The sequence below is a fragment of the Patiria miniata genome, unplaced genomic scaffold, assembly GCF_015706575.1.
Source record: "Patiria miniata isolate m_02_andy unplaced genomic scaffold, ASM1570657v1 HiC_scaffold_20, whole genome shotgun sequence".
In the NCBI taxonomy this organism is placed as follows: Eukaryota; Metazoa; Echinodermata; class Asteroidea; order Valvatida; family Asterinidae; genus Patiria; species Patiria miniata.
In genome coordinates, this window is record NW_024037059.1 from 12,644,628 (window position 1) to 12,716,716 (window position 72,089).

Below are 72,089 nucleotides of genomic sequence, written 5' to 3' on the forward strand. Positions count from 1 at the left end.
AAACGCAATAGATAGGGGAGACAAAAGAACGGCCTAGTATAAATATCTACACCAACGACCAACCGAGATATGGCCATACCAGGCGCGTCATCTATGCAGACGACCAGTGCGTTACCACTCAAAGTAAGACTTCAAAGAGGTGGAGAACGTCCTTACCAATGCCCTCTCTGCACTATGTGGCTACTACGAAGAGAACATGCTTGAGCAAATCCATCAAAAACACAAGTGTCTGCTTGAGTCCATCTTAAGAACAAAGAAGCAAACAGACGACTCAAAGCCACACGGTCTAGTACAAAGCTACAGCACACAACTAATCCAGTTTACATTGGATTAACATTGGACAGAAGCCTAACCTTTAAGGCCCACGTTGAGCAAACCACAACGAAAATCAGCACCCTCAACAACATTCTCAGCAAACTCACCAGCTCCAGATGGGGAGCATGCCCTACTACACTGCGACCCACAGCACTTGCCCTCTGCTTTTCAACAACAGAGTATGCTTGTCCAGTGTGGAAACGATCTACACATGTCAAGAAGCTAGATTCCGCTTTAAACGCAAGTTGTAGATGTATAACAGGCTGTCTTAAGCCTACAAAGTCTGAGAGCCTGTACATACTCTCTGGCATCTCACCACCAAATGTCTTGATGGCAGTGGCCAGTAGAGCCGAACGACAGAAGCAAGTCATGGATGACATGCATTCACTATACGGGCATATACCCCCACCGAGCCGACTCGAGTCACGCAACAGTTTTCAGTCAACTGTAGAACCCCTTCATACCTCTACAGTAGAGGCACGCCTCAAAACCTGGAATGGAAATCTTGCCAACCTCACACAACAATTGGACATGAAAATCCCTGCTGCTGAAAGTCTCCCTCGAGGTGCCGAGAATAACTGGCCTATTTAGAAGGCACTCAACCGCCTTCGCACCAGAGTTGGCCGATGTAAGGAATCACTCAGTAAGAGGGGATACACTACATGTCCAACGACATGAGACTGTGGAACAGAATCTCACACAATGGACCATCTCATGAAATGTCCGCTGTTGTCAGAGCCTTGTTCCTCCAAAGACTTAGCCAACAACACCATCACGACACAGGTCTGTGCTCAACATTGGTCGAGAACAAATTGAGTAGGACACGATAGAAGTACAAGAGTAATTGAAATCACTCATGTGACGTTCAAGTTACGGAATTTTAAACACAGCCACCGTTTTAAACGGATCACAAAAAGGTAAATGTTGTTTTAGCAAAGCAAAAACAAATCACATAGGGACATTAGTCCTCAAGGCTCGGGGGAGTTTGGTGTGGTCTATTGCGGGCACCACACTTACTTCACTTTCAGATCCACTCACGGACGGACTCCTTTAGCTTATACCTCTAGAACTGGCGTTTTGTCTTTCTGATTGTCTTGTTTGACACCAAGATGAGCAGATGTTACGGCATTATGGGTAGCTCGTTAAGTCGTAACACAGTACTTTTCGAGGACTACGAGTTGAAAATATGACTTTGTTCTGTCGGAAGTTACCGCCGTTTGTACAGTACTCCGTTCTGCAAGGTCTTTGACGAGCCACTGTGTCTCTACAGGGACGTTGGGGTGATTGGTCCAAACACTCAAGTACAACTTTCAGTTCTGAGTCTGCTCTTTGCATAGCAGCAATTTTCTCCGAGGTACATAAACGTTGACCCACGATGCGGTATGTCCGTCATTTGAACCGGTGTTAGTAACCATGGTGGCACGATCGCCTGGAAAATCTCTGTCTCTGTCATCCGGCTTTTCAGTCAGATTAGATTGTTCTGCACTTTGCAATCCGGCACTTACACCGGTACTGCATTCTTGTCGGGAACACAGGGCGAGTCGCAGTTCCTTCCTTTCTTACTGAGTCAGGGGAGTTTTTTCGCACGTTTTGGTCGCATGGCCCGAATGGCGGCGGACAAGTAAGCCAGGGTGTCCGGGAGTTTCTCCAGTAGGCGAGTCTGTGTTTGCAAAACAGCAGATCGGAATTCAGTCCCTACTGCCGACGCTGAACTTCAATAAACGAGCTCCAAATATGCCAAACTAGGCTGCGCACACCACCAAGTAGGAGTGCTATACCACTGTTACCATCAGTATGATAACTGTGGCGGAACCGGGGGCTGGCGGAACCCAGGGGACTGATCTTATTCATCCCAGGACTCTAGCCAACTCCTATTATCCCACAAAAAATATTTATTAGCCTAACGAACGGGTGAGCGGCTACCCATACGCAATGGGGTACAATTAACGAACGGCGGACTAAGCCTAGGGGCTGTTTGTTTGGTGGAAATATACCACCGTTTTGTGATTGAGTAATTGGCTTTATTGACAATAAAGGGATGTCACTAATTCCAATAAATCTCTCAGTGACAAGTGACTGCAAAGACGATTATCAATAAGGTTTATTCTATAATCACATTTACAATAACTATCTTTTATATGCAGGGTGATCAGTTACATACACATCATCCTCACAGGTGGTAACCCTCACTTGTGATAAACGTTATAGTGGTCAACTGCACCACGACTAATAACCCTCGCGTGGTCAACTGCACCACTCCAAATAATCCTTATACAATCTCAATAACCCCTACAGCAACCAGAGTAACCCTCACCTAAGTTGGGGTAACCCCCACAGGAATAGCACTATGGGGTACTGAACTATAATAACCCTTACACAATCCCAATAACCCTCACTGCCAGGGTCAATGTGTGTAACCAGTACAGGCAACACGGGATAGACTAACCAGAGAATTGTAATAACCCTCACACGGCTCCGCGAACGCCACACTTGGGAAACCTCACAGTGGACAGGAAGCTCAAGGAGACGATGGTGGTTGCACTGCACTGGGAAGCAAACCAATAGGTCTAGAACAAGCGACACAAGCAATCCCTCCAGTCAATCCCAGATTCACTTACCTCCTAATCAATTGGTTTACCCCTCACATTCACACAAGGCCCACTATAGTCTAGACCCAAATGCAACCCGCACCCAATACACAGCGATAACCCTCATACAACTACGGGGATTGTTATCTAGGTCAGGATCGACTAATCAGTCAATTGTAACCCTCACACAGGTTCGGGTAACCTTCACAAGAACTCAGAGCACGAAACGAGTCAACCTGATAAACAAGCTAGTTCAATGATTACACATAGGATCGCCTCCCAGTCGTTCTCTCACCATACGGTGCTCAAGAGTCGACCGGCAATCAACACAAATCAAAGACCCACTAGCCAATAACCCACAGGCTTAACAACTCTTGCTCTCTTGTTCTAACACTGATACGGACCCAATAAATATACTAAATCACCCCAGTACAATTCCACTCACCAACTCAACTAGCTCTAAGTATTTCCTGCGACGCTGGTCGCCGTTAGCGCAGCTTGACACTTGTTCTCGGCCTGAGATCTGCGAAACTCTTACTCGTAATAAACCCTGGCAAATACTCTAGCGAAAACTATGGCGCAGACTCTGGCGTAGAACTCTCGCGTCAACCTCGTCCCCAGTGCTTACTTTATTTCCAACGTTGTTTCCAATTGTAAACCCTGGATAGGAAACTTCCTTCCTGCATCCTGATTCGATACCGCAATTGGCTAGAAATGGATTTATATCGTGTACTTGGTGTTGTTATTCACAACGTGCAGTACGTGTTTTCGCGATCGTTCGTCCACGCCTTCTCAAAAATATTCCTTTCCTTTCCAGTTTGTTAATATTAATATAAAATGTGATACTGCATGTTGTCTTCTTAAGATCGTAACAGTTTAATTAAAATAAAATCATGTTTTCGTAATTCACGCCATGCTCGCGCTGCGACGAATTGATTCTGTTTTTACCCCTGACACCGCATACAAAAACAAACGCAAATGTAACGCACAGGCAGGCACCAGACTACTTCTAATTTGCATACGTGTTCAAAAATCTTGCACATGCAAATGATCCAATACCAGGGTGAGAGAGCAGGTAGTGGTGGGCACGTACTGCTCGACACCCTGGGGACGAGGTTGCTCTCGCGTGGAACTCTGGCGTTAGACTGACCCGAGCAACGCGGTAAGCGCCCAGACCTAGGGCAATGCGCGCTGGTGATTGGTCCACGCGCGGCATGCATTATTCATGTGCATCGCCAATAGCCTAGACTCCATTACAAGTCTGTATATACATGTACCCTGTTTCGTCACACAGGACTCAGCAAAGCTTAGGCTGTCCCGGGCTAAAAAGCTTAATACAATTATGAGAAACAGGGCTGAATAAAATCTATACAATTATAAAATCTAATACGTATAATACAAAGAAAATATGTGAGGTTCACTCACAAGACCACTGTCGTATGAGGTTCACTAGACCACACGTACCACCTAAACTTAATATGAATAAAAGTTATCGTACAAGTTCAAATGATCCTCACACCTGTGAGGTCTGCTTATTTTTATACAATTATAACACATGTCCTTGAAATCCTCTTTTTGTTTTTCTTTGTAAACAACACACACAAATTTTAACAGTGATAAAATATATTAAGTGATGCAGTAAGAAAATATATGAAGTTACAAGATATTAAACTTAACAAAACGATTCTCTTTTCTTTTCTTTGTTTTTGTAAATTATGGTAAATTTTCGGTTACACAATCAAAGGGGCAAATTTCCCTTTTGAAGGGTACTGGCAAAATTGTCACTTTACCTATAATTGGGTAATAAGCTACTCAACTTATGGAGCATCGGGACTATTTCAAAATAATTGTTGGCAATCAATACGAATCACAAATGTGCACAAATAATTTCGTAAATTACTTTTAATTATTAGAGTTCGGCTGATTAATCGGCTGATCATTCCTCGTTGATATGGCTTATGACGGCAGGTTGTACTTGTTGGCGTCCACCGGCTTCTCGTATTTGTGGGTCGTCGCCTCTTCGTGGACCAACTGACCATCAATGTACGTCTTCTTGAAGACCCTCTCCTCCACAATGGCGACCTTCCAACTAAGGGGAAATATGACACGGGGACAGGGTGATTACTGCTGCCCCCTTTGGGCTTACTGCTCCTGTTGGGCTCGCTGGTGGCCAACCTGCCGCCGCTGGAATCGGGGCCTCTACTTGCAGCCGACGCTTCCACTTCCCGGCCAGCAATCTCCTATCAATTGCCACCGGCATGCTGATCCCTTCTTGCCCCTGCCGTCCAATCAGCTCTTTCCTGATCTTGGCGAACTCCGCCATATTCTCTGGATGGCAGCTAAAAAACAACGGAGGGCCGTGGAGTAGTCTGAGGTGCCGCCAGAGACCTGACTTCGAATCGAACGTTGCCTGGCACCGGTAGCAACTCTGCGGCATGCTTGATTTCTATCAACAAAACACAAAAACAAAACCATTTGGTTAGTGACAAACTTTACCAGGTGACTAACCTAACTATCAGTTTCGGGCGGGAAGTCTGCGTTCCCTCAGGGGATTTCTTCTTCGAATTTCCCTTGGGCTACCTACAACCACCTCCCCTTCCCCACTACTGCTAGGATCAACATTTTGGGCCTCAGGAGGATCAACCCTTATTTGGTCCTTTTGACTAGTAGACATGGCATCTGGAACCTCGGTCACCGGTTCTCTAACCAACGGTTCTTGATTCACCCTGTCACCAACATCAACGGGATCAGAAACTTGTACTGGCTCCGCCATTATTGGTTCCTCCACCACCTCTGGCTCATACTTCCACGGTTTTAGGTTCTCACCAGTGTATGGCTTGAGCCTATCTCCGTGGACAACAGAAGCCTTACCGCCAGGCTTCATCTGAATTCGGTAGGTGACATCGGAGAGTCTATTTACCACCAAGTAGGGTCCTACCCATCGAAGTTCTAGCTTCTGGGATGTCCCATTCTGTTTGGCTTTGTTGTACAACCAGGCGAACTAACCTTGCTTCAGGCCTTCGCCGTGTACCCTCCGATCGTAATCTCGCTTCTGGTTCCTGGCACTCTGCCTTAGGCAATCTCTGGCCCTGCCATGAGCCTCTTGCAGATTCTGCCGCAACCTCTGAGCGAAATCTGTCGCTGTTGTGTCCTCTACTGTAGGACTCTCAACCAGCAAATCGACTGGGAGCCTGGTCTCCCTCCCAAGCATCATCATGTTTGGAGACTCGCCAGTTGACTCTTGGGGAGTGCACCAGTAAGCATAACATGCATACGGTAAACACTCATCCCAGTCACGCTGTCTCCTCCTTGGTTCAAACATCACGGCGACCATGTTGACCAATGTCTTGTTGAAGCGTTCAACCATTCCATCGGACTTGGGGTTGTACGCTGTGGTCATCGTTTTGGAAATCCCCCAGACCTTACACATCTCGCTAAACACGGCCGACTCGAAGTTTGTCCCCTGATCGGAATGCAATTCCAAGGGAATGCCAAACCGACAGAAAAACTCACTGACAAACTTGTTCGCCATTGTCTCTGCCTTAGCATCAGGCAGAGCGTACGCATCCATCCATTTGGAGCAGTAGTCACCGACTACCATAACCCAGACGTTGCCACTGTCCCTCCGGGGCAGTGGCTCCAGCAAGTCCACGGCCACCCTCTCCATGGGCTCGCCCTACAAGTACTTTTGGAGCGGAGAAACTCTCCTCTTTACAGGAGATTTCCGCCTGCCACACAGCTCACAACGTCTTATGAATGACCTCACATCCGCGGTCATTCTCGTCCAATAGTATCGGAACTTGACTTTGGCCAAAGTCTTCTTGACACCAAGATGGCCACTAGTCCGACCACCATGTAGCTCTTGAAGTACGACCTCTCTCAATCACCCAGGAACTACCAATCTCCACCTAAACAACTTCCCATCGTCGGACTCCCAGTTCCTATATAGAGCACCGTCCCGCACCTCCAGCTGGTCCCATAAGGACCAAAGGGTCTTGTGCGCCGAGGAGGCGGCCGACACAGTCTCCCAACTGGGACGACTGCCCGACTCCTCCTTTGCCCTACAAGCCAACCAATACTAGGATCACCCAGTTGAGCCTCTCTGACTGCATTCCTTGGCAAGGGTGGTTGGGCAAAGATGCCCCTCGCACTCGCCTCAGGAATTGGAAAGTCAGAGCCAACCTCATGGTAGCCCTCGCCAACCTCATCAGTGTTGGTGGCTTTGGCACTCCCCGGCGCTTCATTAGCGTCGGAACGACCACATTGCTTGCAGGCCTTCCGGGACAACCCGTCGGCATTTCCATGCTTACGCCCAGGCCTGTGTTGAAATGTCAAATCATATTCGCTGATCACTTCGAGCCACCTCGCAAGCTGACCCTCGGGGTCCTTAAAATTAAGCAACCACCGGAGAGCAGCGTGATCGGTTCGAAGTAAAACCTTCTGACCATACAAGTAGTGTCTAAACTTCATGAGGCAGACAACTACCGCTAGTAGTTCACGTCGAGTGACACAATAGTTCCTCTCCGCCTTGCTGAGTTTACGGCTCGCAAAGGCGAGGACCCTCTCCTGCCCCTCATGGACCTGAGACAAAACTGCCCCTATTCCATCTCCACTAGCATCGGTTTCGATGATGTAGTCACTATCTGGAACGGGATATTCCAAAACAGGTGCAGTCTGCAACCTCTGTTTCAACTCTTCGAATGCCTGCTGACAAGCATCCGTCCAGTGAAACTCTCGTGACTTTTCAGTCAACGCATGCAGAGGTGAAGCTACCTCGGCAAACCCCCTGATAAACTTCCGATAATAGGACGTGAGGTCTAAAAAGCTTCGAACTTCCTTGACACACTTAGGTGTTGGCCATTCGGCCACGGCCCGAACCTTCTCAGGATCGGTAGCCACACCTTCAGACGACACAATACGTTCAAAGTATCCTACTGACCTCTGAAATAAGAAGCACTTACTAGGCTTCAACTTCAGACCAACTTGCCTCAACCTGGAGAGAACGACTTTCAGTCGCTCAATCTCCTCTCTCACAGTCTTGCCAAATACAATGACATCATCCAGGTAAATGAGCAGAATCTCCCACTGGAGACCCGCCATCACCTTCTCCATCAACCTTTCAAACGTTGCAGGGGCGTTGCAAAGGCCAAAAGGCATGCAACGCCACCTATACAAGCCATTGCGAACCACGAAAGTGGATTTCTGGCTGGCGTCCTCGTCTAAGGCCACCTGCCAGTATCCCGACGCTTAATCAAGAGTCGAGAACCCCTCGGCACCGGTCAAAGCATCTAATGTCTCGTCGATACGAGGGTCAGGGTAAGCATCTTTAATTGTTACCCTATTCAAACCTCGATAGTCGACACAAAACCGTTTAGTCCCGTCCTTCTTTCGGACTAACACAACATTTGCAGCCCAGGGACTATCGGATGGTTCGATAACCCCTCGCTTCTGCAAATCCCCAATCTGCCTAATTATTTCCTCCTAATTACACAGGGGATGGCGCCGGGGCCTCTCCTTGATAGGCCTTGCATCGCCAGTACGGATGTGATGCTTTACCGCATCAGTCCGCCCTATGTCACCCTCACCAGAAGAAAAAACATCCTGAAATTCTATCAGACACGACTTCACCTCGGCATGATACTCCTCAGGGAGGTTGACCTTACTCCCGTCATACAGATCATGCAGGTGATTGGGCAGGTCTCTATAGACCTCACACCCATGACCCTCATCAGGCAGAACTACGGCATCACCCTCGACTGCCGCAATTGTGCCTACGGTTGTCCCCCTCTTGACAACCCGTTTCTTCTCCCCCTTATTGAATATCCGCAAGGGGAGACCCTCGGCTGTTGGCTTCACCAGCGACCGGCCTAAAAGTAGGCCTCGCTCAGCCAACTCACCACCACCTTCTACGGGTTCTATGATTGCCAACTGTTCCCCTGCCTCACAGGCAGTCACTACCTCACCAGGTACGGCAACCTCATGGCCAGCTGGAATCTCAGTAGTTTCGGCCACCGACACCCGGCCAACGAATGGGTCTCCTGCACCACTTGTGCACTTTATCCGTTCTCCGTTTAACCTCAACTCAAGGCTTTGGAAATCTAAGTTACCTCCAGTAGGCAACAAGAAATCCATGCCTAAAATGCCGTCATACTTGACATTAGCAAAAATGACACGAACTGGGTAAGCGGTCTTACCCAACTGTATGTCCACCCAGGCAGCGCTCATCACAGCCAGTGGGCTCCCATCAACCTGCTGAATGCTGGACTCTTCCGATTCCAGCACCGGCCTCTGTTCCTTGGCTATGGTGAACTCGACTACTAACTAGTGTGTCGGTCGACCCTGAATCAACTAGGAACCAACACTTCGCTCCCCTTACAATACCATTAACAAACAACCCATACCTAGGCCGAGTACCACCGCTTGGCCGAGTGCTTACTGGCTCTCTGCCTTCTGGACCTCGCCTCTTACTGGCTTTGTTTGTTCCTGACTCTTGCCCTCGCTTGGACCCTCTGAAACGCCCAGCCTGCCTGCGGCCCCACCGGTCGGCTGGCAGGCGTTTCCCTGTGCCCATCTCTCCTTACGAGGTTTGGTACATTTCCGTTTGAAATGACCAACCTCACCACAATTGAAACATTTGAACATACCCGGCGTTTTCCTTTCAGGCTCTGGGAATGCCTCTGAGGAAACTTTGCCTTATCACCCTGAACTAGACCTTGCTTGGTGAGCCCTGTCAGAAGCTTAACCACTTGGTCTATCTTCTTTGTCTGCAAACCAGCACTTTCTTCTAGCTTTAGAAGTCGCCTCTCAGTGTCTGAAAACTCTGAATCCACTGCTCTTGCAAACGTTACAGGTTTGCCTTCGGCTCTCCTCTCGCTCTCGACTTTCTCAAAATTTTCGGTCTCAAGGGCAGCACGTATAGCTTCGTCCATTGTCTTTGGGCGATGGCGATATACGCCTTCCCTAACGACCTGACTAGTCACTGCATCGACGAAATGGCTCTTCCCCAGGCGCTCCCGTGCCTCGTCGGGGATTTCGGGGTAGGCCTTGAACGTTAAATCACGGATTGCCTAGCCCAACTCCTGAAGAGTTTCTTTAGGGTCCTGACGTCGGTACCTTAACTCCACCAAATAATTTTCGGCCTGTCGTCCAGGACCGAATCTCTTCGACAACACCTTCACAAGTTCACTATAAGTAAACTTCTTCGACCCATCGCCGAGAATACGGAGTGCCACACCCTGGAGACAAGCGGCCAAAAAATCGGTCGCTTGCTCTTCACTCCACTGATTCACCTGCTTACACGCCTCAAAGTGGCGGTAATAATCGTTCCAAAGAACCTTACCATTATATCGGTCGGGGGTAATTGTAGGCCTGCGAGGCCTACCACCGTGAGGTTTACCGCCCACCTCATCACCCACCAACCGTGACTCCCTTTTAAGTGGCCATGGGCCCACTCAAGGCGAGTCAACCTCATCGACAACCTCATTGGATTTCCCCCACAGCGGGACTAGTTGCAAAACTCAGCAACTCACTGTGTAGAACTCGCTCCTTTTTTAGCACAATCATCCTTATGGTCCAAGAAGGGATTGGTGCAAGGACTACGCGTGGGAATATACCTCATATGTGTACTCTCAGCGCGTCTTGCCTCCCTAGTGACCAAATCAGGTGACGCACCAACACGCTTCGTTGCCTCTGAGGCATACCCGGAGGTATTCTGAGGCAACTTCAAACTAATCTCGGAATCTACCTCAACCAAAGGTGAATCCCTAATCTCAGGGTTACCTTCACTCACAAACTTTGGCTGTGCCCCCTTCTTGACAGCCTCTAACTCTGAAGAAAGACGAGCTCTCTCCCATTTCAACCACTGAACCGCCATTCTGGAGCGGTTCAGCTCCTCAAGGACAGAACCTTTGTCCCCCTCAACCGAGGTGACACCACCGCCCTTACTCATACTGACGTTTCCTCCTGACTAGGAAACTCAGTCTCCACCAGACTCACTACACTTGGCCACTGACCACTCGGCGATAACGGTACCTCACCAGTAAATTCAGGCTGCGGGACAACTTGTCCAGGGCCTCCCGAATTAACCAAAACCTGCGTACCGATTACCACCCTGTGAAATCTGAACAGGATTGGCAGTTGCTGTCTCGCAGTATGTCGCAAAGATCGCAACTGAGCTCGAATCCCCTACAGAATCTGCACACTAACCAACAATACCCAAACCAGTAACGACCCAGGTAAGCATTACCCGCTAACCTTGTTACCAATTATCCTCACAGTGAACCTCACTGAGGTCCACTCAATAACCAAAAAAAAAAATAAACCACCCTTATTGCTCTTTATTACCAGTTCACAACTTACAACAATTGAATTTATACAATCACAAAATATCCCACTTTTGACACCATTTGACACTAGCCAACTCCTATTATCATACACAAATATTTATTAGCATAACGAACGGGTGAGCGGCTACCCATACGCAAGGGGGACAATTAACGAATGGCGGACTAAGCCTAGGGGCTGTTTGTTTGGTGGAAATATACCACCGTTTTGTGATTGAGTAATTGGCTTTATTGACAATAAAGGGATGTCACTAATTCCAATAAATCTCTCAGTGACAAGTGACTGCAAAGACGATTATCAATAAGGTTTATTCTATAATCACATTTACAATAACAATCGTTGATATGCAGGGTGATCAGTTACATACAAATAATCCTCACAGGTGATAACCCTCACTTGTGATAAACGTTATAGTGGTCAACTGCACCACGAATAATAACCCTCGCGAGGTCAACTGCACTACTACAAATAATTCTTATACAATCTCAATAACCCTTACAGCTCCAGAGTAACCCTCACCTAAGTTGGGGTAACCCTCACAGGAATAGCACTATGGGGTACTGAACTATAATAACCCTTACACAATCCCAATAACCCTCACTGCCAGGGTCAATGTGTGTAACCAGTACAGGCAACGCGGGATAGACTAACCAGAGAATTGTAATAACCCTCACACGGCCCCGAGAACGCTACACCCGGTAAACCTCACAGTGGACAGGAAGCTCAAGGAGACTAGGGTTGCACTGCACCGGGAAGCAAACCAATAGGTCTAGAAAAAGCGGCACAAGCAATCCCTCCAGTCAATCCCAGCTTCACTTATCTCCTAATCAATTGGTTTACCCCTCACATTCACACAAGGCCCACTATAGTCTAGACCCAAATGCAACCCGCACCCAATACACAGCGATAACCCTCATACAGCTACGGGGATTGTTATCTTGGTCAGGATCGACTAATCAGTCAATTGTAACTCAGAGCACGAAACGAGTCAACCTGATAAACAAGCTAGTTCAATGATTACACATAGGATCGCCTCCCAGTCGTTCTCTCACCATACGGTGCTCAAGAGTCGACCGGCAATCAACACAAATCAAAGACCCACTAGCCAATAACCCACAGGCTTAACAACTCCTGGTCTCTTGTTCTAACACTGATACGGACCCAATAAATATACTAAATCACCCCAGTACAATTCCACCCACCAGCTCAACTAGCTCTAAGTGTTTCCTGCGACGCTGGTCGCCGTTAGCGCAGCTTGACACTTGTTCTCGGCCTGAGATCTGCGAAACTCTTACTCGTAATAAACCCTGGCAAATACTCTAGCAAAAACTATGGCGCATACTCTGGCGTAGAACTCTCGCGTGGAACTCTGGCGTTAGACTGACCCAAGCAACGCGGTTAGCGCCCAGACCTTGGGCAATGCGAGCTGGTGATTGGTCCACGCGCGGCATGCATTATTCATGTGCATCGCCAATAGCCTAGACTCCATGTCAAGTCTGTATATACATGTACCCTGTTTCGCCACAGAACTGTCACGAATGATACGGGCTTGAATGTTTCGGAGGTGACGTCACTGCACAGGTGTGGCACTTAGTGGGCGTGTTCTGAGGGGTTTGGGCTTCAGCAGAGTTAGTGTTGATGCTTCTTGTCGATAGATGGATTAACGTTGTCGACTTTATTGAAATGAGACAACTGCTCACTTTTAGCGCCGTACTTGTCACAATCGTCAGGGTAGCACGGCACCCTGGAGATCTCGAGAGGGCGTCAGCATTGCCGTGTTTCTTCCCTGCGCGATGTTTAATTATAAAGTCAAACTTCATTCTTATAGGCTCTAACAATGTGCCAAAACAAACATTTTTTTTTGCGTAATCAATATCTCAGGGGGATTTTCGTGAGTGGAGTAAATAGCTCCTGTTTTCATTCATATGTTTTCCTCCCCCTTCCCCGCCTTCTTTTTCAGACTCCTCTCAGTAGGGTTGGTACACGTTTTTCTTCCACCATTACACTTTGGCCATTTCGTCAATCTGATTTACTTTAGACTTGGCACACACGTATACTACCACCCACAGATGGCCTCTGACGATTTTCGTTGCGATAACGTTGCGTCGTGTGCCGTGTGAAAATTGAAGTGACATCATGTTGACGTCATCACATGTCTAAGGCCTACATCTAAAGAACAATAGTTGCGATTTGGTTGTAACTTGATTTTATGTACCTATATCGGGATATGTTATAGGTAAAAATTGAGTGACGTCGTGATAACGTCATCACAAGTCATGTAACGTTACATTAAATGTGTATTTTCAAATGTCTATATCTACAGAACTGCATATCCAATTTGGTTGTTATTTGGTAGGTACCTAGACCTAGATTGATTTTGAGTGCAAGTGTGAAACAAACGGCAGTGTGCCACTTAAACCCAAATGTGGACCCAAATTCGCCACTTAAGACAATCACTGGCAGTCATACATCCGATTTTCGGTTGTTACGTCAATTCTTTTTTTTCTGTTTGTATTTCGCTCTCATGACGTTTTTGTCTCGGGTTACTTGGTTGTATTTTCTTTTCAATGGAAACATTTACCCTTAACACCCCCCCCCCTAAAAAAAAGAACTGAAATCTGAAATGGATGGTTAACGTGTAGCTCATCCAGTGTTATCGAATTGAACGGAATTTTGATACAGCTCTTGCCCGTTCATGATCGATGCATAAGAAACAAACTTGCATCAAACTTGCATCAAATGCGTGCTCACCTCGACGTGTACGTTGCTGATAGTCTTATTGTTAAAGTGAAGCGGGTGGTGTTTTGGACGAAACATTCAGAGCCCACACGTTGAATACGTAAGGAAAACAGTATGTTAAACAGTATTCGTGATTATGTTCCCCGAAAGCAGCCTTTGTACACTTGTTGTCAGCTGTAGTAATGCCAACTTTAGAGTACTGTGGTACTGTATGGGGAGAGTAACTTGAGAGTATTGTACTGTATAGTACTATATGTCATAAGCGCCCTTTTTCATGTGCGCCTTTTTTTTCACGAGTTTCCCTTTTTAACGAATGGTCGAATGTTCATTTGTCCGAAAGTTCAAAAGTCGGAATTTGGCATATGTTTGAAATGAATAAAAGGCTTAACAGTTCGAAGGCTCAATCCGAAAAGCACGCAAGGACTATCGTCTATTCGGACTATCGAACCTCCGGACTAACGGCAAGGGCGGATCCAGAACCAAATTTTCGGGGGGGGGGGGCGCAAGATGTTGAGTTTTTTCTAAACGGGGAAGGGGATTAAGTACCCAGTATTGTGTGCTATTTCTACATTGTATATTAAAACTAAAAGGTACGTGTAGCTAATTTAGTTTGGGAGGGAGATACGCAACGCTTTGATTCATTTCCTTTAAAAAATAAAAAAGGGTGTCTTCACTCCTTCGATTTTTTGTATTGACAAGCTTGTGTTTTTTTTTGGCGGTAACTGTACTTAATAAAAATGTTAGTAACTATACTTAACTATTAAAAATATCACTGAATCACATCGATATTTCGATAAAAATATTCTCACGCTTCTAAACAGGGCAATAAATGGCTCGGTTGTCTTACACGTTTGCTGCGGCCACTATGAATTACACCAGGACTAGTTTTTCTCAGAGCTGGGTGATACCATTCACTTATAGATATCTTTTACATCTTGGCATCGATCTTTCAGATGGCCTGTTAATACCTGCCACAGTTTAACAAGCTTAAACGATTTCGTCAAAAGAGGTTTTGTTTTAGTTCCAACGATCAGTCAATTGGCTGATCGGTTGAACACCACCTACATTTCTTGTACGTGACGTCCAAGTAAGTTTTTGGGTAATAATTGGTTAGGTTCCTTTTAGGATAAATGCAAATGATCCTATGGCGAATTAGGGTCCTGCAGGGCCTAAGATGCACACTGACACCCTTTATACTTGCGGCCGACGAGCACGATGGAAAACTCGGTCAATGTGGTTGTTCATTTACAACGAAGCGCACCACTGAAAAGGCGTTACGCGCTGGTTTATCAAGAAACGTTTCAGCTGAACCGTTCAGACGTCGTACTATAGAAGATGAAACCGTTCTGGGTTAGTGCTAAACTCTTCCCTTCCGAGGCGTTTTTACTTTTTAGCTGCGAGATAAACCCGATTCGATGTAACTTTAAAACTGTTCACCGACACCGTTTTGGCACAAAAGTTACAGTAAATCGACTTCAACTAGTGTTTTGGAACATTTTTAAAACGGTGTCTGAACGCCCCCTGATTCGAACATGAGAAATCTTAGCTCCCAGTTAAATCATAAATGGACTGTCATTAAGCGATCACTTGATTAATTTACAATTGATTTGCAACACCCCTATTCAGCCAAGTTGATGTGTTCAGTGTAAAAGGTCGTATTTGAAGGAAATTACATCTTTTATTTTCAGTGATTATTGACGACTCAGATTCATCACGATGGCTTGGGGTTGTTCATCGTTCGCCCTGCTGGCTACCATCGCTTTAATGCTGTGTGCCGTCACTTCTGCTCAGTCTTCATCAAATATTTCTGCTCAGTCTTCATCAAGTATTTGGGATCCCTACATTGTAGGTAAGGATACAATCTTACTTGTCTCAGCTTATAATACATTTCCCAGAAGTTCACTTCATTTGCTCCAACTCGACAAAATGCAAAGGATATCCTTTAATCTTTTAACAATACACTATACCCCCCATCAAGATCCAGTGTCATCGTAAACGCTTTCTGGATTCATATTACATCCCTATTAAAACGATAATAGCATTATCACATGTCTGCCCCTCTCTGATGGGCGTTTCATTTCATCAGAAACCGAGGGGGTACAAACACGAAGTTTGTTGATATCAGAGTGTTCGCTGTTGAATAGTAGGATATAATTTGGGCAAATACATGCACGTTGAAAATGAACTTTCGATTCACTTGTCCATTCTACGTATGATACAATACACCAGTGTTGTAGGCGAGTCACTTGAGTCGATTGCGTCTCGAATCATTTGGTTCCCAGTAGTCCGAGTCACGAGACTTTTGGGTCAGGTCCGAGTCCAGCTACATTTCTCTAGGCCCGAGAATTGGTAGGGTATTCGCTGATACATTGAAGAATTACACCAGCGATATGGAGAAGCGCCAACCTGCTCCAAACACAATCGGCAGTTTATACCACAATTTTGTATCATGAACAATGATATGAAGACTGATTTTATCAGTTTTCCTCTTATTGGATCCTACGAAAGCCCATTAGCGCCACTGCAAGTATATATGTTGCGGATTATTTAATTCGTTATTACGGATTACTAATTCGTTATAACGGATTATTTAATTCGTTATTACGGATTATTAATTCGTTATAACAGATTATTAATTCGTTATTACTGATTATTAATTAGTTATTACGGATTACCAATTCGTTATAACGGATTATTAATTAGTAATTACGGATTATTTAATTCGTTATACGGATTACTAATTCGTTATAACGGATTATTTAATTCGTTATTACGGATTACCAATTCGTTATTACGGATTATTAATTCGTTATTACGGAATATTAATTCGTTATTACGGATTATTTAATTCGTTATTACGGATTATTAATTCGTTATTACGGATTATTAATTAGTTATTACGGATTACCAATTCGTTATAACGGATTATTAATTCGTTATTACGGATTATTTAATTCGTTATTACGGATTACTAATTCGTTATAACGGATTATTTAATTCGTTATTATGCTTGCATTTTCGACTAAAACAAATCAACAATTTACGCTATAGGAACTATTTGACCTTATTGCATGTTTTAACACAATCTTAAAGATATAATGTCCGGACTCTTAAAGAAATTCGAATTTTTTTCCTTAACGTATAGTCATCTTGAATCTTTTATTCGGACGATAAAACCTTTTCTCTTATTTTTGATAACTGCAAACCTCTTGAGGAAAGGCTTTTTCATTGGTTTTGTGCACAAACAGATCCGCCTTGCGAGCAGACTGGTTACCTGTCTCTATATCATCTTTACTGATAGATACGGGTACCATTCTACGAGAGCTGGGTTATTGTTGGGCCGCAAATTATTCTAATTTGTGAAGTCATTCAAGTCAATATGCCAAAACGTACCGTGGGTCTGACGTCTCATTCAAAATGATTTTTTGGGTAGAGCCAGCTAAAATAATTCTTTCTTCTTGGTGAAACTCCAAAACAGCCCGGACAGAACATCAGGTAGATAACATATTTAGGCTACATCCTGGGTGCAATGAGAGTTCGTGCATATGAGGTCACATCAATCATCAACTCACAAGAAGAAGAATACTTCAGTCATCCAAAGGTTTACCACTGAGGAAATTTTACTTTGTGCGACGAGTGGAAACCAATTCTCGACTTTTGATTCTTCTATCAAACAACATTGATATTGCTTATTGTGTTAATTCTCTTTCAATTTTGTGCGGTAACAGAGCGCTGCCCGCCCGAGTGTACGTGCTACCCTTGGTGCGTTCGGTGTTCTCGCGGTTGGAATCTTGAAACCATCCAAAGCATCGACAACAGTACATACTGTCTGTAAGAAACACGCCTAGTTTGTTTGATTATTAAAACATTTTGCACCTATAAACTTTACTGTTGTGGTGATTTGTTTTCATTCTGTCATTGTTTTGTTTCTCATTTATAATAACAATAAGGAGAACTGATTTTATTTGAAGCATTACCTAGTTTCCCCTTGAGGACGTTAGTAAAAAAGTACGACACAATAACGGACAATATATAGAATGAGCACTAAAAGAACAAACAACGTGCACAATTTGACGGATTGACATAAACTGTGTGAAGGTATAAATTAAGCTTAAAAATCCTGGTCTGAAAGGTTTAAGATTGAATACTAAGTTTATTCAAAGCTTATGTCAAGAATTTAATATGAGATTGTATCGTAAAACGCTTTTTGTGTTATACATTTTGTGCTATAAATTGCACTTGCAAATTATACGAGTCTAATAATGTGCATTGAAAGGGGACAGTAGGTCCTATCTAATCCAATTATCATTGTAGTTCTGTCCAACCCAGCAATGTAATTTCTTCATCTTTTCGTTTCATGATTGTCTACAGGAAACTAAAAGAAGGCAATATCTCACATCTGGAGCCAGGCGTATTCAAAGGATTTTCTCGTCTCGAATATCTGTGAGTGTCTAGTACCTATTTTGGGCGTCTGCTTTTGTTGCTAAAAAGACCCACCCTGTGAGTAGACTGGTTCCATGTCCTTACATTATCGATCTTGATAGGGGTAGGAAGCAGTTTACACTACAGAAAGTGAATTACCGACGGGCGTATTTGTAAAAATTTAACGAAAACCTATTTTCCCTCATTCAACAGAAAATCCGAATGGTTTACATTTCAAGCTGGCCCACTGTTTTACAGTTTACTTTCACCGGTTTGTTTTTTTCTTTCTCTTTTGGTCTGTACTTTTTCCTGATATTTGTATATACTCCGGTTGTTTTTCAGAACGTGCAACATAACTCGAGTATGTTCCTTTCATTCTGTTTTCATTAACTACATACCCATTAAAGACATACTCATTCAAGGGCGGATTCAAAACACAATTTTTTTTGGGGGGGGGGGGGGGCTAAAAAACAATTGTCCCCAAAAAATTGTACCAAAAAATTACGGCGTGGGGTTAGATTTTTTTGTTTTTTGATTCTTGAATGATGCTGTGTGGTGCGATCTGATGCAATGTCTGACCACTCGAACCATTTTTTTTGTTAGGAAAAGATGGTGTTGTGTGCAGTGCCTGCCTTTATTGCGACGTCACTTAAAAAAACAACAATTGGGTTCGTTTTTTGGGCCCCCCCCCTCACTGGATCTGTCCTTGTACCCATGAAAGACGACTGAACACGTACAAACTACAGATGCTCAGATTTCACATTATAAATCGAAATGCTCAACACAGTTCCACCAGTGACGATTGGGAACAATCAATATCAGAACAGGAAGTGATGATTGGTGGATTGAGGAAGCTGTTAAACAAACGGCAAGAGCTAGGATCTCAGTGTGCGGCTTACAGGAGGTCCCGACACTCAAACAGGGTCATATACCTGTTGAGGCTGCTGAGGATGATGGTGTTTTGAAAATATGAGGTCCACTGGTCATGCCATGCCAGAACACGTCAATCTGGGGTTGGTTTCATTATTCGATTCGATGTCGACGTTGGTGAAGTCGCCTACATTAGTCCGCGTCTTCTGACAGCTGAACTCACCATCCACGGCTGCAATCTTAAGAAGTAGTTGGATCGCTCCAACGAAAGGCGAAGAAATTTCAAAGTCCACCTTCTACCGCCAACACCGCGAATGATTTGCGGTGACTTCAACGCGACTTGCTCACTGGCCGAATCTCACTGCTATTTTCGACACAACACCACTGTTGAGGTCGGGACATTCTATGAATAACAACGGAGATCGATTGCTAGAATACGTCCGGGATTTCAAACTGTCGCTATTGAATATAATATGGTATGATCAACATAAGGTCCGCTAATGGACTTGATACAGCAATGATGGTGTTACCAAGAAAGTCCTCAAGTACATCTTATGTGATAGCTGGATGAGACAAAAATGTGTTCAATTGTCGAGTGATGCGCTCATTTGACTTCTCGTCTGATCACGATTAGCTGCTGGTTGCATCGCTTCGAACACCAGTGCACCGGCAGGCGCGTTTTCGTCTACGTCGCTCCAAACCACCACGAACACTCGATCTAGATCAGCTAAAGACCCAGACACCAGAGCAGAGCAGCCTATAGCGAGCTGGTCAAGGAGAAGCTCCAACGTCTTGACATCACCACTGTCGACGATTTCAACGTGAACGTTGTTGATGCGCTCCAGTCTGCCGTCCACGCTACCCTGCCATAAAAATCGAAATCCCATTGCAAATCGATTTTACAGAAGCGATCCATTGCTGCAAAACTTGTTTCGAAAACGGAACAATGTCACACATTCGGGAGAATCAGAGGGACCTAAAACCAACTTTGTCCAGGCTGCTCCTGAGCAAAACCCGTCAGCTCACTTATGAGTATTTCAAAACAGAAGCTCAGCTCATAAGCTCACTCCATACCCAGCGCAAAATAGAAATACTGATCGCAACTGCCAAACAAGTGACCACATCATAGAACCAACACTGGCACTACCTGCCTACCAGACCAAATTCGTGCCAATTAAGTCAAGAATCACTTCAATCCCCTCCAACCCACCTCCCACCCAACGGAACTCGATCACCTGCTGTTGCTCACAACTTTCTTCCAAAATCGAATCCGATTTCAACCATGACCCCCTTCCAAAATGGAAATTGAGGAATGCATCAAACGTCTCAAGAACCATAAAGCCAGTAACGATATCCTTCCCGCATTTCTCAAATCCATCTACACCAACCCAGCCCCTATTGACGCGATCTACGACCTGATGACGCAAATCTGGGCGACCAAGAAAATACCGGAATCTAATTGGGGGAATTCCAATCTGGAAGTTTTATGGAAAGGGAAAGGGTCCAGGAAGGACGCAGCCATGTACAGGGGTCTAGCCATTGGGAGCACCATGTGCGAAATGGTTAAAGCAATTATCCTAAAACGTCTCCAGGGTTAGTAGGAGGGTCAACTCTGCGATAACCAGTACGGTTTCCGAAAACAAATCCTAGCACTACCGATGGCATCTTTGTTTTGAAGCGTGTGCAGCAAATCACGACTGCGGAGTACGGCGAGGGGGGCTGGAGAGCCCCTTCTTGTACTATTTGTACACAGACTACGTGATGAGAACGTCTGTGTATGAATCGTCAAAAGACGAAACCAACGATTTTTTTCCAGCACACCCACAACCTTGCGCAAACATGCATAAAAGACCGCCTAAAAGCTCCATCGGCGACATCCAAACTCTTTTGCCCAGCTCTCCTGGTCCGGATACCGGATACGCCGAATATTTAATCCTTTTCCTCAACACTGCACCCGCCCTCAAACACGTTGCCGCCCTCCTCAACGACGTTTCATCAAATTCGGTCTCAAGATCAACCTTACAAAGACATAGACGATGATATCAAATTCACAACCATCAACACCAACACTCCAAGTCTATCCTATCCAAATCAACAACATGGACTGTAAAACATCAAAAAGTACCGATCGACAATCAAGTACCTGGTAGCGTCAAGCTAGCCACCACGCGCCTGCAACGCGCTTACATATCCAGTAGCGGAGATTGTTGCAGTATCCAGCAGATGCAGATACTTGGGCAAACAAATATCACATGACCAACCCAATACCTGCGACCTCGAAATCAGCTACCGGATCGACTGCGCACGCACAAATTCTGCTGCTTCTTCTTATCGAGTCCACGTCACAAAGCTAAATTCGGTTCAGCCAACGCCGAACACATTTCTCTGCATCTTCATTGTACAATGCAAGGTCGGCAGCTGTGCAAGGGTGTTGTAGAAGAGGGCATCTCAAAAGGTGCTCCATAGTTTGTGGCTCTACGCCACAATCACACATGGTATCATTGGAGGAACTATATCCCCACTTGTTGAGTGTCACCTTGGCTCTGCCAACTCCAGTTCTCAGTCTGTTGAGGCATTTCCACTTTGCCCAGCTTGCGTCTGCACCAGGTGGTAGTTGCTCTCTAGCCATCAGCCCCATGGTTGCCGAGGGTGGCAAATTGTTGTTTCTGTCTGCCCACATGGTGACTCGTGCCTCGCTTGTTGTGTCATCCTCAAGAGGAGTTACACATTTTAGAAAGCTCTTCCTGCTGCTGCTAACAAGGCACTGTTAGTAATTTACTTTTTCTGCTGAGCAAATTGATATAACGGGATTCAATCGGGAAGTTACAATATTAATTTTCTTCTTTTTTAAGAAAAAAATATGTAACAAATAATAATAACTGTTACATTCACCACAATGTGGGTTCAGATGATTATGTTTCAATGTTATGTCTTTGGAATGTAAATTAGAAATATTTGTTGTACAGGGTGTCTATAAGAAAGACAAACAAAGTTATCATATCAACAGGATATGAACTTAACGACCATTATTATGGTTTTATCATCAACTACGGATTTAGTGCTTCATGCAGGGCAACGCCTCCAAGATAATTGGAAATAAGCTTACAGCTCCCCAGTCTATGATAAAACCATAATAATGGTCATTAGTAAGGGAATAAATGTGTGCTCCGGAGGTTTTTATCACTCGTTTAATACCGCTTAGAGTCTGGGTGCTGATAATTACCCGAGCCGGAGGCGAGGGTAATTATCAGCACCCAGACTCTAAGCGGTATTAAACAGAGTGATAAATACCGACCGAGCACATATTTATTCCCATTCATAAATACCTTATCCGTAAAAAAAATATCAAATAATTCGTTTAAAAAATCCCGATTTTGTTCAACAAGTTCACTTCATGCTTTTTGAAGCATCCCTCTAGCAAAATAATGGAGTGTTCCGCTGGCGAGTAAGATGTAAACAACCCTTTTATGGAGATTGACGCGCGCGTAACATGTTCTGCGCGATGTCACGCAGAACGCACCTGGGGCGTTGCGTTTTGAATTTAGAACTATAAAATTCTGACTCGCTTGTAGTGTTGCGCATGCCTACGTGAGGATTGTGAACGTTCAACCAATGAAACGGTAAGAGGCACTGGATTTTTAGGAGTCCACATTTTATTGTGACACTGGAAGAGTGTTTAAGACAAGCTAGCCATGTCTTTATCATCCGTTTAAGACCGGCCACGTGACGGGCTCTCGACCAATAGGAATAGCTAAACTGTCTGAGGTATTTATGAATAGTACATATTTTGGTCACATTTTCCCAAGTTTTAGTGTTATCTTTTTTGGAGGGCACCATACATTTACATTTCTGGTTGTGTTTTTTTACTTGACAGTGTGATGGACAGTCTTCCTCTTCAAAGGATTCCCAACGGTACATTTAGCGGGCTGATCAATCTCCGCGAGCTGTAAGTTTGATACGGTTCCTGTTTGTTTTTGATGTCACAGCTGTCAGTGCAATCTGTATTGCATCATGAGCTTTGGCATCAATCCGACTCTCTCTAAAGTTACCGTTAAGCGTTTTCTTTGGAGTTAGAGTAACATTACTTAAAGTAGCTGTTAAGCCCAGAAAATTTTAATCAGGATGTAGTCAGTCATTTTTCTATATTTTGATTTAACAGATAATGTTATTGTCACAATTTTGTGGTCTTAATAGAAATACATGTGATCAACATAGCTGTCTTTGGAGTGATCTCTGTTTGCAAATCGCTGCTAGTGTACGCTCATATTCTTTCCACAATTAACTTCAGCTTGATGAGACAGTTATTTTGGCTGTATGACATTCTTCGAGATCATCTGTTAGGTTCGTTTCGTGTTTAGTAGTTATCCAAGAGCTAGCCTTGACCAAGGCGTTGGGCTTATCGATTCGCCGATAAAAAAAAATCGCCGATAAGAAAATCCCTAATCAACTTGGCAAGGCATAATTGCGTGCACATATATCGATGCCCGTACGCTGCTAGTGAGAAAGTAACTTGTACCATACAGCGAGGCTATGCTTGCACGTACGCACGTACACACACGTACATGTACTCGTACAACAGCCATGCACACAACAGCCATGCACACACAGTACATGCATGAGCTAGTCCGCGTAAGGCGTTGGGCTTATCGATTCGCCGATAAAAAAAAAATCGCCGATAAGAAAATCCCTAATCAACTTGGCAAGGCATAATTGCGTGCACATATATCGATGCCCGTACGCTGCTAGTGAGAAAGTAACTTGTACCATACAGCGAGGCTATGCTTGCACGTACGCACGTACACACACGTACATGTACTCGTACAACAGCCATGCACACAACAGCCATGCACACACAGTACATGCATGAGCTAGTCCGCGTAACCCAACGCCTTGATGGTTTTGAGTTGACCCAGCAAAACCTATTACGGTAATGAGGTACCACCCCCCGCGTATACTGAATTCTCATTGGTCAGCCCGCGATAGGCTAACAAACACGTCGCATCCGCGAAGAAACGCTGCAATGGCGGCCCGTTGCTGTGGGTGAAAGTCGTTCAGTCCCAGTCTGTCCGAAGCAGTATTGAAGGCTCCAACGAATTCTGCAGGTAATGCTGTCATTAGACGATCGTTGCCCACTCAAATGGATTCATTACACGAGCCGAAAAACTCGAATCAATGTCAAATTGTTGAAAAAGTGACGAACATTTCGCTCTCGCTAAAAAGACATGGAAGACGCCATGATGACTAATGCATTATGCATGCAGCGCGACGTCACATGATTCTTGTGAAGCTTACAATTGGTCAGCTTAAAAATGAATTAATCATACTATTGGGAAGGTTTTTTCATGTGATTGGTCCAAGACGAACCTACATAATCATCACGGCATACCCGCATATCCTGAAGCCCGCCCATTTTTTTCCAAAACTGGACGAAAAGGTAAAGAAAGACATTAAACCCGGAAGTTGCAGACCCAACAAGGCGGTCGTTCGACAGGCAACGCGGCGCGTATATCCCGCACACGTACGTACATGTACGTACAGTACACCCACACGCAGAACACAGTAGGCCTACATTTACTGCCTTATTACACCATGCGTACATGTACAGTCCGTACTCACGTGTGTGTGCTTGCTGGTTGTGTTAGTACCGAACCGTTCGTACGGACATGGGTCGGTGGTACACGCACGTAGCCGCGTTGATTGTGGGTGCAGGGCCCGATTATCTCCCTTCGACAAAAAGCCGAGAGACCGCATTGAACAAGGCTATCCAAGAGCATGAAGTCGCTGCAAGCTGTATGCAATATCACACACTTTGTTGTCGTTGATGAATAGCTGCAGTAACGAATATGCAAGTAAACTAATGTTCTTTTTAAAGCTCGCTAATATAAGTCATAACAAAAATCGTTCAGGTTGGACTCGAACCCATGACCTCCTGCTTTCTAGTGCAGACGTGTTACCACTCGACCACCGTGCTTAGAGGATCGGTTGGCTGGTTTGAATATGAAGTACATAGCAGCGGGTACCGCATTTAACTATTCATATTAAGATGGAAGAATATTTGCGCCGGGGTAATGTAAATCAATATTAGGTTTTGCCCTTCACCGATATATAAACACTGTATACTCAGTGTAACCTCCCCATTGAAAGTTGGAAAAAATCACTCAGTGGGACTCGAACCCACGACCTCCTGCTCGTGGGTTCGAGTCCCACCCGAGTGATTATTTGAAAAATGGTCTTAATCTGCCCAATGGTTAAAGCTACAGTCCATCATTTGTAATTTGTGCATTTTGTTCGTTTGAAGCAACAAAAGAGTTCAAAATCTAATGAAGGATACTGAGCAACTAACCTGATGAAGTTTCAGCTCAGCTTCAGCTGTACATTCCGAGAAAAACAGCATTCTAAGATCTCAATTTCAAATCAAAAGTTACTGAATCATGTTTTGAATTGTTTTGAATTGCAGCTATACGCGACGTTGCGCACTGATCCGACGAATTATAACAACCGCGCGCGCGTGTGCGTCGTTCCAATACTTGTGCGCGCTGCGCTGAATAACAAAACGAACTTCTAATTTAAATTTTCTTACGGTGCTTCTTAAGAATCACCGTTGGAACTGCCTTCTTTCGTTAATTACTTCAAAATTACAGCTTCCCAGAAAGAATGATTTCACAGGGAGTTTAGTTTCCTTACTATCTTTCAACCAAGTTTGTTTTTCAACAATAATTACGCCAGTTACTTTTCGGATGGCTGCAAATGATGGACTATAGCTTTAAATTAAAATGAAATGGCAAATCTACGTTCATGCCTTATAGGCCGTTTAATTGGATAAAGATTAAAAACTGAAAGGAAAATAATTTTTCAATAGTACTATTAACACCAATCTAAATGTATATATTTTGCAGTGTATTTCAGTTTTGTTATATTCCCCTTTTGATTCGATAGTAAGATGGTAAATCTTCCGCTCGTGTCGATTCCAGCTGCTTCATTTAGCGCACTCTCCAATCTCGTATACCTGTAAGTTTGATATGCCTAGTATCTTGTTTGTGCTCAGGAGTTTATTTACTTCAGGCTGTATTATACGGAAGCCTGTTCGTGTCAGGTTTTAAAAGTGAAACAAAATATTGTTGCAAAATAACGCAATAATTTTGGGAAAGAACGCAATACTTATGCGAAATAGCGCAATAGTATTGCGAAATAATGCAATATATGGAGAAATTACGCAACGTTGTATGGAGAAATAATCCAATACATTGCGAAATAACGAGATAGCATTACGTAATTACACAATAAGTTTTTGTGACATGAAACGCAATGGTTTTTGCAAATAAGTAGGTATATAATGCAATGGGTCCGAATGATAAAACCTTTATTATAGGCATACTTCGGCAAATTCTCACGCAATATTTTATGAGAGATAAAATTTGTGTGGTGATAAAAGCCTACCCGAGTGCGTGGCGGATCATGTGCTTTTAAAGGGGGTTGACGGAGGGTGTTGAAGTTAACACAGAGACAATTACTAAGAGGGACCAAAGGCCTAAAGCAAATGAATCCAGATCTTATGACGATTGTTACTTAACGATTTTTTTCGGGAACATTGTGATTTTCTCTCCAGGTTTCATATATAAGCCTAACATAAAATGAACAAAAATGACTTTGGCCGGACGGAAGATGATGGTTAACAACCTTAACAATCCCCACAGTCCACCACTGCCTAATACCCCCATATAAGCATGTCTTATAAAACAAATGAAGGGCTAAAGGTACAGTTATATGGCCGAACTTTCAAAAATTCGTTGAATTTCTTCACGACATTTTAAAAACAAAGTTTCAAGAGTGTTTCTTGATGCAAGGCATCAGTGAACTTGCAGGCGCGTTTTCGTCTACCTCGCTCCAAACCAACACGAACACTCGATCTAGATGAGCTAAAGACCCAGACACCAGAGCAGTCTATAACGAACTGGTCAAGGAGAAGCTCAACGTCTTGACATCACCACTGTCGACGATTTCAACGTGAACGTTGTCGATGCCCTCCAGTCTCCACTACGCTGCTATATTCGAAATCCCATTGCAAATCGATTTACATAAACGATCCAACGTTGCAGAACTTGTTTCGAAAGCAAGACGAAGTCAGACGTTCGGGAGAATCAGAGGTATCTAAAGCAAAAAAAATGTCCAGGCTGATCCTGATCAGAACCCGTCAGCTCACTAAATGAGCATTTCAAAGCAGAAGCTCAGCTCATAAGCTCACTCAATACCCAGCGGAACATAGAAAAGTTGATCGCAACTGCCAAACTCCAAGTGACTCTACTTATAACCAAGACTGAAATTAACCTGCCTATACCAGACCAAATTCTTGCCCAGGCTTCAAGAACTGCTTCAATCCCATCCAAACCACCTTCCACCCCGGAATTCGATCATTCACTGTTGTTAACGACCTTCCTCCAAGAAAATACAACATCTTAGCCGATATCAACCATGACCCCCCTTCTAAAATGGAAATTGAGGAATGCCTCAAACGCCTCAAGAATCGTATAAGGAAAGTCAAAATAGTCCTCCCGAATTTCTTAAATTCATCTACATCAACCCAGCCCCTTTTGACGCGATCTACAACCTGACGCTGCAAATCTAGGCCATCAAGCAAATTGCAGCATGTTCATCCCTTCCACTTAGTTTGTACGCATGCGCCAACATCTCGGCTAATGCCGGTGACTGTCGAAATGGCAGCGCGGCGGAGAGGAAAGACACACCAATTTTCATCTGAAAACATCCTGTTTATTTTGCTATTAAGTGAAATACAATGCAACCAGTTGAAATGAAATGAGTTGATTTTCATTTCATTTGCCATATTTTTGAGAAAAAAAATCGATGTTTCTAGAAAATGTCGTTTTAGATCGCTGTTTGCTTCCATTTCCATGCAATCATCGGCAAAAGAGCTAACTTAATTTGGTGATTTTTTTAATGTTCTTCAGTTTCCCCAAACATGCCACTTATCACAGCATTTGAATGAGATGTGAAAAAATATTATTACAGGATTTACGAGTTATTGCGAAAAGGTTTACGTTCCTTAGGTGGCTATTATTTTTGAAGTTTCCGACCGTACGTTTACATGTACGAACTGCGCGCCGTTAAAAACGATGTCACTTGTACGAACGGCCAATGTTGGGCTGTCCACTGGAGCGCGGAAAATCACGCTGCCCTATATGGGTCAGCGGAAAAAAAGTATAACTTCGGCGAATACGTCTTTCTTTCGTGAACTGTCCTATTCGCAATAACTCGGAAATGGTATCATTATTTTTATCTATTCTTTGCCTAAATGGCAATGTCTTTAATTTGTCCAGGAAAACTGGATAAATATTTTTAAAATCCGATTGATTCTCGCAGGGTTTGAAGAATTTTCGGGGAAATTTTTTTTCTCTCTTAAAATCTCTTTTTTTAAGAGTAATTTTTACATTTGGACAATGTCAGCTCATGACATGATTGTAAACTTCATATTTAAAGTTTTCAGAAATGTTCATGAGTTTAGGTCGTCTGTAACTTGTGGATGATTACCCGGTATGTGATAATGTTTTCGGCTGATCGACGGGTGCGGATTAATGGCGCCATCTGTCGTCTGTACGATTTCAGAATCTTTTGGTCCATTACGCATGCGGGAAAAAAACTAAGTGGTGCACAAAGGCAAGGGCATGAACATACTTGAAAAGACCGCCTAAAAGCTCCATCGACGACATGCGAACTCTCCTGGTCCGGATATGCCGATGATTTCATCCTTTTCCTCAACACTGCACCTGCACGCCATACCTCCAAACCGCTGCCGCCCTCCTCAACGACGTGTTCGTCGATGTCGATCTCAAGATCAATTTTAAAGACAGAGACGATGATATCAAACTTTACAACCATCAACCCCAACATCCTCTACCCCTCCTAGGTTATCCAAATCAACAACATGAACATCAAAAACACCGAGACATTCAAGTACCTGGGCACATTATATCACATGCCCAACCCAACACCAGGGACATCGAAATCAGCTACCGGGTCAACAGTCACGCTCAAATTGCACCCCTAACAAGGCACTGTTAGTAAATCATTGGATAAAATAATGTGACATTGCGAGTTCCATACCTTGGTAGCCTGATTAAAAGTACACTTACCTTATTCCAGCCAAAACTGGAACCCACTGAGGAGGCAGAGGCAACATTTGGATGCTGTGTATAGGGACTTTCTACGCAGAATGGTCCGTGGTGGATTTTGCTCAGTCAGCGCAGATTGGTGGGGAACACAAGTTTCACTACACCAATGCGAGAATTCACCAAATCTGCGGCACCTCTGACGTCACGGCCTTTATCGAAAATCAGCAAAACAGCTACTGTTGTCATATCATCCGCGGATTTTCAGACCTCACCACGAATAAGCTGCTCTTCAATGCCGACAAATATCAGAAACGAGGCCGCCCCACCCCAACTCCCCTCCAACAAGCCTGTGCAAACAGACAATGTACAGAAGCCGAACTTGTCCATGAGCATTGAAGTTCCCGATACACAAGTATACCGGTATTCTGCCAATCGTTAGAATAATGAAGCAGTAAACCAAATGAATGAAATGTAGGCCTATGGCAGAAAATTTGTTTTACTTTTTCTTCTGAGCAAACTGATATAATTTCAATCGGGAAGTTACAATGTTAATTTTGTCTTTAAGAAAAAGAATATAATGTAACAGATCATAATAACTGTTACATTCACCACAATGTGGGTTCAGATGATTATGTTGCAATGTTATGTCTTTGGAATGTAAATGAGAAATATTTTGTTATACAGGATGTATAAGAAAGACAAACAAAGGTATCATATCAACAGGATATGAACTTAACGACCATTATTATGGTTTTATCATAAACTACGGATTTAGTGCTTCATGCAGGGCAACGCCTCCAAGATAATTGGAAATAAGCTTACTGCTCCCAAGTCTATGATAAAACCATAATAATGGTCATTAGTAGTACATATTTTGGTCACATTTTCCCAATGTTTTAGTGTTATCTTTTTTTGGAGGGCACCATACATTTACATTTATGTTTATTTTTGACTTGACAGTACGATGGACAGTCTTCCTCTACAGTGGATTCTCAACGGTTTATTTAGCGGGCTGTTCAATCTCTACTCGCTGTAAGTTTGATACGTTTCCTGTTTGTTTTCGATGTCACAGCAGACAGTGCAAACTCTAATTGCATCATAAGCATTAGCATCAATCCGACTCTCTCCAAAGTTACCGTTAAGCGTTTTCTTTCGAGTTAAGAGTAACATTCCTTAAAGTAGCTGTTAAGCCCAGAAAATTTTAATCAGGATGTAATCAGTCATTTTTTATATTTTGATTGAACAGATAATACACATGTTATTGTCACAATTTTGTGGGCTTATTAGAAATACATGTGATCAAAATAGCTGTCTTTGGAGTGATCTCTGTTGTTTGCAATTTGCTGCTAGTGTACGCTCATATTCTATCGCATAACTAACTTCAGCTTGGTGAGACAGTAATTTTGACTGTATAATATTCTTCGAGATCATCTGTTAGGTTCGTTTCGTGTTTGGTAGTTATCCAAGAGCATGAAGTCGCTGCAAGCTGTATCCAATATCACACACTTTGTTGTCGTTGGTGATTAGCTGCAGTAACGAATATGCAAGTAAACTGATTTTTTTTTAAAGCTCGTTAATGTAAGTCATAACAAAAATCGTTAAGGTGGGACTCGAACCCACGACCTCCTGCTTTCTAGTGCAGACGTGTCACCACTCGACAACTGAGCTTTGAGGATCGGTTGGCTGGTTTGAATATGATGTACATAGCAGCGGGTACCGCATTTGAATATTAATATTAAGATGGAAGAATATTTGCGCCGGGGTAATGTAAATCAATATTAGGTTTTGCCCTTCACCGATATATAAACACTGTATACTCAGTGTAAACTCCCGAGTGAAAGTTGGAAAAAAAATCACTCGGTGAGACTCGAACCCACGCCCTCCTGCTCGTGGGTTCGAGTCACACCCGAGTGATTATTTGGAAAATGGTCTTAATCTGCCCAATGGTTAAATAAAAATGAAATGACAAATTTACGTTCATGCCTCATGGGTAGTTTAATTAAATAGAGATTAAAAATTAAAACTGAAAGGAATATCATACTTCAATAGTACTATAAACACCAATCTAAATGTATATATTTTGCAGCGTATTTCAGTTTTGTTATATTCCCCTTTTGATTCGATAGTAAGATGGTAAATCTTCCGCTCGTGTCGATTCCAGCTGCTTCATTTAGCGGACTCTCCAATCTCGGATGGCTGTAAGTTTGATATGCCTAGTATCTTGTTTGTGCTCAGGAGTTTATTTACTTCAGGCTGTATTTTACGGAAGCCCGTTCGTGCCAGGTTTTAAAAGTGAAACAAAATATTGTTGCAAAATAACGCAATAATTTTGGGAAAGAACGCAATACTTATGCGAAATAGCGCAGTAGTATTGCAAAATAACGCAATAGTATTGTAAATTAATGCAATATATGGAGAAATTACGCAACCTAGTATGGAGAAATAATCCAATACATTGCGAAATAACGAGATAGCATTACGTAATTACACAATTAGTTTTTGTGACATGAAACGCAATGGTTTTTGCAAATAAGTAGAGTATATAATGCAATGGGTCCGAATGATAAATCTTTATTATAGGCATACTTCGGCAAATTCTCACGCCATATTTTATGAGAGATAAAATTTGTGTGGGGATAAAAGCCTACACGAGTGCGTGGCGGATCATGTGCTTTTAAAGCGGGGTTGACGGAGGGTGTTGAAGTTAACACAGAGACAATTAATACAAGGGACCAAAGGCCTAAAGCAAATGAATCAAGATCTTATGACGAGTGTTACTAAACGATTTTTTTTGGGAACATTGTGATTTTCTCTCCAGGTGGCATATTTAAGCCTAACATAAAATGAACAAAAATGACTTTGGCCGGACGGAAGATGATGGTTAACAACATTAATAATCCCCACAATCCACCACTGCCTAATACCCCCATATAAGCATGTCTTATAAAACAAATGAAGGGCTAAAGGTACAGTTATATGGCCGAACTTTCAAAAATTCGTTGAATTTCTTCACGACACTTTAAAAACAAAGTTTCAAGAGTGTTTCTTGATGGAAGGCATCAGTGAACTGGCAGGCGCGTTTTCGTCTATGTCGCTCCAAACCAACACGAACACTCGATCTAGATGAGCTAAAGACCCAGACACCATAGCAGCCTATAGCGAGCTGGTCAAGGAGAAGCTCAACGTCTTGACATCACCACTGTCGACGATTTCAACGTGAACGTTGTCGATGCCCTCCAGTCTCCACTACGCTGCTATATTCGAAATCCCATTGCAAATCGATTTACATAAACGATCTTTCGTTGCAGAACTTGTTTCGAAAGCAAGAAGAAGTCAGACGTTCGGGAGAATCAGAGGGATCTAAAGCAAAAAAAAAATGTCCAGGCTGATCCTGATCAGAACCCGTCAGCTCACTAAATGAGCATTTCAAAGCAGAAGCTCAGCTCATAAGCTCACTCAATACCCAGCGGAACATAGAAAAGTCGATCGCAACTGCCAAACTCCGAGTGACTCTACTTAGAACCAAGACTGACATTACCTGCCTATACCAGACCAAATTCTTGCCCAGGCTTCAAGAACCGCTTCAATCCCATCCAACCCACCTTCCACCCAGCGGAATTCGATCATCCACTGTTGTTAACGACCTTCCTCCAAGAAAATACAACATCTTAGCCGATATCAACCATGACCCCCCTTCTAAAATGGAAATTGAGGAATGCCTCAAACGCCTCAAGTATCGTATAAGTAAAGTCAAGATAGTCCTCCCGAATTTCTTAAATCCATCTACATCAACCCAGCCCTTACTGACGCAATCTACAATCTGACGACACAAATCTGGGCCACCAGGCAAATTGCAGAATGTTGATCCCTTCCACTTAGTTTGTGCGCATGCGCCAACCTCTCGGCTAATGCCGGTGACTGTCGAAATGGCAGCGCGGCGGAGAGGAAAGACACACCGATTTTCATCTGAAAACGTCCTGTTCATTTTGCTATTGTGTGAAATACAATGCAACCCGATGAAATGAAATTAGTTAATTTTTATTTTATTTGCTATATTTTTGTGATGGAAATTCGATATTTCAAGAAAATGTCGTTTTAGATCGTTGTTTGCTTTCCATTTCCATGGAATCATCAGCAAAAGGGCCAACTTAAGTTTTTTTTTTGTACTCCAGTTTCCCCAAACATGCCACTTATCACAGCATTTGAATGAGATATTAAAAAATATTATTACAGGATTTACGAGTTATTGCGAATAGGTTTGCCTTTCTTAGGTAAGGTGGGTATTGTTTTTGAAGTTTCCGTCCGTACGTTATACATGAACGAACTGCGTGCCGTCAAAAACGATGTCACCGTGCACAGAAGGCCATGTTGGACCGTCCACATGGAGCACTGGACCAGCTTGCGCCATGCGAAAAATCACGCTGTCCTATGGGTCAGCAGAAAAAAACGTATTTTCGGCGGATACGTCCTTCTTTCTTGAACTGTCCTATTCGAAATAACTCGGAAATAGTATCATTATTTGTATATATTCTTTGCCTAAATGGCAATGTCTTGAACTTGTCCAGAAAAACTGGAGAAATATTTTTAAATTCCAATGATTGATTCACGCAGGGTTGAAGAATTTTCGGGGAAATTCTTTTTCTCATAAAATCTCTTTTATTAAGAGTAATTTTTACATTTGGACAATTTCAGCTCATAACATGATTGTAAAAATCAAGTTCTCAGAAATTTTCATGATTTTGGGTCGTCTGTTACTTGTGGATGATTACCTGGTATGTGATATTGTTTTCGGCTGATCGACGGGTGCGGATTAATGGCGCCATCTGTCGTCTGTACGATTTCAGAATCTTTTGGTCCCTTACGCTTGCGGGAAAAAAAACTAATTGGTGCACAAAGGCATGGACATGAACATACGTTAAAAGACCGCCTAAAAGCTCCATCGACGACATGCGAACTCTCCTGGTCCGGATATGCCGATGATTTCATCCATTTCCTCAACACTGCACCTGCACGCCATACCACCAAACCGCTGCCGCCCTCCTCAACGACGTTTTCGTCAATATCGGTCTCAAGATCAACCTTAAAGACAAAGACGATGATATCAAACTTAACAACCATCAACCCCAACACCCTCTTCCCCTCCTAGGTTATCCAAATCAACAACATGAACATCAAAAACACCGAGACATTCAAGCACCTGGGCACATTATATCACATGCCCAACCCAACACTAGGGACATCGAAATCAGCTACCGGGTCAACAGCGCACGCTCAAATTGCGCCACTAACAAGGCACTGTTAGTAAATCATTGGATAAAATAATGTAACATTGCGAGTTCCATTCCTTGGTAGCCTGATTAAAAGTACACTGACCTATTCCAGCCAAAACTGGAACCCACTGAGGAGGTAAAGACGACATTTGGATGCTGTGTATAAGGACTTTCTACACAGAGTGGTCCGTGGTGGATTTCGCTAAGTCAGCGCAGTTTGGCGAGGAACACAAGTTTCTTTACGCCAATGCAAGAATTCACCAAATCTGCGGCACCTCTAACGTCACGACCTTTATCGAAAATCAGCAAAACAGCTACTGTTGTCATATCATCCGCGGAGTTTCAGACCTCACCACGAATGAACTGCTCTTCAATTCCGACTAATATCAGAAACGAGGCCGCCCCACCCCAACTCCCCTCCAACAAGTCTGTGCAAACCGACAATGTACAGAAGCCGAACTTTCTCGTGAGCATTAAAGTTCCCGATACACAAGTACCGGTATCCTGCCAATCGTTAGAATAATGAAGCAGTAAACCAAATGAATGAAATGTAGGCCTATGGCAAAACAATTGTTTTACTTGTTCTTCTGAGCAAACTGATATAACTTCAATCGGGAGGTTACAATGTTAATTTTGTCTTTAAGAAAAAGAATATAATGTAACAGATCATAATAACTGTTACATTCACCACAATGTGGGTTCAGATGATTATGTTGCAATGTTATGTCTTTGGAATGTAAATTAGAAATATTTTGTTATACAGGATGTATAAGAAAGACAAACAAAGGTACCATATCAACAGGATATGAACTTAACGACCATTATTATGGTTTTATCATAAACTACGGATTTAGTGCTTCATGCAGGGCAACGCCTCCAAGATATTGGTAATAAGCTTACTGCTCCCCAGTCTATGATAAAACCATAATAAACGTCAATATTAGTACATATTTTGGTCACATTTTCCTAATGTTTTAGTGCTATCTTTTTGGCGGGGCACCATACATTTACATTTCATCTCTGTTTATTCTTGACTTGACAGTACGATGGACAGTCTTCCTCTACAGTGGATTCCCAACGATACATTTAGCGGGCTGATCAATCTCCGCGAGCTGTAAGTTTGATACGGTTCATGTTATCTTTCGATGTCACAGCTGACAGTGCAAACTGTATTTGCATCATAAGCTTTGGCATCAATCCGTCTCTCTCCAAAGTTACCGTTAAGCGTTTTCTTTCGAGTTAGAGTAACATTCCTTAAAGTAGCTGTTCAGCCCAGAAAATTTTAATCAGGATGTAATCGGTCATTTTCCATATTTTGATTTAACAGATAATGTTATTGTCACAATTTTGTGGTCTTAATAGCAATACATGTGTCTTTGGAGTGATCTCTGTTGTTTGCAAATCGCTGCTAGTGTACGCTCATATTCTTTCGCACAATTAACTTCAGCTTGATGAGACAGTTATTTTGGCTGTATGACATTCTTCGAGATCATCTGTTAGGTTCGTTTCGTGTTTGGTAGTAATCCAAGAGCATGATGTCGATGCAAGCTCTATCCAATATCACACACTTTGTTGTCGTTGATGAATAGCTGCAGTAACGAATATGCAAGTAAACTAATTTTCTTTTTAAAGCTCGCTAATATAAGTCATAACAAAAATCGTTCAGGTTGGACTCGAACCCATGACCTCCTGCTTTCTAGTGCAGACGTGTTACCACTCGACCACCGGGCTTAGAGGATCGGTTGGCTGGTTTGAATATGAAGTACATAGCAGCGGGTACCGCATTTAACTATTCATATTAAGATGGAAGAATATTTGCGCCGGGGTAATGTAAATCAATATTAGGTTTTGCCCTTCATCGATATATAAACACTGTATACTCAGTGTAACCTCCCCAGTGAAAGTTGGAAAAAATCATTTGGTGGGACTCGAACCCACGCCCTCCTGCTCGTGGGTTCGAGTCCCACCCGAGTGATTATTTGAAAAATGGTCTTAATCTGCCCAATGGTTAAATTAAAATGAAATGGCAAATTTACGTTCATGCCTTATAGGCCGTTTAATTGGATAAAGATTAAAAACTGAAAGGAAAATAATTCTTTAATAGTACTATTAACACCAATCTAAAATGTATATATTTTGCAGTGTATTTCAGTTTTGTTATATTCCCCTTTTGATTCGATAGTGAGATGAGAAATCTTCCGCTCGTGTCGATTCCAGCTATTACATTTAGCGGACTCTCCAATCTGGCATGGCTGTAAGTTTGAAATGCTTTGTATTTTGTTTGTGTTTATTTGTTTGTGTTTATTTGTTTGTGTTCATTTTACAGAAGTCCGATCGTGCCAGGTTTTGAAAGTGAAACAAATTATTTTTGCGAAATAACGCAATAATTTGGCGAAAAAACGCAATTTTGCGAAATAGTGCAATAGTATTGCGAAATATCGCAACAGTATTACAAATAATGCAATATATGGAGAAATTACGCAACATGTATGGAGAAATAATCCAATACATTGCGAAATAACGAGATAGCATTACGAAATTACGCAATTAGTTTTTCTGACATGAAACGCAATGCAATCTAAACCAACACGAATACTCGATCTAGATGAGCTAAAGACCCAGATACCAGAGCAGCCTATAGCGAGCTGGTCAAGGAGAAGCTCAACATCTTGATATCACCACTGTCGACGATTTCAACGTGAACGTTGTCGATGCGCTCCAGTCTCCGCTACGCTGCCATGCAAATCGAAATCCCATCGAAAATCGATTGATATAAACGATCCAACGTTGCAGAACTTGTTTCGAAAACGGGAGGAAGTCAGACGTTCAGTAAAATCAGAGAGATCTAATAACCAAAAACTGTCCGGGCCTATCCTGATCAGAACCCGTCAGCTCACTAATGAGCATTTCAAAAGAAAAGGCTGATCGCAACTGCCAAACTCCAAGTGACTCTATTTAGAACCAAGACTGGCATTACCTGCCTATACCAGACCAAATTCTTGCCTACTTCAAGAACAGCTTCAATCCCATCCAACCCACCTTCCACCCAGCGGAATTCGATCATCTATTGTTGTTAACGACCTTCCTCCAAGAAAATACAACATCTTAGCCGATATCAACCATGACCCCCTTTCCAAAATGGAAATTGAGGAATGCCTCAAACGCCTCAAGAATCGTATAAAGAAAGTCAGAATAGTCCTCCCGAATTTCTTAAATTCATCTACATCAACCCAGCCCCTATTGACGCGATCTACAACCTGACGCCGCAAATCTAGGCCACTAAGCAAATTGCAGAATGTTCATCCCTTCCACTTAGTTTGTGCGCATGCGCCAAAATTTCGGCTATGCCGGTGACTGTCGAAATGGCAGCGCCGCGGGGAGGAAAGACACACCAATTTGCATCTGAAATAATAATAAATATAACGAACGTCCCGTTCATTTTTCTTATCAAGTGCAATACAATGCCACCGGATGAAATTGAAAGAGTTTATTTTTTATTTTATTCGTCATATTTTTTGTGATAAAAATTCGATACTTCAAACAAATGTCGTTTTAGATCGTTGTTTGCTTTCCATTTCCATGCAATCATCAGCAAAAGGGCCAACTTAAGTTTTTTTTGTGTACTCCAGTTTCCTCAAACATGTCACTTACCACAGCATTTGAATGAGATATTAAAAAATATTATTACAGGATTTACGAGTTATTGCGAATAGGTTTGCGTTCCTTAGGTGGGTGTTGTTTTTGAAGTTTCCGTCCGTACGTTATACATCATGTACGAACTGCGCGCCGTCAAAAACGATGTCACCGTGCACAGAAGGCCATGTTGGACCGTCCACATGGAGCACTAGCCCAGCTTGCTCCATGCAGAAAATCACGCTGTCCTATGGGTCAGCGGAAAAAAAACCCGTATTTTCGGCGGATACGTCCTTCTTTCTTTCTTGAACTGTCCTATTCGAAATAACTCGGAAATAGTATCATTATTTTTTATGTATTTTTTTACTCAATGGCATTGTCTTTAATTTATCCAGGAAAACTGGAGAAATATTTTTAAAATTCGATTGATTCTCGCAGGGTTTGAAGAATTTGCGGGGAAGAATTTTTCTCATAAAATCTCTTTTTTTTTAAGAGTAATTTTTACATTTGGACAATGTCAGCTCTTGACATGATTGTAAACTTCATATTTAAAGTTCTCAAATGTTCATGAGTTTAGGTCGTCTGTAACTTGTGGATGATTACCCGGTATGTGATATTGTTTTTGGCTGATCGACGGGTACGAAATGGCGCCATCTGTCGTCTGTACGATTTCAGAATCTTTTGGTCCATTACGCATGCGGGGAAAAAACTAAGTGGTGCACAAAGGCATGGGTATGAACATACATGAAAAGACCGCCTAAAAGCTCCATCGACGACATGCAAACTCTCCTGGTCCGTATATGCCGATGATTTCATCCTTTTCCTCAACACTGCACCTGCACGCCATAGCTCCAAACCGCTGCCGCCCTCCTCAACGACGTTTTCGTCAATATCGATCTCAAGATCAACCTTAAAGACAGAGCCGATGATATCAAACTTCACAACCATCAACCCCAACACCCTCTACCCCTCCTAGGTTATCCAAATCAAAAACACGAACATCAAAACTACCGAGACATTCAAGTACCTGGGCACATTATATCACATGCCCAACCCAACACCAGGGACATCGAAATCAGCTACCGGGTCAACAGCGCACGCACAAATTGCGCCCCTTACAAGGCACTGTTAGTAAATCATTGGATAAAATAATGTGACATTGCTAGTTCCATACCTTGGTAGCCTGATTAAAAGTACACTAACCTTATTCCAGCCAAAACTGGAACCCACTGAGGAGGTAAAGACAACATTTGGATGCTGTGTATAGGGACTTTCTACGCAGAATGGTCCGTGGTGGTTTTCGCAAGCCAACGCAGCTTGATGAACAACACAAGTTTAACTTCACCAATGCCAGATCTCACCAAATCTGCGGCACCTCTGACGTCACGACCTTTATCAGAGATCAGCAAGACAGTTACTTTTGTCATATCATCCGCGGAGTTTTGGTCCTCACCACGAATAAGCTGCTCTTCAATTCCGAAAAATATCAGAAACGACGCCGCCCCACCCCAACTCCCTTCCAACAAGCCTGTGCAAACCGACAATGTACAGAAGCCTAACTTGTCCATGAGCATTGAAGTTCCCGATACACAAGTATACCGGTATCCTGCCAATCGTTAAAATAATAAAGCTCTAAACCAAATGAAGGCATGTATGGCGGAAAAGTTGTTTTACTTTTTCTGCTGAGCAAATTGATATGACGGGATTCAATCGGGAAGTTACAATATTAATTTTCTTTTTCTTTTAAGAAAAAGAATATATGTAACAGATCATAATAACTGTTACATTCACCACAATGGGGGTTCAGATGATTATGTTGCAATGTTATGTCTTTGAAATATAAATTAGAAGTATTTTGTTGTACAGGGTGTCTATAAGAAAGACAAACAAAGGTATCATATCAGCAGGATATGAACTTAACGACCATTATTATGGCTTTATCATTAACTACGGATTTAGTGCTTCATGCAGGGCAACGCCTCCAAGATAATTGGAAATAAGCTTACTGCTCCCAAGTCTATGATAAAACCATAATAATGGTCAGTAGAAGTACATATTTTGGTGACATTATCCCAATGTTTTAGTGCTATCTTTTTGGCGGGGCACCATACATTTATATTTCATCTCTGTTTATTCTTGACTTGACAGTAAGATGGAAAGTCTTCCTCTGCAGTGGATTCCCAACGGTACATTTAGCGGGCTGTTCAATCTCTACTCGCTGTAAGTTTGATACGGTTTCTGTTTGTTTTCGATGTCACAGCTGACAGTGCAAACTGTATTTGCGTCATAATCTTTGGCATCAATTCGACTCTCTCCAAAGTTACCGTTAAGCGTTTTCTTTCGAGTTAAGAGTAACATTCCTTAAAGAAGCTGTTAATCCCAGAAAATTTTAATCAGGATGTAATCAGTTTTGTTGTTGTTGATATTTTGATTTAACAAATATTACAAATGTTATTCTAAAACTTCTGTGGGCTTAATAGAAGTACATGTGATCAAAATAGCTTGTCTTTGGAGTGATCTCTGTTGTTTGCAAATAGCTGCTAGTGTACGCTCATATTCTATCGCACAATCTTCAGCTTGATGAGACAGTAATTTTGGCTGTAAGACATTCTTCGAGATCATCTGTCAGTGGCGTAGCCACGGGGGTGGGGGTGCTCCCTTAAATGAGCATTCGAACAGAGTCGTTCGATTTCGTTATTGGAGCAGTCTTTCTATCAATAAGTTCATTCAAATTCAAATAGTCGTTTCGTTCATTCAAATTCGTCGAAGGTATCAGAAAGAGGTTGATCAAGAATTGGATTTAATCAACTGGTAAATAGTTTTCACATATCTGCATTCAAAGTTACCGTCTGCACTCCGTGCAAAGTTACCGTTAACCATTTTCTTTCGAGTTTGAGTAACACTCCCTAAAGTAGCTGGTTAATCCCAAAAGACTTTAATCAGGAGGTAATCAGGCATTTTTAAAATTGTAACAGATAATAAAAATGTTTGTCACAATTTTTTTGGCTTAATAGAAAAACATGTTATCAAATAAGGTTTTGCCCTTCACTGACGTATAAACACAATCGCGTCAAATTGAACGATTTTTGTTATGACATTGCCAAGAAACCTACAATAACGAGCTTAAAAAAATATCACCTTAAGAAGAAATACATGTGATCAAAATTGCTGTCTTTGAAGTGATCTCTGTTGTTTGCAAATCACTGCTAATGTACGCTCACATTCTATCGCATAACTGACTTCAGCTTGAGGACACAGTGATTTTGGCTGTATGACATTCTTCTTCAAAGTGCAAAACGACCCACCAAAATGTGGCACGATGTGTCGCAAAAAATGTATTTGTTCGTGAATAAGCTTGTCACTTGGATAAAACTTGTGATAGTCCCTCGTACATTTCACACCCTATTGCTTCACAGCAATTTTGTCTCATAAATAAGGTTTATCTTTGATTTGACAGCGATATTCGTGATGTAGTTTTTGCAAAATAAAACACAATAGTTTTTGCGAAAAAAAATGAAGTAATGCAATGGGTCCGAATTATTGGACCTTTATTATAGGCCTACTTAGGCAAATTCTCAGGCCATATATTACGAGAGATATAACGTTTTGTGGTGATAAAAGCCTACCCGGCCGAGTGAATGGCGGATCCTTGATTTTTTTAAGCGGGTTGACGGAGGGTGTTGACTTCAAAACAGAGACAATTAATAAGAGGGACCAAATGTTCAAAGCAAATGAATCGAGATCTTATGACGAGTGTTATTTAACGAATGTTTTGGATTCTTGGGATTTTTTCTCCAGTTGGCATTTTCCAGCCTAACATCTGAACACAAATGACTTTGGCCGGACGGAAGATGATGGTTAACCACCCTAACAATCCCCACACTCCACCACTGCCTAATGCCCCCATAAAAGCATGTTTTAAAAAATATATGAAAATTACAAAGTACAGTTTTTTTAAAACAAACTTTCAACAATTCGTTCATTTCTTCAGCACGCATTAAAAACAAAACACTTTTGTAATGCATATCAATATACGGTTTCAAGTTGCCTGATGAGGGGTACCCTTGTGATCCGTCGATCACTGGACTAGAGTCCTGCCCTACAACAGCCTTGACTGGAGACTAGACAGCCAGCCCGTCACCAACAGTAGAACCCTGAATATAAAAGCACACGTCTTCCCATTCTAAATACCAAATCTAAATGCAAAATATTTGATATATACTTTATATACTAACAATTCTCAAATTATGCAAACTCAGGCTACTCAACGGAGTCCATTTCTGCCTCGATGGCAGAAATAAATCAGTTTTAATCCGTCCAATTTTTTTTTACTACAAAAAAAATGCGACGCCCCCCAAAAAATGCGACGCCCAAAACAAAAAATGCGACGCCAAAAAAAAATTGCGACGCCAAAAAAAAAATGCGACGCCAAAAAAAAAAAATGCGACGCCCAAAAAAAAAGGCGACGCCGTTGGCACATATGGAACACCATAATATACGGTTTCAAGTTGCCTGATGAGGGGTACCCTTGTGATCTGTCGATCACTGGACTAGAGTCCTGCCCTACAACAGCCTTGACTGGAGACTAGACAGCCAGCCCGTCACCCACAGTAGTAGTGGCGTAGCCAGGAATTTTTCAGGGGGGGGGGGGGCGCTGGAACATTTTATGGGGGGCGTCATGTAGATCTATGATAATTTTTGTTAGAAACTCAAAATCTCAGTGGGGGGGGGGGGGGAACAGACTGGGGGGGGGGGGGGACTGGGGGGCGACGAGGTTTCACGGGGGGCTGTCGACCCAGTACCCCCCCCCCCCCCCCCCCCTTGGCTACGCCACTGCACAGTAGAACCCTGAATATAAAAGCACAAATGTTCCCATTCTAAATACCAAATCATCTAAATGCAAAATATTTGATATATACTTTATACAATAACAATTCTTAAATCATGCAAACTCGGGCTACTCAACGGAGTCCATTTCTGCCTCGATGGCAGAAATAAATCAGTTTTAATCTGTCCAATGTTTGAATGAAAATGGAATGGGAAATTTACGTCCATGCCGTACAGGCAGTTTAATTGAATAGAGATTTAAAATTTACATATTTTGCAGTGTATTTCAGCTTTGTTATATTCCCCATTTGATTTGATAGTAGGATGACAAATCTTCCGCTAGTGTCGATTCCACCTGGTACATTTAGCGCACTCTCCAATCTCCGAGAACTGTAAGTTTGACATGCTTCTTAACTAGTTTGTGTTAAAGAGTTTATATACTGCAAGCTGTGTTTTATGGAAGCCTGTTCGTGCCAGGCTTTAAGTGTAACAAAATATTTTTTTATCGCGAAATAACTCAATAATATTGCAAAATAACGCATTAGTTTTTGCGAAATGAAACGCAATGGTTTTTGCGCAAAAAATGAAGTAATGCAATGGGTCCGAATTATTGGACCTTTATTATAGGCCTACTTAGGCAAATTCTCACGCCATATATTATGAAAGATATAAAGTTTGGTGGTGATAAAAGCCTACCCAAGTAAATGGCAGATCCTTGATTTTTTTAAGCGGGTTGACGGAGGGTGCTTAATTCAAAACAGAGACATTTAATAAGAGGGACCAAATGTTCAAAGCAAATGAATCGAGATCTTATGACGAGTGTTATTCAACGAATGTTTTGGATTCTTGGGATTTTTTCTCCAGTTGGCATTTTCCAGACTAACATCTGAGCCCAAATGACTTTGGCTGGACGGAAGATGACTGCTAACCACCCTAACAATCTCCACAATCCACCACTGCCTAATGCCCCCATAAAAGAATGTCTTACATAATATATGAAGAGTACAAAGGACAGTTTTTTTGCCAAACTTTCAACACTTTGTTCATTTGCACGCATTAAAAACAAAACACTTTTCTAATGCATATCAATATACGGTTTCAAGTTGCCTGATGAGGGGTACCCTTGTGATCCGTCGATCACTGGACTAGAGTCCTGCCCTACAACAGTCTTGACTGGAGACTAGACAGCCAGCCCGTCACCCACAGTAGTAGTGGCGTAGCCAGGAATTTTTCAGGGGGGGGGGGGGCGCGCTGGAACATTTTATGGGGGGCGTCATGTAGATCTATGATAATTTTTGTTAGAAACTCAAAATCTCAGTGGGGGGGGGGGGACAGACTGGGGGGGGGGGGGACTGGGGGGCGACGAGGTTTCACGGGGGGCTGTCGACCCCCCCCCCTTGGCTACGCCACTGCACAGTAGAACCCTGAATATAAAAGCACAAATGTTCCCATTCTAAATACCAAATCATCTAAATGCAAAATATTTGATATATACTTTATACAATAACAATTCTTAAATCATGCAAACTCGGGCTACTCAACGGAGTCCATTTCTGCCTCGATGGCAGAAATAAATCAGTTTTAATCTGTCCAATGTTTGAATGAAAATGGAATGGGAAATTTACGTCCATGCCGTACAGGCAGTTTAATTGAATAGAGATTTAAAATTTACATATTTTGCAGTGTATTTCAGCTTTGTTATATTCCCCATTTGATTTGATAGTAGGATGACAAATCTTCCGCTAGTGTCGATTCCACCTGGTACATTTAGCGCACTCTCCAATCTCCGAGAACTGTAAGTTTGACATGCTTCTTAACTAGTTTGTGTTAAAGAGTTTATATACTGCAAGCTGTGTTTTATGGAAGCCTGTTCGTGCCAGGCTTTAAGTGTAACAAAATATTTTTTTATCGCGAAATAACTCAATAATATTGCAAAATAACGCATTAGTTTTTGCGAAATGAAACGCAATGGTTTTTGCGCAAAAAATGAAGTAATGCAATGGGTCCGAATTATTGGACCTTTATTATAGGCCTACTTAGGCAAATTCTCACGCCATATATTATGAAAGATATAAAGTTTGGTGGTGATAAAAGCCTACCCAAGTAAATGGCAGATCCTTGATTTTTTTAAGCGGGTTGACGGAGGGTGCTTAATTCAAAACAGAGACATTTAATAAGAGGGACCAAATGTTCAAAGCAAATGAATCGAGATCTTATGACGAGTGTTATTCAACGAATGTTTTGGATTCTTGGGATTTTTTCTCCAGTTGGCATTTTCCAGACTAACATCTGAGCCCAAATGACTTTGGCTGGACGGAAGATGACTGCTAACCACCCTAACAATCTCCACAATCCACCACTGCCTAATGCCCCCATAAAAGCATGTCTAACATAATATATGAAGAGTACAAAGGACAGTTTTTTTGCCAAACTTTCAACACTTTGTTCATTTGCACGCATTAAAAACAAAACACTTTTCTAATGCATATCAATATACGGTTTCAAGTTGCCTGATGAGGGGTACCCTTGTGATCCGTCGATCACTGGACTAGAGTCCTGCCCTACAACAGTCTTGACTGGAGACTAGACAGCCAGCCCGTCACCCACAGTAGTAGTGGCGTAGCCAGGAATTTTTCAGGGGGGGGGGGGGCGCGCTGGAACATTTTATGGGGGGCGTCATGTAGATCTATGATAATTTTTGTTAGAAACTCAAAATCTCAGTGGGGGGGGGGGGGGGGGGGGACAGACTGGGGGGGGGGGACTGGGGGGCGACGAGGTTTCACGGGGGGCTGTCGACCCCCCCCCCCTTGGCTACGCCACTGCACAGTAGAACCCTGAATATAAAAGCACAAATGTTCCCATTCTAAATACCAAATCATCTAAATGCAAAATATTTGATATATACTTTATACAATAACAATTCTTAAATCATGCAAACTCGGGCTACTCAACGGAGTCCATTTCTGCCTCGATGGCAGAAATAAATCAGTTTTAATCTGTCCAATGTTTGAATGAAAATGGAATGGGAAATTTACGTCCATGCCGTACAGGCAGTTTAATTGAATAGAGATTTAAAATTTACATATTTTGCAGTGTATTTCAGCTTTGTTATATTCCCCATTTGATTTGATAGTAGGATGACAAATCTTCCGCTCGTGTCGATTCCAGCTGGTACATTTAGCGCACTCTCCAATCTCCGAGAACTGTAAGTTTGACATGCTTCTTAACTAGTTTGTGTTAAAGAGTTTATATACTGCAAGCTGTGTTTTATGGAAGCCTGTTCGTGCCAGGCTTTAAGTGTAACAAAATATTTTTTTATCGCGAAATAACTCAATAATATTGCAAAATAACGCATTAGTTTTTGCGAAATGAAACGCAATGGTTTTTGCGCAAAAAATGAAGTAATGCAATGGGTCCGAATTATTGGACCTTTATTATAGGCCTACTTAGGCAAATTCTCACGCCATATATTATGAAAGATATAAAGTTTGGTGGTGATAAAAGCCTACCCAAGTAAATGGCAGATCCTTGATTTTTTAAGCGGGTTGACGGAGGGTGTTGACTTCAAAACAGAGACAATTAATAAGAGGGACCAAATGTTCAAAGCAAATGAATCGAGATCTTATGACGAGTGTTATTCAACGAATGTTTTGGATTCTTGGGATTTTTTCTCCAGTTGGCATTTTCCAGACTAACATCTGAGCCCAAATGACTTTGGCTGGACGGAAGATGACTGCTAACCACCCTAACAATCCCCACAATCCACCACTGCCTAATGCCCCCATAAAAGCATGTCTTACATAATATATGTAGAGTACATAGTACAGTTTTTTGCCAAACTTTCAACAATTTGTTCATTTGCACGCATTAAAAACAAAACACTTTTCTAATGCATATCAATATACGGTTTCAAGTTGCCTGATGAGGGGTACCCTTGTGATCTGTCGATCACTGGACTAGAGTCCTGCCCTACAACAGCCTTGACTGGAGACTAGACAGCCAGACCGTCACACACATCAGAACCCTGAATATAAAAGCCCACGTTTTCCCATTCTAAATACCAAATCTACATGTGAAATATTTGATATATACTTTATATACAGTAACAATTCTCAAATCATGCAAACTCAGGTTACTCAACGGAATCTATTTCTGCCTCGATGGCAGAAATAAATCAGTTATAATCTGTCCATTTTTTTAATGAAAATAGAATCCGAAATTTACGTCCATGCCGTACAGGCAGTTTAATTGAATAGAGATTTAAAAGTTACATATTTTGCAGTGTACTTCAGCTTTGTTATATTCCCCATTTGATTTGATAGTGTGATGACAAATCGCCCGCTCGTGTCGATTCCAGCTGGTACATTTAGCGCACTCTCCAATCTCGAATATCGGTAAATTTGATATGCTTCGTATCTTCTTTGTGGTGAAGAGTATATATCCTGCAAGCCATATGTGGATCTAAATAGGAACCAATCTCACTCTCGCAAAGACTTATATTTGTAGTGTTTTTCAGCTTTGTTATTCTCCATGTGATTCGACAGGGAAATGGTAAATCTTCCGCTCGTGTCGATCCAAGCTGGTGCTCTCGAAGGACTCTCCAGTCTCGACGCCCTGTAAGTTGGATATTGTTGCTGATGTCAAAAAGAGACACTAAAAGCTTAATTTACATTTCAATCTATTTAAACAAGAATCAATCTTACACTAAGCAATATTTAAATCTCATGCTAAAAAAGAGATTTTTTTAAGCAATTTTTTTTATCATATTTTTAATTTGGACGTGGCAATGTCTTTACAGCTTCTTTTTTAATTATAGTTTGCAAAATGTAGATATTGCACAAGCACAGCGAGTTTTAAAGGGTTTGGTAAAGACATTATCGACCAAGGGACACGTTGTGCTAAACAAAAAAGGCCTGAATCAGTGAGTGTAATTAGAAATTGGGATTTTACGTACGTTTTATTATCAGTAAGTTAGTATGCTGGGCTGATATTCTACAAATATTTGTTAAAACTTCGTCATTAAGCCATTTAAACTTTGCAATTCCCATGAATGAGGATTTTTACAATGTATTGCTATCATACAAAAATAATATAAGTGATGGCAATTCCAGAAAACTGATAAAAGATGTCCAATAAGATTTCCCAAAACTTATATCTGCAATCTTATAAAAACAATGTCGATGTTTCCCATCGAGTCCAAACATTAGTTTTAAGGTAATTTTTAGGCTATTAAATATAAATTGGCCAACTTTACTATTTGTTTATAACGAGCCTGCGGCTCGACGGATCAATGGTTGAACACATGAACATGTTTGAAAGACAGTTAACATGAAAGAAAATAGAATGCCGGTTGCTTAGAATATATGGGTTTCGAGAAGGCCTAGGCCTACATTGGCAAAATGTAAAGACAATATTTAACGTCTGATCTTTTTCAGTATCCTGCTTAATATATCAGGCACGTTGACTAAGCTTGATAAAGTCGCCTCTGATGGGTTACCAGCCTTGCAAGAAGCGTAAGTCATTTAGTTGTTCTTAAAGTATAATCGATTGTAATAGTTTTATCATGCCCAAATGGTGCTTAGGAAAGTGATGTTTTTCGGTAACCAATTCGTACCGATTAATGAGAGCATCAAACAGCGGCGGCGGAACGGTTTTCAAACTGGGGGGGGGGGGGGGATCACCAAAAAGGGGCACTTGCTCAGAAAAAGGCAACATCCGTCGGTGCAGCAGCGTATACAGCATTTAAATTGTTTGGCACATCCGTGCTGAAATGTCGACACGTTTTTTTGACCGGACACTTTGCCTCCGTGAAATCAAATAGTGTGTGTGTGTTTGTACAAGCATTGCATTCACTGTGTGGACTTCCGACAAAAGATGTCCACATAAACCAGGTAGCAGCGACGTTGTGTGGACTTGCCCACGTTCACACAAGGTTTTCCCTCTCTGGAAAACAGGTTTAGAGGCATTTTTGAGTTACGTTTATTTGTGGCAAAATGTGGCAAAGGGAATCATAGAAAAAAATTTGGGTTGAAAGAGGTTTCACAGTTTGAGTAAAATGAGTTTTTTTCACTGGATGTTCTTAACTACACGAAAACAAATGAATGTCTACTCCGCACTTGGTATGTAAAACAAACATGCCTGTGTGTGCGTGTTTATGGTGTAAATCGAGCACACACACGTGCAACATCATCGATGAATTGAGGACAGGAACCAAATCGAGGACGACCTCGATTAGAAAACGTGTACAAAACCAATGAGAGCTGTTGCAAACAAATTAGAGTATAAACAAAGGAAAAGGGAAGAGGAACAATAGGAAAATCCTCGATTTACACATTAAACAAACGTATGTGTGTGCGTGTGTGTGTGGGGGGGGGGGGGGGGGGGGCTGGTACTATCTTCCGAAATAGGGGGCGCTCTTCAAAACCGGCCATTATGCAAACTACGCATGATGTGCCCATTTTCAAGGCGCATTGTAAGGGTTTGGGGGCTTGGTTTTTATATTCCTCGTTCATATCACAACTCTTTATACCATTTTGGGAAATGGTAACTGAAAACAAATTATCCCAAATGTTATGGTCAGTTTTGTTTTCATCTCGAGGGGCCACATTTATGCTCGAAGGGGCACATCGGATGTCCGCAAAAGGGGGACTTGGGTAAATCTAGGGGGCAAGTTTCCCGCCCCCCCCCCAGCCCCCCCCCCCCCGCCCCCCCCCCCCTCCCCCCCCCCCCCCCCCCCCCCCCCCGGTTCCGCTGCCCCATCAGATTATATCCGCAGTTCTATCAAGAAATGTGTTAACCCTATCAGGACCGGGGAAGGCACAATGTGCCCCCTCTCCCATATTTTTGCTCATAACTTTTTAACGGTGCAGCCGATCACCACCAAATTTGGTGACTTTTCCTAAATATTATCTAGGGTCATAATAAAAAACAATCAAGGGGTGGTTCGTTGTTGCCATAGCAACCGTTTGTTTTACATTGGTTCCCAGTTTTCACGTAATTTTAATAAACTAAATGTTTTAATATTTATTTCTACACTATAAAACTAATTGTCACATTGTTATTAATTTATTTATCAGATAGGTGATTGAGAAGTGTCACGTGACAAACATGTTTCCCAAATTTAATGACATATTTTTTGGCCAAAGAAAACGGAAAATACGGGGAAAAACTATTTTTGACCAAAAATGGGCAAAAATGTCCCCCAAAACGCCCTCTATGGACGATTTTTTTGGAAAAAATGGCAACCTGTAGAGTTTGGTCAAAGGTTAATTTCTACCAAGTTTTTAAAAAATCGGTCATTCACTTTTGAAAATATAGAGGGGGGGGGGGCACTACGTCCCCGTAGGTCCGAAAAAGCCAGGTCCTGACAGGGTTAATGCACTGCACGTATAGTGTTCAATAAACATTCATTTCATTTTCAGAGTCGTTGATGACTACCGTCTTTGCTGTGCCTTATCCAAGTTGCATCACTTTTCTATCGAGCACAGTTGTTCAACCACCAAGCCTCAACCAGATTTGATTCTGTGCGATAGCCTTATGCCAAATAACATACTACGAGCGGTGTTGTGGGTATTGGGAATAAGTGCCCTCATTGGTAATTTGGCTGTCCTGTTTTGGAGGCTTAGGCAGAAAGGGGTCGGAGGGGGTAAAAAGACGCTATCACTTATGGTTGGAAATCTGGCGCTCGCAGACGTCATGATGGGTGTGTACATGCTAATCATAGCTGTTGCAGATCTTACATTTGGCGAGGACTACTTTCTTGTGGCCCCTGAGTGGCGCTCCAGCATAATGTGTAAACTTGCTGGAGTTCTGTCGGTTTTGTCCAGCGAGGCTTCGGTGTTTTTTGTGACACTCATCAGCGTGGACTGTTTCCTAGGCATTGTGTTTCCGTTGAAAAACTTCTCTCTCGGGAAAAAATCAACAACAGTCATCATTGTTGTCCTATGGTTTCTGGCACTTTGTCTGAGTATCGTGCCAACACTTTCATTTGGGTCTGATTCTGATGTTTATGGACTTTCTGATGTTTGTATCGGCCTTCCTCTTACAACTAAGGCATCTGATGTGACCACGTCATTTAATCGTCGCCTTGGTATCAGGTCTGGTGACTGGCTTATTTCCCACGGCACAGGTAAGAAAGCATCTTGGATCCTGGCAATCGTTCTCTTCCTTGGCGTCAATCTGGTTTCATTTCTTCTTGTCCTGTGTTGCTACGTCGCCATCTTCATCAGTGTCAGGCGGACGGCCAGTGCCGTCCGAGTGAATGCCCACAGGCAGCGTGAAGTCAAAATGGCGGTCAAGATGGCGCTGATCGTGATGACGGATTTCTGCTGTTGGATGCCAATAATCATCATGGGGATTCTGTCTCAGACGGGAACAGTCACACTATCCACCGAGGTGTATGCATGGGTTGTGGTTCTGGTTCTTCCAATCAACTCGTCCCTCAATCCTTTCCTTTACACTTTCTTCACAGTTTGTTGCGCGACTAAACCGAAGGCCAAACCACAGAAAAGGAATCAAACAAACCAAAATTAGAACAAAGTGCAACAAACACAAAGGCTGAGGCGGGTAGTCTATTTGCCCCCAGCAATAGGTAGCACATGCCTGCTTCGCCCCCTCCTTGACAGATATACTCCTCCCCCTTGAGCCAACACTGGATCCGTACCTGCAAACGTACACAATGCAGTGGTTCGGCTCACAACATAATAATACAGATGTTTGTTTAAATTTCAAAGTGATTTCTAGTAGCTGTGCGAAAGCCAAGGCGAAAACTTAACTTACTCTCGTATCAGTACTGACCAGACCGGCATATTTTTCAATCCACGGACTAAATTGTGTAACATTTCCATTTCGTTCATTGACTGAGGATAAAGCAAACTGCTCATTACATACTGTGAATAACTAATTAAAGACGAATAACTTATTAAAGACGATAACTATACAATGATTTTTCCCGATTGATTTGCATCAAAGCCTTACAGATGTTATCATGATGTGTGTTGTTCACATGTTGTGACAATCTTCGCATTCTGCACTACACGCGTGATTGTTGGCCAGTCGTGTTTGTTGAGTTTTTGAGGATTGTGCTTCAATTGTTGGTTATATTAAAGTGAGGGGGGCGTTCAAAGGTGTCTTCAGGAAACATTCAATGAGGGCGCTCTGCAAAATAGTCTTAGGGCTACCCATAACACCGCAGTTGTATATCTCTCGATGATGTAAGTTCATATGTTTGAAAAAAAACCTTCAAATTTTACAAATGGCAGACATTTACTAAAGGAGCCATGCGATGAATTTTACGCTGAATCATTTTTTGAATATCCTTCTACTCTTAATTAATGTATGATAATAATGTTACTTGTTATAATTTTAAGAAGGCCATGGTGTGTCCTAACAACTGAGGGCGTTGCTTCTGTACTTACACTTTGGGCCGACACTGTACAGTGTTAAGGACTATGAATCCAAAATGTAGCCCATAAATTTAAAAAGAAATGCGGTACATAAATAAAGCTCATTGACTTGCTATCGGATACTAAATCAACAAATAAATTAATACAGAGGATTGATGCAACACTAAACCGAAGCATCAGACAAGTTGAAATGCTGATTCAACTGTAACACTGTAAATATACATTCTACGATTAGTTATTTGCATAGTTATATAAATATTTGCATACGGCAAAAAGAAAAGAATATTCACATACTAAAAAAAACACAGTAGATTCATAATTTTAAACTCTTGTGAGAATTGTTTGTGAGAATTTTTTTCATTCTAAATTTTGCATGATTATTGGATTTTGAAGTACAGGCCGCATGTTATGTTGTATTAAATGTAATTTCATGTCGATTAGTTAATTTAGCATCAGTGCCATATATACGTAAGTCTTTTGCTGTATAAAATGCTAATGTTAAGAAGTCGTTAGTAATAATTTGTTATTGTACCGTAGCTTAAAAGTACCGAAAACGGACAATATTAACTGTACAGTATTCTATACATTTTTGGATTGAGAAATTATAATCAGTGTTAGTTTCGATTCATTTGAGCATTAAAGTGGAAAAGGAAAAGACCGCAGGTGATTGCATGGTTCAAGAAAGGCCTAATTTATAACATTTACTTGTGATGTACTTTTCAGAAATTGATGAATTTAGGGGTTAATATTTTATAGCAAATATTTTTACACTGACCTATTTAAAGTTGTATGTTCACAGATGCTGTAAAAGAATGCTGTTCTTGTACAGTCTGGTTTCCTGACCTCACTTCAGACGAAACGGAGCAATTTATCGGGAAACTGTCGGGTCAGGGAACCAGACTAGCTGGCTTGCACCTAACGGATGTGTAACCGATTGCAAACAAAATGTGGACTACCTAAATTTGGTTAAATGGGGGCAGTATCTGAAAAGGGGTAAGTTTTCACAACGATGGTCGGCTGACCATCTTTGAAAATTAATATGAAAATTCCACTTTTCTTTCAAATGACAGCACACAAGGTGCCATGATTTCACAGGATGCTTGAGACTATTATTCACTTACAGGCAAGGAAGGTATTTCAAAATAATTTTGGTAGTTTTCTTGTTTGAGGTTTGCAATGTTGTACACTACCGTTAAAAATGCGTTTAAACATTTGGTACCGTAGTAACTTTTATTCCTTTTTTTTTTTTACTGTGAGAGCATAATCAACACCAATGACGAGAAAACATTCGAAAACAAACTTGGCTGATTAAGGAATACGTTTATTTACTAGGTCAGGCTGATGTACATAAATTGTGGCTCTCAAAATAAACGCTGTATGTAAAATGTGAAAAAATTGTAAGCTTCATAAATTAAGAGTACCTCCACATGTCTGTCTCAGCTCGTTTAGATGAAGGAAATTAGGACTATATCGCATGAAATAATATAAAAGCTTTCACGCCAAATGAAATCGACGACACAACACGATGAGGTTATTAAATAGAATTAACAAATGAATGGAGAATGATTGATTGGAAAATGATGTAGCCGATAGATCTAAACTGTCTTCATAATATAACAATAACATAATAGAAAAAGAAATAATGATATTTGAATTCTCCAATAACTGGCAGTAAATATGATTTGAACCGCTCTCAATCCTAAGGGGAGAAAATAGAATAAGTGATGGGTGAGGGGCGGGGCATCTCAGACCAATTTATTTGGAGAGGGGGAGGGGTGGGCTTGCGGGTTTCACCTGGACAACTGGACGCTAGGATACTGGACAGGTTCTGGGCCTGGAGCGCTGTTCAAAGTGGACCACAATGCAGGCCCAGTTGCATCTTATATAAGGGGTGTAGGTGTGGAAACCTTACCCCCAATTTCCCCCACCCCACCCCACCCCTCACGCCCCCACCCCCACCCCGTCCGCTGCTTACTAATGTTATGATTCTAGTACATTGGGTCCAAAAATCATAAATAGAATGCTAAAGCTATTAGCCGCTTGCACAGCAAGCATCTGTCATCTATGACATGCGTGAAGGATCGGTGATTAATTTTATGCAAAACAAGACTGCGCCTTGACCTCAAACATGACCTCTCGAAATATCGAGTAAACAACTGGTTCTTCTCAGAACCACACAACTCAAAAGAGATGATATTCATATGGTGCACGTTACTGCATACATTTGATCTATTCCCAAGACAGTTTCGGGATGAATATTTTGGTAAACTCAATGAAGTTTTGCGTAGTTTGTGTTCCACAGTCTTGCCGACTAGAAGTTTTGGCTTGTCTTTTAGACAAGCAAGGCACCGTTTTGATGTAAATACAGCCTTCTTCAACTGATCATCTTCAGTCTTCTGGATAAGCTTCTCCTACTTTTTATAGGACGTATCTTCAGGAAAGTACCTAAGGCTAAATGACGATGAATCATTTGGTTCTGTGAGTGCTCATGATGACTTGACTAGTTGGTTATGTTTAAAAACTTCAATGAGCTTCCATTTTTCATTTCAATTCCACTAAATTCTCTGTTTTTTCCTCCTAAGTTTAATAAGTTCCTAAGTTCAATGCAAGTTCAACTGATGAGTCATGAATTTGACGAAAGGGCAATTAGCAGCATTTGACATGGAATTTTAAATGTGATAACATTTTGTTCACTTTGATGATAAAAATGTTGGTACATTCCAATGACGAAAATTTACCACTGAATTTTGCCCCAAGAATTTGTGAGAGGGCCCAAAGCTGCTGATTGGCCTCTTGAACAGAGCATTATGTACATGGACGGTGTACTCAAGTACCCCCTCAACGGTAACAAAGAGAGAGAGAGAGAGAGAGAGAGAGAGAGAGGGGGGGAGCTGGGAGGGAATCAGGAATGCACTGTCTCAATACCTGGAGGCTTTTGTGCCCATCAGGAGACATTTACATGTAATCCTGAACGTATAAACACTGCCTTATGGGGTTACGGAACAATGGGAGGTACCCCACAAGGAATGCCCACCGGGGTAACGTTTTGGTACCCCACAAGTTTTTCACGAAATAGATATATGGATTTTACTCAGAAACTATATAGGAGTTTCCAAGGTGGCCTGATCCGTCGCAAATGGAAGAGTTTTGGAAAAGGGATATTAAGTCCGAATTTCAGCCCAGGAAATTAATTCTGGTTAAAATAAGAGCATTTTGGAATTAGTGTGCGACATTGCACAATTTTAGTTCACGAGAACAAAGAAAGTACGCCACTTCTATGTCTGTGTAAGCGAGTCCTGAATCGGGCCAGTGTTGGTCCTTTTACGGCAAACCATAATGGCCGCCATATTAAGTAGCCTATCTGGACAAACTGACCATTTGACACGATCCTAAATACATGTAGTACTAATCCAAATTGTTTAAATGTGTTCCATGACCCTGAAAATATATGTTTAGACACCAAGATTAAGATACCGTGACTTAGTGGCTTAAAGATGCAATACACGCATTCGGAGATTTAGGTTTTAAATGGCGGCCATGTTTTAAATACAAGATGGCCACAATACTGTATTTGGACAATCTAACCATTTGAAACTATCCAAAATGGTACAGTTCTATTCCTTGACCCTGAAAATGTATGTTTAGACACCAAAACATTGATCCTAAGTGGCTTTGAAGATGAGATATTGGTAGATATAGGTTTTTAATGGCCGCCATCTTTAGATCCAAGATGGCCGCCATAATGTTATTGGATAAGTTGGTTCCTATCAAAAATTGAAAGCTAAGGCATTGAGGAGCATGTATGGACAATTTGGCGCTTTTGTCCGGAATGTCCACATCCATTCACTAAGCTGCCTGACTCACTGGGCATGGACCCGAAGAGATGAATCGGAACGTGCATCCGTGTGGTTGCGAAGGCCTAAGCGTCGCCGTTGCTCAACAAAGTTAATCCTATTACGTACTTGGACGCCATAACGGAGCAGTGAAATTCATGCACCCCCAAAAAACATCATGCCTTTTGAACGTTGCATTTCTAAAATTTCTAAAAAAAAAAATGCTTAGTATTGATTGGAATGTTAAATTATAGTACCGGAAGAAAATCTAAATTCTACACTGCTACACTGCATGTCAGTGAAAAAAAATCGCCGCCATCCATGCTGAAACGACAATTCGGGTTACTGACCTTAACGTCAATTTCTAGAAATCTCCTCAAGTTGTTATTTCACGAGTAGTTGAACACTCATATCATCTAAGTGTATTTCAGCTTAATTTGTTGTTGCAAACGCTTGTGTTACACCTTGGCCCTAAGAACCGCGCCTGAAGATATGGTCTTCCAAACGGGAGAAATGAATTTTCAAAGATTTCGCCAGCCGGGTTGAACGTGTTTGTTGCTTCATTAAAAATAAGTATTACGCCACGTAACCTTTAGAAATCTGCCTTCGCAACCACACGTTCGGCTGAAAAATCCAGACTTTCGTCATTGAGCACGTGGGCCCGTCATGCCCGGGCGGGCAGTGTTTTGTTTAGCCACAAAATCTGCGCAGAAAAAGACAAGTCCACTATTAGGCCCCCCCAAAAAATATTCGGTCTCTGGTCAGACCAAAGTTCCGGAATTGACGCAGGGATGCGGCTTTTTTTTTGGGGGGGGGCTTTTTTTTTTCTTCAAGCTTGGATTGTATAGACAAGGTGGGGTACTATTTTGCTTTTTTGGTGTCCTCATGTACATTGGTGTCCTCCATAATTTGCCTTGGTGCTCTCGATCATTTGCCTTGGTGCAATTTCCCATTCCTTGGTGCTTTTTGGTAAAAAAAAAAAATTGAGCAGGTGCGGCAATAGAGGGCGCTGTTGGAACTACCGCGGAACATTTTTGAAAAAAAAAGATTGACGCGCATGATTAAAATCGACGCGCGCGCTGACCAGAGACCGACTTATTTTTTTTTTGGCCTTACAGTGTTTTGTTTAGCCACAAACTCTTACGGTTGGTCAAGTGGTGGCGCTGTTGCAAGTTACAGCTGCGTAAAATTTTACTAGGAGCGTGCACGTGTGGAAAGTTTGTGGAGCGAGCGTCGGGGAACGTCGTCTATATTTGTCGCGTTCCTAAATTAACGTTAGAGCTAGAAGATACGGAAAGAATGAGATTTGCTGATGTGTTTACATGCCTGTTGATGTTTCTGTCCAACTAACTGGTAGTGTCAGTTTCGTTAATGTCGAGAAAACAATTGGCATTCATTGCCCCATGGAGCTGTCAAGTGACACTCGCCCGACTCGGGTCCGAGACGCGTACGGGCCCACGTGTTCAAGACGATATGCTGACCTGCTGGTGCTGCTGGTAAGAGAGGCCGGGAGTATTCGACTGGATAAGGGAAATTTGGTCCATTAAATTTTAAAATAGGGGGAAGAAACTCAAACTCCAAATGGATGACAATTTTTTTGTAGCATAAGATTAAGGCTAAGCACTTGCCTTTATTTCACCTGGTTGACTACATGTAGCTTGAGTAACTCCAGCTGACATGCTCATATTCCATGTATTCATTCACATGTAGCGCTGGAGACATAACTAGGGAGTTGGAGTGTGGTAGCAAGGGACCCTTCCGGAATGGCCTCCCAAAAATTGTCCCTTTTCACCTCTAATATCCCACTGCAGATTTCATTTACATACCTCATACATTCAGCAGTCATTCACGAAGCTACTGATCGACTTGAAACAGACCACAAAAAAAATAAAAATGTGAAAAATCTTGACGATCTCGGTGGCTTGTCCGTAAAGAAATGTCCAGTTCCAACAGCTGTCGTCCATTTTGTTTGGTTAAATGCATGCATCACATGATGACATCGAAAAACAATCTGCGCGCGCGGTGTATGTGGGTACCACACCGCTTTCAGGCGCCACAAGTGGGTTCAGTTTTCGTCACGGCTGCGTTGTCGCGGAAAGCAAGACAACGAGAATGCTTTCCACGACAACGCACCAGACGAAAATTTCACATTTGTTTTTTGTGTGGTCTGTTAATTCAAGTCGATCATTAGCTTCGTGAATGACTCGGGCGCATTTTATTTTGCAATTAGTAACGGGCGGTTGAATTCTCCCCCAGATCGCATATACCCATGCTTACCCTACATTGTACCTGCAGATTGCCGCCCAGGCCATTGCTCTTTAGAAAATGCAGGGCACTCGAAGTCTCATCGATCGGATTGAAACTCCCAAAACTGAAGGTAGGCCTACATGTATTATTAAAACCATGTGTCATTCGCTTGGGAAACCCTACTTCTACTCTACATGTAGTTCTAGAATTAGAAGCACTCGTGTGCGCTTTAACTTTAAGTTCTAGCCCTGTGTTTTTTGGAGGGTCAATGGAAACATTTTCAATAGTCGAATGCATGTTGGGATTGGAAGACAAACAAACCAGGCTACATGTATGTGAATGTGTGCACGAATCTATGGGGCCGAGTACCAGTTACAGTACAACTTTCATTTGATTCCATACAAGGCCAACACTCAGACCTCCTGCACATAGTCTACGGGCCATTACAGAAAAAGTTAAAGTATTATCAAAAAAAAATTTGCACGCTAAAATAGTGTTTCTTCATCAGATCTAAATACAACTTGTGGCACTTTTCAGGTCATATTAATAAAATTAAAGAATATAAATGGTGGCCTTGTAAGTTGTATGGAATTCTTTCCCAAAAATGTAATGACTAATTTTTCTTCACATATTTTCAACATGGACTAGCAGATATGAAAATTGAATTTGAAAATGTGCATTTGTCACCGAAACACACTAATTCCACTTAGGACTCGCCCAAACCTTGCCCGGCATAACCACTACACAGGTCCTTGAAGAAAATAACGATCCACGATGAAGATGCAGCCTCCATATATATTACATATGGTATTCTTGCATGGGGTAACAGCAGCAGTAGTAATATTAGTCGGCTCTTTAAATTACAGAATGAAGTTTTACGAATAATCAACCATTCCAGTTATCGAGAACCTAGTAATCCCCTCTTTTATAACTGTAATATTTTGAAAGTTCATGATCTTTATTCTCTCCAGCTGGGATCCCTTATGCAACAACTTAATAACAATAAATTGCCTAAATCTATACGTTCTTTATTCATAAAAAATGAAGAGGTACACCATCATTTTACACGGCAAAGTAAAGAATTTCATCATTCATACGCACGGACTACTTTTTCCAAAACCACTGTGAAGCATGAGGGGCCCAAGCTGTGGAATTCGATTGACAAGTCACTAAAGAACATACATGTAGCCAGTCCATCTACCTTTAAAAGCAAATACGAATATCAATTATTAAACATGTATTTATTTATTATATAAATTATTACAGGGTTACGGCATACAAACTTATTGAATGTAATGTATTTTGTATATATTTTTTGTCATTATTTAGTTTGTTTCCCTGGGTTTTTGTCGTATTTTCCATGGTTGTAACTTGTGTATTGTTGTTGACTTAATGTTCACGGGGGCCCCCACTCGACAAGCAGTGCTTCTTGGGGGCCCCTTCCATCACCTTATATACCATCCTTACCTATGTATTGACATTGACATGGAAAGTGAAGTGCAGAAGTATATTTACAGATCTTTATGATTTTTATGAATACAGATCTGATCTAGTTTGAAGCGCAGTCTTTTCAATGTTGCTGCCTACAAGTTCCAGAGCCTGTCCAGTTCCTGTTCTGATGTAGCAGCCTTCCCAGCCCATGACTCTGTTCAGGTTTGGTGCATGTAACTCGGCCCTATCCCCTGTTTCCTTGCTTCAAGGCAGGTGAGTCTTGTTTTAAACATTTATGGACCATTTTAATTGAAATGGTACATGTACACGTATGTACAAATATTTTCCCATAGTCACCAAAACACACAGGATTATCCTGTCATGATTTCGATAATATTCAGCAAAGGTAGTATTTTTTTTAAAAGTTTTACTTTTGACCCTCAATAAAGCTGTTGTTTACCAATGGAATTATACCAAGATTTCAGATCATGTAAATAATGCATGACAAATTATATGAAGCTACTTCCATCAGCTTTGTGAAAGAGAATAACAAAAAACAATGTCACTTTCAGAATGTTGATACAGCGCTGGAGGCGGAAGGCACATACATGTACTGCGGCCAAAAGCTTTTGAGGGAATGCAGGATCATCCCTGATGTCATTGCACACCTTCTCGATCGTGTGTTGCACCAATTGACTGAGGAGGTGTGCAATAACGTCAGGGGTGATCCTGCATTTCTTCAGAAGCTTTTGGCCACAGCACACGCCTTTTGCCACCCTCTCCAGTGCTGTACATGTACATGGGAGGAGGTTAAGTCAAAAGTAGCAGATTCTGAGAGCCTTTTTTTTCGTTTTGCACTTAAATCCAACCCTCTTGCACAAAGCTGATGAAACTCGCTCTATAAAATTTGTCATGTCCCATTTACATGATCTGAAATGTTGGTTTAATTCCATTCATACATGTACATGTAAGCAACAGAGTTATTTCGGATCAAAAGTAGGACATGTTTTTTTTACACATAGTACCTGATATATTACTGTTAAACTTCACGTTACAAAAGCGATGTAGTGAGAATGAATGTCGCCATTGCATCTTGGCACTTCAACTGTCTTTAGTTTCTGCTCTTGCAATTTGAGCTGGAGAGCGTCATGTCTGATGGTGGATAGAAACGGATCTATCATTACAATGTAACAACAGTGTTCCATTTCCTGAGACTTCTCCAAGATGACGTCCCTGGTTTGTCTGACAATCTTCCTTGTTAAAGTTAATTGTGCATCCTTCTCAGTGAGAAGGACATGTATGTATCTAAAGGTTTTGAAGTTGCCCTTCATGAGTTACGTGGAGTGCCAGTAGCTTAAACAGTCAAGACATACACATGTACAATGTAGCAATATCATCTAATCCCTGGATGTACGGCTGTGGTAGACTTGCTCATTTTTCACCGTTTCTCCTTCATAACAGCTTTTGAGCAAAGTTTGGCTTATAATTCATCCACTGCTGTGCAAGGTCCTCTCCCTATTTTGCAAAAGTTCCAAGAACTTTCTTGTGTTTAATCTTTCTCTCTTAGCTTTATTCATCTTTTGAATGATATGCTGCTTGTGGATTATTTTGTCAGTTTGGAACCCCAGTCTTCTTCACGAGTACGTAAACTTTGAAAATGTTGTTTGTCATGGAATCAACAGTGCCCTGATTTGCTTGGTACAGAGTCGTATCAGTACGGATGCCTTTGGCTGAGAATGTTTGAATCTAACATTGTTCCGACTTAAATTATCTGGTTTCAGACGTGTAACTTTTGGGGAAAATGCCCCCCCCCCCAAAAAAAAAAAAAAATTGTGCAGATTGTACAGTAGTGCATTTAAAACCAACGATAAACTTCCAATAAAAAACATTCCCAGGACCTTGTTTCAATTCGGTGCTTCTGGGCCAAACTTGGAAAATGTACAGGCCCATTGTTATACCATGCAAATGAGACTACAGGGCTCACTGCTGACCCGTAACTAAGGACCATATTTAGTCAGCGAGCTCTGCTGAGTCAGTGGACAGTCATTATTGATAAGAACCCTTATTGAGTGTGATCCCCGTCAGCCCTCCTTCTGTCATTAAGTCCCGGTTTGCCGTTTGCTCTATGGTCTGGTCGCAGGGCACTTGAGAAAACCCATGCTGCTGCCGCAGTACACAAAATTTTCCGCACAAAAAGTGGCTGAATACTGACTTGTGTTTGGTTGAAAGTTCATTCATCTCCATCCAGTAGACAGGCAAATACCTGGAATAGTTAATCCTGTCGACTGCCATCATCCAGGGCATCATGGATCGAACCGCTGATGACACGAACTGCCAATTCCCCTCCTGGGTCCCTCTGATGAGGGATGAACAGAAGCAAGGTTTGGACCATGTTGATATAAGTACGCCACATGGCAAAGGTCGGTTTTGCCTGGTTCTGTGACATCCACTTGTCATACTCTGAGAGGATGTCATCAAAGTCATCTGAGCATACCTGTTCCATGAATGAGGCTGATGGGTATTTGTGTGCAAGAGACTTGATGGTTTTCAGTGTCTCGTGAACTTTTCCTTCTTGTAGCGTCTTCAGATACATGTACATTGTATATGCCTGCAAGCGCAATCTATGCAGTACCTATAAATGATCATGTGTATCCTGATACTTAGATTGTAGTGGTGACCACTCATAGCAGAGTTGATGGACCCTTGACCGACAAGTTCAGACTCCACAGCTACATCTTCCAATCCAGCATCTCTGAAACATTTCCCAATACATGCCAAAAATGCCATAGCTGTATGGAATTCCCAAAGATGAATGACCAACCTTTGCACGAAAATAGCATTGCTCTATAGAATCTGTTGGGCTTTGGCATGGCCTGCCTCTCTTGCAGATGAAAAACATCCCTACAAGTACCCATGGAAGTCAAATGTTACACAATTAGGCCTAACTATCAGATAAATTTCATTTCTAAAGATGTGTACATACATGTACATTGTAGCTCAGCTTTCCTAATGGTGTCTTATGTAAGGGGGACACCAAACAGGGCCATACAGTTACAGTTACTTTAAAATAGCATTTTCCCTTTCAGCGATGTCCTGAAGTTCTTCAGAAAGGAACTCGTATACAAAGGCCCTATTTGCAGTTAGCATTAAAGGCTCTGATAATGTCCCTACAATGTCATCACGAGGGTTCTCTCTCCTCAGTGAAATGGTAGTAGCCCTTGTTGTTGCGTCTAAGGAATCGCAGTCTCAGCCCATCTACACTTACATCAGTGACCTGAAGTAACAAACAAATATCAAAGGACATTAAAGTTGTGAAATTTAAATTGAAGGTTTCATATGAGAAATTTTACTTATCCAACAGCATTTTATTTCAGATTAGTATCCACCTTGAAACAAACTCTTAAAGATGCTGTGTCCGTACTTTTGGGCGTGGCACCCAAAAAAATAAATTTTCAAATTGAATTGCTAATTTTCTAGCATTGCAAAAGTTATTAGCTTTCCAATGAACGACAAAATCAGCCACGCCCAAAACCACAGACACAGCATCTTTAACTGTATGCAAGCTCTCCAGACAGAAGATATTTATCATTCTTAACAAACTTGCATACCAATCTGGAGCCTTTCGTCAAATGAAACAAGGACTGCAAACCGTTTTGCAAACACTGTTTTAATAAATCCCCGTCATCTGATTGGTGAATTGTAGATCACGTGACATATTATTATTCGGTATAAAGCACGGTGCGACCATGCATTATACCCATGCGTTATACCGTTTCACTTTGCGCTTGTTCCATGACGCGGTATTTGCGTGCAAAATGCATGCTGGTGTGCGCGTTCAGCGTAGCACGTATTGTTCCAAAGAGCCAGCGCTACAGCGTTGGGTTCAAACATTTTCGTGAAGGGGTAGTTCAACATCTTTAAAATTAAAATAAATTGTAGTTTATAATTTACCAATCAAATGACGAGAATTTATTCAGGTGTTGTATAAAACAAATAACGAATGTTTTACGTTCGTGCGATGGAAAGAATAATTTCATTCGGTGACAGATTGAATGTTCTATTCCACTCGGCTTCGCCTCGTGGAATAGAACATTCAATCTGTCACCTCATGAAATTATTCTTACCATCGCACTCACAAACATTCGTTATTTGTATAATATCAAACTTTAAAAGCCAAACCCTTCATGACTATAGAATTCTCATTCTTACCATTGCAGAATATATGAAGGTGGTCTTGCCTTGCACAGCTTCAAATTTGATTGCAACAAAAGATCCATTCAGTATCCTGCACACGTAAAAAGAAGTTAACAGATACAATTAGAATGAAGTTTGTAATTAATTCCTGCAGAAAAGATTTTTTTTATTGCGGGAGAAAGTTGTTTTGCACTTTTAAGAATACGGTAAATGTCAAATCATTTATAATTCAGCTGAAAAACTATGTACATGTATTAAGTACAATTCTTTCTCCACAAAGGATATATTTACATACATGTATACATACATGTATGCTAAAAAAATGGATGCTGTTTCAGTGAATAGCTGTTTGGCACATTCATGTATTTCTTTTACATTACACTTTTCACTTTTCACAAACTTCCACTTTGTTTCTTACGCAAGTATATTTACTTATTAAGGCTACAGGTACATGTACATCCGCAGATGTACTGGAAATGTTGTCTAGCGTCTAGAGCAAATTTCATACATCAGATTTGTGTTCAATGTACATGTAACTTTACTCCAAATGAGTTCTAGCCTACTCCTCATCTTTTCCATTCAAAAAAAGTCTGGGCAACTAAAAATCGCCGTTCTCTGATTCTGCATCACTGATGTCACTCTCATTTTCCGAGTCTTCACCTTTGCTAGCTACTACTTCCTTGTTGACACTTGCACAGGTCGGTGCAGGGTATGCTATTTTCTAGACATGTACACTTACATGTAGCTGGATCTGTACAGTTGGTGCGACTACATCTACCAGAACAATTTCCAATTTCCAAAACACTTTCTGGAGCAGGAGGAAGGCTTCCCCAGTGTATGGCCAGTTGACCATCTTCCATTTGCCAACTATGTCCTACTGGAGAGGGATGCAACTGCATTTGGACAAGACTTTGCTGATAGACTGTAGCCTGGTAGTTTGCCCTTTTGATGTGCTGACACAGAGAATTTCTGTTTGGTGGCATCACTAACTCCGATTTCGCCAAGCAGAACATGTTGTACCTTGCCTTATTAACTTCTGAGCTATCATGCTGTGCATACATCATGCAAACAAATTTCTCTAGAACCGCAATCATGTCTTCTGCAACTTCAGGTGAGCCACCTAATTGCTGGAATACTTCCCAGAAATTGTGATTCTTCAGAGAAGGCTGAGAGGTTTTTTTTTTTTGCCCTTTCCATAAAAGGCGCTGACGCTGTCACAACCTGTTAAACAATGCAGGCCAATCAGGGCAGCACTAACTTCACTCCCAACACTATTATGAATGGCCTCCAAATCCAATGTGCAGAGTTTTGCACCTTTTCCTGTGTGAAGCAGTACACGACACGGGATTTTCTTCACCAATGAAACCCATATGATGAAAATATCTGTGTCAGGAGACTTCAGAACAACACAGGAACTGTCTTGTGCTGCATAAGCTGCATGCAAGTACATACGAGTGTCGGCTTCCTCGTGGTTGCACTCCAGTTCAGGAACCTCATCCACATGGACATTGTCGTCTCGGTTGTCAGCATTACAGGAAAATGCATGGCACTTGGACCCATGGGCAAGAAAGACTTTGACCCCATGCATGTCTTCTCCCTTATGCAGCCTCCAAGTCTCGAACAGGTATTCGATCAGGTCTTCCTTATTGGCACTACATCCGCACATAATGACAAATGAACAGGACAAAAAAGGCAAACAAATACGCAAGAACAAGATTACAAATGGCAGGGAAATAACACAATAAAGGGAAGCCCGAAGATTAAACTTAAGATTAAGTAAATTGCGCTATAATGTGAGCTGGTCATGGAAGTGTGTCTTCAGACTGGCTAGAAATGAGTTTAGTGAATTACTTGGAGATCGATCTTTCGAACCCTGCCGATAACAACTAACCTAGCCAACAGGTTTCTATCTGTCTTGAGTGCAACCTCTCTCCCACGAACTGAACACTTCACAGTATTGGACATGTCACTGAAGGTCTTCAACTTCAACTTTTTCATCTTGAAAAAAAGGTCAACTTCTCCTTTCTGCAGCCTAGAACTTGCAAAGTCACAGAATGTGTTTTCACCCAACATTCTTGCCGTCTCCAAATCTGATGCAACCTCACAAGAAGCAACATCGCCTGATGAAATTTGGACCAACTCCTCTTGCTCATAACTAAATGGATTAATCATGCTGCAGACAACTTCTTTGTTTGTAGAAACATCATTCTGATCTCGTTTGATGCGACTTTGCTGCAGATCAGAATGTTTGCCTATAACAGGGCCTTTTCCTGCCATACATGTACGTACCTCACACTGACGAGGGATAGCAGCTCTGGCATGGTGTGTTGTTATCTACCTGTTACATGTAAGTGCTCCCATCTTGTTTGTGAAACCAATCATTCAATATTTCGTCTTTGAATCCCTGTTTGCAGTTTGCTCTATTGTGAGATCACAATAAAAAGTTATCATACAGCATAGCTATGTGTTGAAATTGTTGACTGAAAGCCAAATCATGCCACGCTGGATCAGGAAATGAGGAATACAGACGTGACATCAGGTTTTTGGTCTGTCCTTCTGCCTGAGGGAGAGATGACAAGAAGCTGTCTATCCGAAGTTGCTGCAATGTCTCATACATGAGTTTGTGGGCTCTGATACTTCTGTTGTAGTGATGACCGTTGATGACCCTGTTAATTGATCCAGCAGCAACAACCTCAGCCTCAATCAGAACATCCTACTCACCGCGATGCCGGCTCATAACGATGAGCTGAAAACATGTATATTTACCCCTACCGCGCCGTCATTTTTTGGTTATTTTGGAGCATGGTCATCATCCGACAATCCAGGGTCGGTAGCACTCCTAGTACCAGTTTTTTTCCCCCCCCCGCGTATACAACCCAAACCTGAATAGGCTCATAATTTCTATATTCACAAGTCGATCAAACTTTGACACTTCGAAAACCCTGTTTTCACAAACGTACCACGCCGGCATGATCGTTGGTCCCCTACATGTACTATGTAGCATCATATAGCCACAGCGTGCAGCACCAGTGATCACAAGGAAACCACACACACGTACACTAGCATGTCGTTCTTGTAGAGGTTATAAATGTTCATGATAATTTTGGTTCGTCATACCAATCGCGGAATCTCATTGGGTCAAAATACAGAAACACTCATTGATAAAAAAGTGTCCTTACTGCGCCGTTTGTTTCGTTCCAACATTTATAGAATTGTCAACCTCTTGCCCGTGATGAACAATGTACAATAATAATCTGTCACGATAACGCGGGATCGACTCAATTGTTGAGTCTTGGACAAAAGATTGCATTTATCAGCTGTCCGAATGTATAGTCAGGTTGCCCTTCCACACAGAGCAAAAAGGCACATGAAATGTCATTACAAAATAGCTAATTTATGTAATTGTCATTACAAAATAGCCGCTGTAGCGGAATTTTGCGCGCATGTGATAGCGCATCGGAACGGCGATATGTGTTGCTGATCGTTACTAATTTTCAAGCTTTTTGTCGGGCGCAAATGATTTATTGTTGGCTTCCAGAAGTGAAATCGACATCGGTATGATTTGCATCATTTTACTAAAATTTTAGGGGAAAAAACCAAATCTTTTTGAACTTGAATATATAATTATTAATGGCAGGCCCTTGCCTGAAATAAGGTTGCCTGGCGGGCAACCACCGTCAGCTCAATTGTTGCCCGCATGATTTTTTGGTTGCCCCGGGCAACCGGGCAACGGTTAATTTCGCACCCTGTTCTCAATTTGACATCTCAACTGTGTGTGATTCTTTAGGTGCAAACTCTGAGAAACGCATGCAGTTTTGCCATGTTGGTTTTTACAAGATGTCCAGCCGCAGTGGCAATTACACTCGCCCAAAACGAAAGTTCCCCTTAACACTTTTTTGTCTAACTCAAAAAGTACTGCGCACATCTTGCTCAAATTACATATTAATCATTTAGAAATTTCTTAGCAATCCAGTCATACTCTATTTTTGGCCCAATACAGTGATAATGTGTTCAGATTTATGCAATCTTTGACAAATGTTACCGTAAAAGCTGCACTTTTGAATACCTGTAAGGTGAGTGTGAACCACAACTTCCAACTGTTTTCAGTATCATTTGTCATCAATTGGCAGCAAGATGAGTCCCATTGTACCTGAGTCATTTACATCAGCTATGGCCTCAAGCAGTGGTTGGTTCAACTTTACGCTATTTGGATTGGTGATGCTGTACACTTCAAATGATACTGTTATCAGCAGCAATTTCAGTGACTGTATAAATACGTGTAGCAAAAAGCACTGTCAGGAAGCTGCTTTTCAGACTTTTCTTTGTACACATAAACCGATCCTGTGCCATCTGCACCATCTTTGACGGAAACCTTGAGGATCACTGATGTTTTGTTAGGATCAAGTTTATTTTCCTTTTTTTTCCTTTCTATTTCAACATTTAACTCCTCCAAGGTCTTGGCCAGTGCATCGGAATATGCCCACCGAAACGCTTTACTATTAGCAGTCAACCGTTTGTATAGGCAGTGCTGTAGACATCACAAGCATTGATGGTTTGAAGGATTGGAGCTTCCTCATTTCATGCAGCACTGAGCTTACAGTGGCCCCACTCAACATGATTGGTGTATGATGGTACTCTCCACTGGTTTCTGGACATTCCATCTTGCATCTGGCTGTGCCAGGCATGTACATTACTTCATGCTCAATGACTTTGGGAGGATGCACAAACTTGTATGTCCATACCATGTTTCTTGAAAAATTGATGCTGTTCTCTGTACCTGCACTTGCTTTGCAAGTTACAAACCCTCATTGCAAGGTACTCGTCGATATTGAGGACCCTTGGCAATGCCTCCTCCCACAGCTTTTTCACGGTCTCTTTTCAAAGATCCCCTAAATCCTTCAGATACGTGTGTGAATAGCATACAGAAGAGAACATCTCCTTCATTTTCTCCACTCTCTGCACAAAGCCACTGTGCTTCATCCATGATTGGCGATACCCTTTTCTTTTTGTAGTGGTCATCACTCCTGTGCTGCCTCATTGGGATGGCCTTGTCCTTGAAGGAACAGCTTGCAATGTGTTGCTTTAAGTCCCCTACATGGACAGGCTCTTTGCAACCAGCACCTTCATACATGTACTTACATCGCAAAAGGTTAACTTCTTTTCCAAGTATCCACATTCCCCTGTAAAATACATTTATGGATGACAAAGTGAAATAAGTTCCACTGTTGATAGATCTTTTTATTTCCATTTAAGAAGTTTAAGTTAATAGTAAATTAATAGTAAATAGGTGTGAAATATGATTATCCATCACTCCTATACTAATATTAAAAAAAGTTGTGAAACAAAATTGCGCTGAATGAATGATAATGCGATACCAATGAAAGTTACCTTTGTTGATCTTTTGGATGCATTCACTTTAAATGTTTGTCTGCTGGAGCAAAGCAAACAAAACAAAACAATGAAGCAAATATGTGATTGAATGATTTTCATTTCAAATTACCTGAAAAATTCTTTTGCAGGGCCACCAAAATCCTGTGCTTCTTCCCCATCATACGGTAGTCAACTCTTGGTAGATCAGAGAATTAGAAGCTTGTGTACTTGTGACACGAAGAGTGCTGGAAAGGACCCTCTTCCGGTACACAGTGACACGACCCTACTGGACCTCTGTCTGAAATGCCAACTGTAGCCTGCGTAGATGCTCCTTCATGATATAAGAGTATGTATGGTCTTGAAGAGCTTGCTTGATAAAGCAGGCTCTCCTTGATGGCCCAATACAAAGCAGCGCCTTCCTTCTCATCCTTATCAAAGGGTTCTTCACAATCTGCAGTGCAAACATACGCTCATCAGGAGAAATAGAAATATCTATTCACTTCTTCAAAATGCCTGTGAAGAAGTTTCTTGAGAACCTGAAAATCTAACTTTGCCTCCCCATGCCACTTAACTATCACGTGCTGTACCCTTCAAATGATTCAACACAATTTCAGCCTTACATGTATGTTAGTCAGGTATCTTACACTGTTGACAGTATATTTCCACTTCTTAAGTTCTTTTAGCCATTCTTTGCTGTGGGGTCAACTAGTTTTACAGGTCTGCCAAAAAAGTATGTCAATTTACATGGCCTCTAACTAGTGGGTTTACCTTGCTTTAAGGCATCCCTTAGCCCTTTTAACCAACTGCTCCACCAGAGCAGACTCCGAGGTCGCATTTCCTCAATCACAGTGCAAAGAATGTCACATTGGCCTACCCAATTACTCGGAAATTAACACCATTGAATCACAATTATAAATGCAATCAAAATGGAATTGAAAGTTTTACCTGTACTGACTGGAATCCTTTCAAGTAAACTGTAAACAACCACCCGGTCATACTCAACTTCTGACATGGCTTCAAGGGGAACCATGTCTTTGCTCGCATAGTGGCATTTGAGTAACTGTCTTTGAAGCAAGGGTCAAGCAAGGTTGTCACGTGCCTCAGAGGAAGAGTCCTCCTTCAGGTCCTGATGCAAGACCGAAAACAAGACCAAAGATGTCTCCCTTAGTCCAACCAGATGTCTCGCTCCCACTTGCAGTTGGTGTAACTGTAGTATCGGTAGATACGTTCATACTTCCATATTCTGCCATTTCTGTTCGCAGTAATGGAACTTCCTACGTAAACAAATCAAAAAGTACATGTACATTGTATACATGTTCTGTTATTTCGCTGTAAATGAATGCCTTACAATCAAACAAAATGTCAGATGTGTATTTGATACTATTAATTTATCCTGCAGTAGGCCTACGTCGGCGAAGAGCGAAAGTAGTATCCTGAACTACAGGGTGAGTGAAAAATAAATGTCCATTTGGATATGCCATTGTGTGCCACAAAAAGTGGGAAAGATTATCAGTGTTTTCCTCTTCAGCCAACTTTTGGTCCAGGTATTGACCATAGTCAGTAAAAGTTTCAATGAATCAACTGACATCTTCAGGAAACATTTCAAATTGTGAAAAATACTTCTAGACGATTTGGCCTGGTCGAAAATTGCTGAAGTCGAGTGCACACGTACCGGTATACTCATGTGAAATGGCAGTATGCAGGCCTACGACGTGCATAATTTCCGACACCCTAATACATGTAACAAATGATTAACCTTTTTTATGAAAGGAGATTTGACAATAAATATATCCAATTATTACCGATGAGGAACTTCGGCTTCATGTGTGGCTTTTTCTGTGTGGTTTAAACCAGCAATCGACTAATCAGTGTCGTGGTCTTCGCCCGGCATCGAAAGGGTGGAGCTGTCGAAGTCACTATCCTGGTCCACTCCCGCTACTGGTTCATGCTCGGCAGCGGTGGTGTCGTCAATGAAGTCACCTTTTGTGTTCACCAGGATTTTTGGATCCATCACTGGACAAGTTCCAAGAACGGCATCAAGAAGAGCATAGTGTGCACACTTTTTCTTTCACTACCGCTCCGCCTGTTGCTGTCGACTGTTTTGTAGTCGTTTCTCAACGACTTCAGCTTCTTGCAACATTGGCTAGATGTCCGGTTAAATCCTGGCTTGGCCAAAATATTGGCCAAGTCTCTAAACACCTTATTGTTTCGGATAGTCCCGTCCAGTTGTGCTTGGATTTTGTCCTTGGACCAGGCCTGTATGAGGAGCTTCACCTCCTCGTCTTTCCAGGGTTGAGCCCTCCTCTTCTTTTATGAATTTGTCTGGTTGTTTCAATGCAAGTGTACATTGTACACGTGTGCATGCTTGATATTGCGCAGCTTTTTTTGGACATTCTGTATCCTTTCCACATACATGTAAGTCACTTTCTATGTCAGACTTGTGCCTTATTTATCCGTGTCATTTCATTGTTGACACTGT

The 72,089-nt window shown here is 41.9% G+C and overlaps 1 protein-coding gene and 1 long non-coding RNA gene across 2 annotated transcripts; both read left to right on the forward strand.

Moving 5' to 3' along the window:
• Positions 1-20,575: 20,575 nt before the first annotated feature.
• On the forward strand, positions 20,576-51,863 carry LOC119727828 (G-protein coupled receptor GRL101-like). Its single transcript, XM_038199899.1, has 5 exons — positions 20,576-20,870; positions 21,834-22,047; positions 23,152-23,223; positions 48,567-48,644; positions 50,553-51,863. The coding sequence occupies exons 1-5, from the start codon at positions 20,576-20,578 to the stop codon at positions 51,661-51,663; spliced, it is 1,770 nt and encodes a 589-aa protein (XP_038055827.1). The 3' UTR covers positions 51,664-51,863.
• Positions 51,864-57,581: 5,718 nt separating this feature from the next.
• LOC119727281 lies at positions 57,582-60,543 on the forward strand. Its single transcript, XR_005270934.1, has 3 exons — positions 57,582-57,864; positions 58,625-58,745; positions 60,158-60,543. It is a non-coding gene; the product is annotated as an uncharacterized LOC119727281 (long non-coding RNA).
• The last annotated feature ends 11,546 nt before the right edge of the window (positions 60,544-72,089 follow it).

Excerpts from the sequence above, each read along its gene's own strand:
- LOC119727828 (XM_038199899.1), top strand. The coding sequence starts at position 20,576 with ATGGAAATTGAGGAATGCATCAAACGTCTCAAGAACCATAAAGCCAGT. Across the intron at positions 20,871-21,833 it reads TATCCTAAAACGTCTCCAGG|TTCTCAGTCTGTTGAGGCAT; the intron begins GTTAGTAGGAGG and ends TGCCAACTCCAG. Across the intron at positions 22,048-23,151 it reads CTGCTAACAAGGCACTGTTA|TGTGATGGACAGTCTTCCTC; the intron begins GTAATTTACTTT and ends TTTACTTGACAG.